The 71331-nt window shown below is 40.9% G+C and overlaps 6 protein-coding genes across 8 annotated transcripts in view; 2 read left to right on the top strand and 4 right to left on the bottom strand.

Annotated features, from left to right (window-relative positions):
* Window positions 1-1580: 1580 nt before the first annotated feature.
* On the bottom strand, window positions 1581-3068 carry LOC114444843 (gastrula zinc finger protein XlCGF17.1-like; the record flags this gene model as incomplete). Its single annotated transcript, XM_028419704.1, has 2 exons — window positions 1581-2086; window positions 2675-3068. Coding segments are annotated over 2 exons (753 nt in total), but the record flags the coding sequence as incomplete, so codon positions are not given.
* A 14510-nt stretch (window positions 3069-17578) lies between these two features.
* Window positions 17579-20500, bottom strand: LOC114432381 (H-2 class I histocompatibility antigen, K-K alpha chain-like). Its single transcript, XM_028400378.1, has 3 exons — window positions 20449-20500; window positions 19365-19625; window positions 17579-17877 (listed from the first exon to the last, which is right to left on the bottom strand). Exons 1-3 carry the CDS (start codon window positions 20498-20500, stop codon window positions 17594-17596), a joined length of 597 nt encoding a protein of 198 aa, XP_028256179.1. The 3' UTR covers window positions 17579-17593.
* Window positions 20501-27814: 7314 nt separating this feature from the next.
* On the top strand, window positions 27815-31177 carry LOC114432342 (major histocompatibility complex class I-related gene protein-like). The gene is made up of 7 exons (XM_028400297.1): window positions 27815-27896; window positions 28541-28680; window positions 28806-29066; window positions 29164-29442; window positions 29736-30032; window positions 30121-30231; window positions 30401-31177. Exons 1-7 carry the CDS (start codon window positions 27850-27852, stop codon window positions 30445-30447), a joined length of 1182 nt encoding a protein of 393 aa, XP_028256098.1. The 5' UTR covers window positions 27815-27849; the 3' UTR covers window positions 30448-31177.
* Window positions 31178-34181: 3004 nt separating this feature from the next.
* On the top strand, window positions 34182-37990 carry LOC114432348 (major histocompatibility complex class I-related gene protein-like). Of its 2 annotated transcripts, XM_028400313.1 has the most exons (8): window positions 34182-34380; window positions 34963-35066; window positions 35320-35444; window positions 35570-35836; window positions 35935-36210; window positions 36489-36785; window positions 36874-36972; window positions 37143-37990. In XM_028400313.1, the coding sequence occupies exons 3-8, from the start codon at window positions 35384-35386 to the stop codon at window positions 37208-37210; spliced, it is 1068 nt and encodes a 355-aa protein (XP_028256114.1). In that variant the 5' UTR covers window positions 34182-34380; window positions 34963-35066; window positions 35320-35383; the 3' UTR covers window positions 37211-37990. The 2 variants fall into 2 exon arrangements, with proteins under 2 accessions (XP_028256114.1, XP_028256115.1); XM_028400314.1 differs by lacking the exon at window positions 35570-35836.
* Window positions 37991-61652: 23662 nt separating this feature from the next.
* Window positions 61653-64302, bottom strand: LOC114432392 (rho GTPase-activating protein 1-like). Of its 2 annotated transcripts, XM_028400392.1 has the most exons (6): window positions 64261-64302; window positions 63654-63730; window positions 63499-63576; window positions 62695-62823; window positions 62556-62593; window positions 61653-62476 (listed from the first exon to the last, which is right to left on the bottom strand). In XM_028400392.1, exons 4-6 carry the CDS (start codon window positions 62798-62800, stop codon window positions 62330-62332), a joined length of 291 nt encoding a protein of 96 aa, XP_028256193.1. In that variant the 5' UTR covers window positions 62801-62823; window positions 63499-63576; window positions 63654-63730; window positions 64261-64302; the 3' UTR covers window positions 61653-62329. The 2 variants fall into 2 exon arrangements, with proteins under 2 accessions (XP_028256193.1, XP_028256192.1); XM_028400391.1 differs by lacking the exons at window positions 63499-63576; window positions 63654-63730; window positions 64261-64302 and having other exon boundaries at window positions 62695-62974.
* A 3864-nt stretch (window positions 64303-68166) lies between these two features.
* Window positions 68167-71331, bottom strand: part of LOC114444837 (NACHT, LRR and PYD domains-containing protein 3-like) — a 383662-nt gene continuing 380497 nt past the window's right edge. The window contains exon 8 of the mRNA XM_028419693.1: window positions 68167-69159. Coding sequence (XP_028275494.1) covers window positions 68633-69159 — 527 coding nt within the window. The 3' untranslated portion in view covers window positions 68167-68632. The remainder of the gene's footprint in view (window positions 69160-71331) is intronic.

Below are 71331 nucleotides of genomic sequence, written 5' to 3'. Positions count from 1 at the left end.
ATTACATTCTGCAGCTATCATCTGTACTTTCTACTCCACTACATTTCTACAGTGTTTGAAGTTACTTGTTACATTTGATTAACACAGTGCTGGACTGATGTGAGGTCAGACTCTGCATGGAGGGGGTGTCACGCTGCCAGCTGTGTTTCTATAGAGAGCCTCAGTCATGATGCCGGTGCTCTGGCTCAGTTAGCTGAGTTTTTACTTAAGTTTTACTTAAGTTCCAAGCTTCAGTACTTCCTCCAACGCTGCTGATGACTGATCACAGGTGTGAACAATCCGCCGGTGACGAGTGGAGCAGGAGCAGCTGCCCATGCTCCAGAGACACAAACAGGACAGCAGTCAGGTCCAGCCCTCTGGGGGATTTCTGCTCTCACTTTTTAACTCTGATTTCCTGATAGCAGCACTCACACAGCTCAATGCTGAAGAATCAAATCCTTTCATAAATATGCACTGCAGCCAATACAGCCAGAAAACATTCACCCCTTCACTCAAACACACACACAAAGAAGGACAAAAAGACCAACAACAACAACCAGGAAGTACCCAGACCATGCCACTCAGTCCATGTTAGACACACAAATGTTCTCTTGCTGCCTCATATATCCATCCACTGACAGTTACCATGGTAACCAGGTCATCAGTGTTATTCAGCTCACCTGTCAGTGATCAGAATGTTATGATTTATTGTATATATGTACATACACATTTTATAATGGACTGTAAATACAGTATGTCAACTCTTCATATTTGCAGTATGTATGTTCCAGCTCATGGGCTCAGCTCTGGTTCAAAGCCTTGGTCCTCCACTCACTGTGATCCTTTGTTGTACCAGGTGTAGTTTTGGTGGCTACACATGTGTTCAGAAACTATTCTGTTGTAGCAGCTGAGCTTTACGCCAATCCACTGTCACCACAAACACGTTCCCTTCTCTTTTCTTCTTCTTCTGTGGTGTTTCTGCCTCCTTCTGGCTTTAGTCAGACTGTTTCTCTTACAGTCTGTTCATTCCTACAAGCCACAGCCCTCATCTGTGATGCAGGGAGCCAAAGGTGACAGGAACAGGTTACACTTACCAAAATAAAAGTCTGTGTGAAGTACTTTTTTAAATACCTGATATAGCGTAGATTTGTCAAAATCAAACTTCCATAAACTTCAACAATTTTTTTCTCTTCTAGATCTCTTTACAGTACTGTTTAGCACTTCCCAGTTTTGTATATTTTGTCTATGTTCAACTAATTTATGATGATATACCTTCTTGTTATTTCTAAGAATACTCTTACAGTCAGATTTTTGACAGATTATTGCCAATTAATACGTCCTAATACACCAGAGGCTAGACAAATGTTACATGCCAGTTTGAGGAAATGACAAAGTGCAGAGATGCAGCGCACCTTTTCAGACTGAATATGTCTCAGCATGTGTTGCCTCCTGACAGACAGCTAAAATAGTTTTAAAGAGATTAGTTTAACAAGGGGAAGCCAATTTATTACACTGCTCCAATAAAAAATGAAATGAATGTGTCTTTTTATTTTTTGTAGACACATACACAATTCAACATGACAGATTTCAGTGACAGGGAATATGTTGTTATGCTTCAAGTAAACTTGGTTCAAAATCTGTGCATACAGCCATCAACTGTACGAGCAGACCCTGTTGACCCCAGACACCGCTTTTCACACTCACAAAACTGTGAGCAAAAGGAAGCGTTGATGTTGTGCTCTGTCCTCTCATGTCTGTCTCTGAGATGGGTCTGTGTGGGTTCTCATGTGGCGAGTTAGATGACCAGGAGTACGAAAAAATTTGCTACATGTTTTGCATGAAAATGGCTTCTCGCCTGTGTGGGTTCTCATGTGGCGAGTTAGATGACCAGACATACTAAAACATTTGCCACATATTTTGCATGAAAATGGCTTCTCGCCTGTGTGGGTTCTCATGTGGACAGTTAACTCACCAGATTGTATAAAACATTTGCCACATGTTTTGCAAGAATATGGCTTCTCACCTGTGTGGGTTCTCATGTGGCAAGTTAGATTACCAGACCTACTAAAACATTTGCCACATGTTTTGCATGAAAATGGCTTCTCGCCTGTGTGGGTTCTCATGTGGACAGTTAACTCACCAGAGTGCATACAACATTTGCCACATGTTTTGCAAGAATATGGATTCTCACCTGTGTGGGTTCTCATGTGGACAGTTAACTCAACAGAGCGCATATAACATTTGCCACATGTTTTGCAAGAATATGGCTTCTCACCTGTGTGGGTTCTCATGTGGCAAGTTAGAGGACCAGACATACTAAAACATTTCCCACATGTTTTGCAAGAATATGGCTTCTCACCTGTGTGGGTTCTCATGTGGCAAGTTAGACTACCAGACGTACTAAAACATTTGCCACATGTTTTGCAAGAATATGGCTTCTCACCTGTGTGGGTTCTCATGTGGACAGTTAGACTACTAGACATACTAAAACATTTGCCACATGTTTTGCATGAAAATGGCTTCTCGCCTGTGTGGCTTCTAATGTGGCCAGTTAAATAACTAGAATGCATAAAACATTTCCCACATGTTTGGCAAGAAAATGGCCTTTCACCTGTGTGGGTTCTCATGTGGCCAGTTAAATCACTAGAATGCATAAAACATGTCCCACATGTTTGGCAAGAAAATGGCCTTTCACCTGTGTGGGTTCTCATGTGGACAGTTAACTCACCAGATTGCGTAAAACATTTGCCACATGTTTTGCAAGAATATGGCTTCTCACCTGTGTGGGTTCTCATGTGGCAAGTTAGACTACCAGACATACTAAAACATTTCCCACATGTTTTGCAAGAATATGGCTTCTCACCTGTGTGGGTTCTCATGTGGCAAGTTAGACTACTAGACATACTAAAACATTTGCCACATGTTTTGCAAGAATATGGCTTCTCACCTGTGTGGGTTCTCATGTGGACAGTTAACTTACCAGATTGCATAAAACATTTGCCACATGTTTTGCAAGAATATGGCTTCTCACCTGTGTGGGTTCTCATGTGGACAGTTAACTCACCAGATTGCGTAAAACATTTGCCACATGTTTTGCAAGAATATGGCTTCTCACCTGTGTGGGTTCTCATGTGGTGAGTTAGATGCCCAGACCTACTAAAACATTTGCCACATGTTTTGCATGAAAATGGCTTCTCGCCTGTGTGGGTTCTCATGTGGAGAGTTAAATCACCAGATTGCATAAAACATTTCCCACATGTTTTGCAAGGAAATGGCTTCTCACTTGTGATAATTCTCTGATGTGCCTTACTTTTCCTCTTACATGAAAATGGTTTTACACAAGGTTTACATTTTAGAATTTTTTTTCCTGGAGGACAGGTATGAGAGAGAATCACGTCACAGCTTATTTCTGATTTGATATGATTACTTTCGGAAGCAGAAGTCACTATAGAGGGCTGAGTCTCTGCATTCAGTACATGCTGCTCTCCCTCATGATTGCTGCAGTGAACCTGCTGTCCCTCTTTAACCTGTAGGGGTTCTGGTTCCTCACAGTTCAGACTGCAGTTCTTCTCCTGGCAACAGAGCTGCTGATCAACTAAAATCAGCTCTTCCTCATAATTGTATTGGTGAGCGAGATCTGGAGGATTAAAGCAAACCAGAAAACAGAATGTGATGATCAGAAATACATTACAGTTCAAAACAATTGCAACCTCCACAGTTCAAACAAGTAACATGACATTAGCATAGTGAATGCACACAGGCAAACATTTTGTTTGTGTATGTAGTTTGAACGTAGCATGTGAGTTCATCTTTTCAGCTAAATCTACCCTGCTTGGGTCTTCAATTGCTGCACGCACGTTTACTTCTAATTCAGCTGCTGTAGCCTACAATTCACGGCAGGTAAAGTGTATTAGAAACTGCCTGACACATGTCAAGCAATCTTTTACAGTTAATATAGTTTTTATTGAGGTTATTTAAAAACGCATATAGCGAACAGACTTTTTTTTTATTTCATGCTGGCAGCACACCACGGTATTAAACTGGTATGAGCCAGTCCTGATGTGTTTCTGTTTGTTTTTGTAATTTTATCACGTTAAGAGCGCAGCCTTGTGCAGCCTTTATGTTAGAAGTTACGCACGGTAATAAAAACACTTGTCCGGTAAACTGAAAACCTGCCGGTCACGTTTTCCGCTGCAAAATTTTTCTAATGGAAACAATTAAAATGATCAATGTAGGCTCAGATGTTACCAAACTGTTGGCTTGTGCCTGCACCGCTCAGAAACTAAATACCGTCTCAGCAGTGTTCTTCTAAGGGACCCGGTCACAGGTGCGACTACGGCTCGCTCTCTCTCTCTCTTCCTCGCTGTCACGTCATGTTCATAAACTTTATCAAACGTCTCCAAACATAAAATACATTATACTACTGAAGTAAAACTGAAGATTCAACCACACAAGGCATCAAATAAAATATATTTAATATTTGATCCTTATCTTCTATATAAGCGGATTGCATTTTTTTATTGAAGGTATTAAAAATTATACCGTCGCTACCTGTGTGCCCCGCTGGTATACCTTAATACCTTAATATCGCCCAACCCTATTGTGCATTGTTTGAATGTGCTAAATAAATATTTTCAATTGCTATATTCTTTGAAACATTAATATTAAGTTGTGTATTTGCAATGCCTTGATTTTAGTCAGGTTAGTACACAGTTATAGCGGTTTGTTTCGGTATTTCGGTTTTGGGCCTTGGATTCCTCATTTTCGTTTCGGCCAAGAATTTTAATTTCGGTGCATCCCTAGTATTATTAAAAATAAAATGTATAATTAACCTGCTATATGAGATCTGCATACAGCTAAAACCAGAGGTGGGTAGAGTAGCCAAATTTTTTACTCAAGTAAGAGTAAAAAAGTACTGGGTGAAAAAACTACTCAAGTACTGAGTAAATGTTAGAGTAACATTTATTCTTTGTATTGATTTATGGTAATCAGACAAAAGTAAAATAAATAAAATGAAAACATGGTCAGGTGGTCACAGCTATTCTTCCGCTGCTTCACTTGGCTGAGACAGAAAGATGCATGTATCGAGTAGCGAGTCCACGTTTGGCCAATGTAGCGGAGTAAGAGTAGTGTTATTTACTTACAAATTTACTAGAGTAAAAGTAAAAAGTATCAGACATTAAAATGACTCATATGAGTACATTTTTCCCAAAAAGTTACTCAAGCAAACGTAACGGAGTAAATGTAGAGCGTTACTACCAGTGTTAATTTTGTTGACGAATCATTTTCGTCATAGTTTTCGTTAACGACCTTTTTTTGCTGATAAAAATGAGACGATGATAACTAAATAAAAACGCACTGTGCCAAAAACGAAGACGAAGTGTATTGACGAATAGAAACAAGACGCAAATATTGATGGAGACGAGATCCAATGAGAGCAAATTTTGTTTGTGGAAGGGAGGGACCAATAAGGAGACGGCGGCAGAGAGCCAATCAGAAGTGATCTCTCTGCGTAAGGACCCCGCGATGCTGGAAGAAGGCGTACTCATGCATGGTAACACAACACAGGAGAAGAACAGACACACGGGCACGTTTGATGTCAACAAACAAGATGGTTTGCAAACCACGTGGAGCGACTATCAGCGCTAAAAACACAATAAACATGAAGCGACATTTGCAGACGAGTGAGCTGCACGTGTATCTTTGAACTTCTGTTCAAAGATACACGTGACAAAATCTATCTAAAAATGAAGACACCGCTGCTGATGGTTTTACAGCATGCGCACTGTTTCTAAGTTGTCACTGAAGTGTTTTGCTGTAGTTATGGAGTATTCATGAAGAAGGTCATGACTGAACAGTGTATTCAGGGAGAGCAGCTCACTGTTCTCTGGTTCTTCTGTGTAAATCAGAAATTGCTGCCAAAATTAACACTGGTTACTACCCACCTCTGCCTGGTTAATTGTGAAGCAGTGCACTTCACAATTAACCAGTGCACTTGTGCTTGTGCACCTAAGAAAAAAAGTTAGTCTAGAGCCCAGTTTTCGTCACTAAGCCTAATATAAACGTAGCACAGAGCTCAGATTTTATATTAGAACCCTACAGGAGTCACAGGATTCACTGCTTGTTTGTAGGTTCACATACCTGTTCTGTGTAACTGTATCTCAGGTGTCAGGATAATGTTCAGCAGTGGGTCCTGATGGTTGATCTCTTCTTTGTATTGGATGACAGTCGGGTCAAAGTGGTCCAGACTGGAACTTTTGTCCTGGTTACAGAGCTGCTGGTCAGACATGATCTCTTCCTCTTTACAGTCATGTTGTTGAGGGAGACCTGGAGGGACAAATGGACACAAAGACGAATGTGATGATGGAAACATCTAAAACCTGGAACAACCAAATGAATTAATGCAACATTAAAATACTAAAAAACAGAAAATATATATATCAGGTTCTGATGGAGACTGACTGATATGGAAAGGATTTTCCACAAGTTTGACATTTTAGAGACATTTTACCTTGAGGAGCGTTGTGAGAGAGAACCATGTCATGGTTTGGTTCTGGTCCATCATAAGCAGCAGTTACTATAGAGGGATCAGTCTCCTCTTTCAGTTCATGCTGCTCTCCTTCATGACTGGTGCAGACTTCCTGCTGTTCCTCTTTAACCTGTGGAGGTACTCGTTCCTCCTGGTCCAGAATGGAGTTCTTCTTCTGGTTACAGAGCTGCTGGTCAGCCAGAACATCCTCCACTTGACAACTGTGTTGTTGAGGGAGATCTGCAGGTCAAAGGTCAGAAGAAAACAGAGAGTTGATCTCCATGACAGTAGCTCATTTGTCTGAACCTCAGTGATTCATCCAGGTCATTTCCTTTGAAAAGCTTGAAGCAGGACAACTGGACTTGTTAGAGTTCCTTGAAGATGTTTAGCTGCTCCTACAAGCTGCTTCAAGCCTCTGAACAGTTCAGCACCTTCTTATACTAAAACTAATGATACACTTAAAGCTTTTTGTTTTTACAGTTGGTTTCACTTTTTGGTAACATTAGAGCCTTTGTTTAGATATTTATTCAGAATACAGTTTATTCACATACAGTCCACAGCAGCTCTCATTAACCCTTCAGAGTGCTGAAGTAAAAAACTGGTCACACCTTTACTGTCACATCATGTTTAGTTAGTTAGCAGCACAAACATGTTCATCTCTCCAGTTTCAGACTGCATGGTCTCCTAAATATACACATTGTGCTTCTGATCAACAGTAATCTGTTAATATGATTTGTCTTCTATAGAAGCTGTTTAACCCTAACTAGGAATGCCAGATTCGGATTTCCAGGTTTTGATTGAGTTTGACCTGCTGCTACTGATTTTAGCTGATTACGATTTCATTTTTTCAAACCACTTCACAGTGGAGCTGTAATCGGGCCTTTTTTCTATCTTTAGATCAAATAGAACAGAAAATTCTCAATCAGCTTTTCACTAATATAATGTGTGCTAACAGAATCAGAACAGGTGAACAGACACTCTTCAAGTCTGCCATTATATAGGGGAGCAGCTATTTTCTATACAGCAGCAGATCATAGCAGAAGTCATTTAAGGTCACATTTCCTATAGAACAGGTCATTACCTTGTTCTTTTATCAAACAAACTAAAATGCCTTATGTTGTTTATCTTATTTGACAGGCAGCAAATCATTAATTAATTCACCGATTAAATGTAACTTCATACTGTCTGCACATAGGGCGCACAGAGTGTACACACACACGTGTGCGCACACTCCCACAAGGATATAGAGCGTATGTTGTTTTGCTCACTGTTGCTCATGTTGGACAGACTCCATACACTAGGGTCTTCACATGTCCTCCCCCAGTTCTGCACCAAATGGGGTCAGCTCAGCTGCTGTTGATTTGACCTTATAAGGTACTGGTCAGGACTGAGAATCAGGGGAAAAGCAGGAAGGAAATGGCAGTATAAATGAAGACACCACTGCTGATGGTTTTACAGCATGCGCACTGTTTCTAAGTTGTCACTGAAGTGTTTTGCTGTAGTTATGGAGTATTCATGAAGAAGGTCATGACTGAACAGTGTATTCAGGGAGAGCAGCTCACTGTTCACTGGTTCTTTTGTGAAAAGGTCATAGCAATTAAATAAAGAGGTGTTTGTTTCAAATAACACAACTTAAAGCTGTGCCTGTTTTTATTGCACTTCAAACCTTAATTATTTCATGAAAAAAATATATATCAAAGAATTTTAGTCGACTAAATCTGCCGTGGATTTAGTCGACTAGAATTCTTTGATATTTAGTCGACTAAAACTAGACTATAAGTTAAAAAATGTTGATGACTACAATGTGACTAAAATCAAATGACATTTTGATCACAAGACTAAAATAAAAACTAAATCAGAAATTGCTGCCAAAATTAACACTGGTTACTACCCACCTCTGCCTGGTTAATTGTGAAGCAGTGCACTTAACTTTTGTGCTCGTGCACCTAAGAAAAAAAGTTAGTCTAGAGCCCAGTTTTCGTCACTAAGCCTAATATAAACGTAGCACAGAGCTCAGATTTTATATTAGAACCCTACAGGAGTCACAGGATTCACTGCTTGTTTGTAGGTTCACATACCTGTTCTGTGTAACTGTATCTCAGGTGTCAGGATAATGTTCAGCAGTGGGTCCTGATGGTTGATCTCTTCTTTGTATTGGATGACAGTCGGGTCAAAGTGGTCCAGACTGGAACTTTTGTCCTGGTTACAGAGCTGCTGGTCAGACAGGATCTCTTCCTCTTTACAGTCATGTTGTTGAGGGAGACCTGGAGGGACAAATGGACACAAAGACTAATGTGATGATGGAAACATCTAAAACCTGGAACAACCAAATGAATTAATGCAACATTAAAGTACTAACAAACAGAATATATAAACATTCAGGTTCTGATGGAGACTGACTGATATGGAAAGGATTTTCCACAAGTTTGACATTTTAGAGACATTTTACCTTGAGGAGCGTTGTGAGAGAGAACCATGTCATGGTTTGGTTCTGGTCCATCATAAGCAGCAGTTACTATAGAGGGATCAGTCTCCTCTTTCAGTTCATGCTGCTCTCCTTCATGACTGGTGCAGACTTCCTGCTGTTCCTCTTTAACCTGTGGAGGTACTGGTTCCTCCTGGTCCAGAATGGAGTTCTTCTTCTGGTTACAGAGCTGCTGGTCAGCCAGAACATCCTCCACTTGACAACTGTGTTGTTGAGGGACATCTGCAGGTCAAAGGTCAGAAGAAAACAGAGAGTTGATCTCCATGACAGTAGCTCATTTGTCTGAACCTCAGTGATTCATCCAGGTCATTTCCTTTGAAAAGCTTGAAGCAGGACAACTGGACTTGTTAGAGTTCCTTGAAGATGTTTAGCTGCTCCTACAAGCTGCTTCAAGCCTCTGAACAGTTCAGCACCTTCTTATACTAAAACTAATGATACATTTAAAGCTTTTTGTTTTTACAGTTGGTTTCACTTTTTGGTAACATTAGAGCCTTTGTTTAGATATTTATTCAGAATACAGTTTATTCACATACAGTCCACAGCAGCTCTCATTAACCCTTCAGAGTGCTGAAGTAAAAAACTGGTCACACCTTTACTGTCACATCATGTTTAATTAGTTAGCAGCACAAACATGTTCATCTCTCCAGTTTCAGACTGCATGGTCTCCTAAATATACACATTGTGCTTCTGATCAACAGTAATCTGTTAATATGTTTGACCTGCTGCTACTGATTTTAGCTGATTACGATTTCAGTTTTTCAAACCACTTCACAGTGGAGCTGTAATCGTAAACCTTTTTTCTATCTTTAGATCAAATAGAACAGAAAATTCTCAATCAGCTTTTCACTAATATAATGTGTGCTAACAGAATCAGAACAGGTGAACAGACACTCTTCAAGTCTGCCATTATATAGGGGAGCAGCTATTTTCTATACAGCAGCAGATCATAGCAGAAGTCATTTAAGGTCACATTTCCTATAGAACAGGTCATTACCTTGTTCTTTTATCAAACAAACTAAAATGCCTTATGTTGTTTATCTTATTTGACAGGCAGCAAATAATTAATTAATTCACCGATTAAATGTAACTTCATACTGTCTGCACATAGGGCGCACAGAGTGTACACACACATGTGTGCGCACACTCCCACAAGGATATAGAGCATATGTTGTTTTGCTCACTGTTGCTCATGTTGGACAGACTCCATACACTCAGGTCTTCACATGTCCTCCCCCAGTTCTGCACCAAATGGGGTCAGCTCAGCTGCTGTTGATTTGACCTTATAAGGTACTGGTCAGGACTGAGAATCAGGGGAAAAGCAGGAAGGAAATGGCAGTGGGTGATCATAAACCTGAGGTGAAAACACACTTCCCCCAGGAGAATAATTACTTTCAGTGAGAGAGTGATTTTATGATGCGCCATTAAAGCTTACACCTCTTACTGCTTTCTCCACAGTTACTTCAATTCCTTAAATTTCATAGGTTGTGAGTCAGATCTGGGGATGATCAGGGGGTGAAAGACAGGAGAAAGGAAACTCATCGGAGGGGGTGGTAAACTGGGCTCTAGGAAGCACTCAGGAGACAAACACATTCCTCCTGTCAAGATCTGGATTTACAACCTTAGCTTGATATGAACCAGAGCAACTGGGGGAGGGAGTGAGTTACAAAACTAAGTTATATGAGAACAATGGAATTCCACACTTCTTCAGTATCCTTGACTTAATTTGATTTTCTATAAAACTTACTCAACACATAAACAGTAATAAAAACACATTATAGTATAGAGTAATAAACACTTAAAAGAATGAATACTTCATGTTAGGGACACACTTCTAGATATGTGAACCCACACTGCATGATAACACCGTGCAGAATCAAATCTTTCACCCTTCAGAAATAACAGCAGCTGCTCCGTAGTTTTCAACAGTAAATAAACGAAGCACAGAGCTCTGAGGAGCTGAAGCAGAGAGAGAAAAGCTGGAGGGACACATCTGTAGCTTCAAGTCATGAAGTCAGTGTCCTCCTGTTAGAAACACTATGTGTTGAATGTGCACTCTTTTCAAACAGAGACGTTGTTGTTCCGTGACATTGTCATGTTTACATACCTATTCTGTGTAACTTGATCTCAGGCTTCAGGAGGAGATCCAGCAGTTTGCGCTGACGGTCCATCTCTTCCTCGTACTGGACGATAGTTTGTTCAAACACTCCCAATATTTCAGCAGCAGCAGCAGTTAAAGCTGGATCCATACTCCGCGAGACAAAGAACTTTTTCACCCCTGCAGACGTTACGCCCACAAAATGACGTCACTTTTTGTCTCTGACCGCCGCTGTTCCGGGCTGAACTTTTGTCTTTCAAGGCTGTGCGGCAACCATGCTGTGATTGGTCGGAATTTATTGTGGGCGTGATGAAAGTGGAGAAGCGCAAGAGCCTCTCCAGGTATATAGGTAGGTGTATAAACAGCGCTGATTCAACAGATTTAATTAATTCAACAATGGATGTTTTTGAGGAGCAGCTTGCCGAGGCAGTGAGGCGATACGAGCATCTCTACAATACATCGCTGAGGACCTACAAAGACACGCTGATGGCCAACAACTCCTGGAAGCAGATAGCAACGATACTTTGCACAGAAGAGAGTGTGTGTCGCAAAAAGTGGCGCTACCTGCGCGACAGATTTGCAAAGGCAAAACGCCGTGTGCAGAATAGTAAAAGTGGTGATCCCGGTGGCAAGAAATTCCCTGTAGTATACGTATAGTATGAGGAGTTCTGCACACACACGTCTCGCGGAGTATGGTACCTCAGTGCGGAAAATACCTTTTTTTATCTTTTACCACCCGTGGAGCGCGTTCTCCGCTCTTTGTCTCGCGGAGTATGGAACAGCCTTTAGCCGCTCGCTGATAAAACCTCTCAGAAACTCAGCAGCAGCCATTCAGATGTGATAAAACACTCACAGTAGTTACACTTCTGTTCAGCTTCTGCTGTCGCTGTGCTCGTCTTTGTTTTCTTCTTCCACTTCCTCGTTCTCTTCTTCTTCAGTGTATTGGCGGTTGGCTGCCAACTTGCAATTACATTACCGCCACCTGGCGGACTGGAGTGTGAACAGGTGATTCGACATTTTTTTCTGTCCTGTCCCTGTGATTAAGATCATACGACTTCATAAATAAGTCTCTCAGTTTTCCAGAAATTTCCCCTAAAATACGATTTTATTGATCCCTGGATGAAAATTGATTTGTTACAGCAGCAGAACAAATAATAAGACAATGCAGAGTGTGCTACTAGAGAAGCATAAAAACTAGAATTAAAAATAAAAGAGAATAAAACAGAAATAAGAATAGCCATGAGATATTGATGCAGAATCTCAGTCACAATCCTCATATCCTGCCACAATGTCTACTGCTTTGATCACCATTTGCTAATAACCTAATATGCACCCCTTGTTGTCTGCCCCATTGATCAAGGTTGACTCATACACAGCCTTTGTTAGAGCATCACAAAGCGTCTGGAATCCATCCCCACCCCCTAGTGCTTTTTTCTCTTAATCAGAACCTGAATATTTATGAATATTTTCTGTTTGTTAGTATTGTTATGTCGCATTAACTAGGGGCGTGCCCGATTTCACAAATGTTCAAAAATCCATTCTTTTAATAACAATAGTGCAGAAAGGGAAAAAAATGGCACATATCCACCCGGACGTTTTAGGAGAAGGACCTCAGTCCAAGAGATGATCAGAGTCAGAAACATTTTATTAATTTCAGGGGGAAATGGCTTAGAAGAATAAAAAAAAAATCAAATAAAATTCTAAACAATAATAAACATTCAAGATAAATCCAATGCAAATCAAGTCATATATAATAAAACATGATGCAACACCCGCCAGTGTGCGATTTCTTTACCTTTTTGACCCCAGGTAGGCCAACTATGGAGAATTCAAGGAAAAGAAAACAGAACGTTCAATGCTACATGGGTAGATTCATTTGCTTTCACTGCTGATGAGAACGGTTTACCAATGTGCTTAATATGTAATGAGAAACTAGCTAACAACAAAAAGTCAAATGTCTCAAGACATTGCAGAACAAACACGCAGCCTTTGCTCAAAAATATCCGGATGGAGATGAGAGGAAAAAAAGCTGTTTCGGAACTGATGCGGAAGGCTGATCTGAGCAAAAATTACTTCAATAAGTGGATGAAGTCAGCAAAGTTAAGTACATATGCTAGTTTTGTTGCCACTCTGGAAATACTCAGGCATGGGAAGCCATTCACAGATGGAGAATATATAAAAGAATCCTTCATTAAGATTTCAGAACATCTATTCACAGACTTTAAAAACAAGAGGATATGCCCCTCTCTGCAAAGACTGTCAAAGACAGAAGACTGAAGTCATCACCAGACAACAAATTAAAGACATCAATTCAGCTGTGGCCTACTCAATCGCCTGTGATGAATCTAAAGACAAAGGTGATATTGAACAAATAGCTCTATTCTGCCGATATGTAAACTCTGCTGGGCCACAGGAAGAAATGGTTGAGTTAATACCATTAAAAGGCCAAACACGGGGGGAGGATGTCTGTGAGGCTGTCTTGAATTGTATAAAAGCCAAAGGAATAAACACTTCTCAACTGTTGTCAGCGGCTACAGACGGGGCACCAAGTATGACAGGAGCACACAAGGGCTTTTTGGCTTTACTGCAGAAGTTGCTGGACAGAAAGTCCTGCGCAGCAAAGGGCTCATTAGCTGGAACAGCCAGAGTGGCTGGAAAAGCTACACTTCTTGGTGGACATGACAGCGCACCTGAACACGCTGAACACAGCTCTTCAGGGTAAAGGAGGCACAGCCCTGCACATGTTGGAGGAGGTTTTGGCATTCAAGTGCAAGTTGACAGTGCTTGCTAGAGATTTACAGAAAGGTTCACTGTCACACTTCCCCAGTTTGAGAGAGTTCAAAGAAGCTCACACGATGAATTTGGAGTATTTACATTCTGCAGTCATCGCAATGCAAACATCATTTGGGAAACGATTCAGTGAGTTCAGAGAGGAAAAACCCACATTATCCTTCCCTGTCACTCCACTAAGCCTCGATCCATCCCTGTTGAATATGGCAGCATTTCCAGGTGTGAGTCCACCTGATCTTGAGATGGAACTGGCTGACATTGCCGACAAAGACATCTGGGTGTCCGTGTTCAAGCACTTGATAGCGGACCTTGAAGCTGTTTCACATCAGAAGGCTGCTCTTGCTCAGAATCACAAATGGCGTGACATTGAAAACCTCCCCAAATCAGACAAACTTATGTTCAAAACTTGGAATGCTATCCCCGACATTTATGTGAACATGAAAAAGTTTGCGCTTGGAGTCCTGTCGATCTTTGGATCCACATATGTATGTGAGCAGGTGTTCTCCAACATGAACTGTATATAAAAACAAACATCGCACACGCCTCACAGATGACAGCTTACAATCCTGTGTGAAGATGAAGGTACCGCATACAGCCCCGATGTGCAGACGCTGTGTGCTGAGGTTCAGGAGCATAAGTCCCATTGATCAAGTATGATAAATATTTTAATTACCTATTATTTTGTATATATTCATATTTTTTCATTGTTCACTAGTTAATGTTGTGAAAAGGTCATAGCAATTAAATAAAGAGGTGTTTGTTTCAAATAACACAAGTTAAAGCTGTGCCTGTTTTTATTGCACTTCAAACCTTAATATATTTCATAACGGAATGTTATAATGTAAACAAATGAGTGACATTCTGACATCAGCATCTCAGTGCACACTTCACTCCCTAATACAACTGAGACACTGCCCCCTAGTGGACAATACCTGACGTGTTTGAAGCATTGAAGAGTGAAAAACACACAATCACAGATGGACACAAATGTGTTTAAATCAATAACTGTTTTATTGATTAAAAACAGAGACACACTCGAACAGAAAGCTGTCATATTATTTTTGATTTATTTTACCAGGTAGGTCAGGAAGAACTTAACAATACTCTACTTTGATTAATAAACTCTTGTTCATTACTAAACATGTAGCAACTCATGAAGCCGCTCACACCATCCAGATCAGTACATATGCAATAAAGATGGAGGTCACACCACACGTCCTCCTGAGCTGCAGAGTTTTCTCCTTTTCCAGATCAGGACTGCAGTGACACAAACTACCAGGAGGAGGAGCAGTCCCAATCGTACTCCATTTCCTATGCTGTGATCGATCTCTGGAGAAGACAGAATTTACATTACATTTTGTTTTGTGTATGTTTGTGTCTTTTTTCAAATTAAAGGCCCTGTTGTGTTGGTTTGACTCTCACGTTGATCAGACAGTTACTTTATATGTCTGTCAGCACTATGGAGCCTCCTACACAGATCAGTGAGTGGTTGCATGGTGACAGTGTCGCACTAAGTTACACTGGGCTGTAACACAGTGTCAAAGATCAATTTACCTTCACAAACAACCTGGAAAATCTGTTCTCCATTTAACCCTTCTTCTGTAAACCTTATGAATCACAGAGGACAGAGGGGTCTAATGTGCAGAGACTAACAAGACAAACAACCGTTTGTCTGCAAAACAGAGCCCCACACTTTGTATACTTTCAAAGCCCTCACAGGCTCCGGAGGACAGGAAGTGCTTTTTAGAAGTTAAAGACTCTAAACCCCAGAATACATACCACACACAGACACATGTACAAGTTTAAAGAAAGCAGAATATGAGACCGCGGAAACCGCATCAATACTTTCATCATGTTTTGCAGTGTGAGAAAATGCTGATAAAATGGGAATAAAATCTAAAAGCCTGAGCCTGAGCCAGGGCTTTTATTTTCTAGTTTTGTTGCGTTTATAGTTCTAGTTTGACTGTGTGGTGTCTTTGAGGTGTCTTGTCTTCTCTCCTCCTCCTGGTGATTAGCTGCTCCGCCCTGATGTGTCTCACCTGTGTCTCATTGTCTCTCCCTCCCCTCTGTATATCACGTGTGTGTTCCCGCCACACGGTGCCAGTTTGTCTTTTGACTGATCGAGCTCACCAGCCTAAGCGCTACTTTAGTGGATTCTTCTAGCATCTTCTAGCATTAGTAGGAGTATTTCTCTGTGAATCCTGTGTATGATTCTAGTGTGTTTTTGGACCATCATTTACTTAACCCTTTTTGTACCTTTGCTGCACTGACTGCTCGCCTGTGATTAGAGCTGTTGCACAAACGAGGGCCTTTAACATAAAATGATGATGATGACTGTGCTACAAACAGATGACACGTTGGTCCTTTGTGACACACTGAGGTCATTCCACTCTGCTTCATTATCATCATTAAAACTTCTGACTGCAGAACACTGTGGACACCTAACCAGTTTAAAACACACCTTCATTATGTTTCTCCACACATGAAACTTGATGCTGCTGATATCATGTAGAGGAAGTCACCACAGTGCACAGGAAACAGTGGGTATTAAATGCTTGTGGTCAAAAACATGTTCAGTAGCTGTTGATATTATCAGCTGGCTGTGCCACAGTCAGTCAGTTTTTAGGACTGTTGAATTCAACTATAGTGGAAACAGAAAGTATTCAGACCCCCCTTGAGTTTTTCTTTTTTATCTTATACTGCAGCCATTTGCTAAAATCAAGTTTATTGTTTTTCCCCATTAATGCACACAGAGCACCCCATATTGACAGAAAAACACAGAATTGTTGACATGTTTGCAGATTTATTAAAATTTAAATGATTTTAGCAAATGGCTTCAATATAACAAAGAGTTAAACATTTAAGGGGGTCTGAATACTTTCCATACCCACTATATATAATATATTATATATAAGAGTGATGATAAATGTTACTGATGTACAATGTAAATCCCTGTCTGGTTCTGCTCGTTGGATTTTATTGTACAGTACGCCACCTCAACACCAACCAACTCCACTTTTTTCTTCTTCCAACATTTCAGTTGATTAAAAGAGAAACAATCTCAGACTTACTCTTGGTCCTGATCACCGCTCTGTCCAGTCTGGTGATGATGTCCTCCTTCACCCCAGAGAGCTGAAACACACACTCATATGTCTTCCACTCCTCAGCTGGAACTGATGAGAAATCCATCTCAACACTCATCTGGAAGGTTCCATCATGGTTGGGGAGGATCTCTCCTTTGTCCACACCTTCATGAATCTCCTCTCCATCTTTGCTCCAGACCAGTTCAGCTCTGTTTGGGTAGAAACCTGTAGCGTGGCAGCTGATGGGAGAGGAGGAGTTCTTCTGGAGGAGAGACACTGAGGGACGAACTGAGGGAAAAGACAAAAAAGTTAATAACTACACACTGATGTAATGATTAGTTTGATATTTTTAATGACACATGAAAAAATTTGATAGTAGAGATAATAAGAGACAAGAAAAGAGAGATGAGGAGGGAGAGAGATGAAGAGCAGAGGTGAGGAGAGAACAGAGTGAAAGTGATCCAGAGAATCTGAGGCAGATAAAAATGTGACAGAAAGACAGAAATGATGAAAAAGTGCTGATCAATATGTAGAGAGACGGAGGGAGGAGACACAGAGGGTTCTTCATTATAATGTCACAGCACATAAGAAACTGAGGAAGATCAATGTTGTCTTCATCACACTTAATCAGGTCATGTGACTCTACCTGTTCTCATCAGAGAGCTCCACCCATAGTTCACATAATTCTTCAGTGACTCAGGACACTCCTGGGTGAGGTAGTATGCTGTTTGACCTCTGTCATTGTCCCACTTCTGTTTGGTGATGACAGCCTGTTGTCTTGGAGCGATCCATGTCTCTGTCTTCAGGTCAAATGATAAGAAGTCTTCTCCATCATAACCATGCTGTTCATATCCATTGACCTCTCCAGTCTCATCGTCCCATTCACAGCCGTACATCCTCTGCCAAACATGAACACCTGAGAGACAGACAGAGACTCAGCAGTGAGTCAGAGATCACAGCAGTTATTGTGACCACAGAGCCACAGATCAACAGACACCAACAGCAAACATCTACACCTCCACCTGTGATCAGCTCAGTGGATCCATCCACAGCCAGTATTGATCTACACTGCTGTCATGGATTTAACATCATGTCCTCTGAGACTCTGCAGACAGCTGATCAGTCCAACATCGTCCTCCTCCTGTCTCAGACTGCAGACTGTCCTGAGCTCCTTCTAGAAGCTTCCACTGAAGGACGGTCTGAGTCCATGTTCAGAGAGCAGACTCCACCTGCTATGCTTCATTATCAGATTTTAGACACAGACATGTCTCCAGGTTTATCTTTGCTGCGTCTTTCCTTCGTTGCCCACATTGCACAGCTTATGGCTGGAACATTGCCGGAGAAGGCACGAGACGGAGACTGATTAAAACACGAAAACACATGAAGCTGATCACTGCTGGCAGATTTTAGTGGTTCATAATAATAATAATGCATTGGTCTTATATTGCACTTTTCTGCTGTTGGGCAGGCACTCAAAGCGCTTTACATTGAGATGCATTATTCATTGAGACTGACAGAGACGTGGCTGCCAAGGTGCACCTATGGTGCGCCTTTCCGACCACCACCAATTCATTAATACGCATTCATACACCAGTGAGTGCACTGGAGGCAATGCGGGTAAAGTTATTGGAGGTTATTGGACAACCCTGCTCTACCACTGAGCCACTGCTGCCCTCAAAAAAATCATCAAGTGACCAACTGTCAGCCTGAGTTTCTACAGACTTTAACTGATGTATAGAAGTGATCTGATGTCAGCTGTGAGGCTCCAGGGTGCACTGGAGACTGCAGGGTGTTTTTATTAATATAGAAGTAGTCACATCATTATTTTAAACTCTTCATTTTCAATATGACTTTTCTCTTGATCAGTTCATTTATTGACAAATGATTTCAGCACTTTACACAAGTGTGTTTATGAAGATAAGATAAGATAAGATACGATAAGATAAAACTTTATTAATCCCGAAGGAAATTCTTGTGCCAGAGGTATCAAGTTACATTAAATGCAGTTAAGTACAGAGTATAAGAGTATAAGTGTCACTATAATCCAATCAGAGTACAGTACGCAGTATGAGCACAATATATGATACATGGATACAAATATGGAGATGCAAGGCGCTAAGTAAACATAAATATAGACAAGTGGAGGGAATGACAGTGATGCCTGACATGATTATCTAGTGCTTCTCCCTACAGAAAGGGGAGGAGTTATACAGTCTGATGGCCACTGGCAGGAAGGACCTCCTGTGGCGTTCTGTGCTGCTCCTCGTAGTCTCAGTCTACCGCTGAATGTGCTCCTGTAAAGCTGCAGGCACACACTGTGTTTTTACTGTGAGACGTGTTTAATGAGTGTGTTTAACAAAGTTAATGAACAAATACCAGTGAAAAGAAGAAACATCCACAAACCTCCAGTCTGGTTGAAGCGCTGCTTTGCAGTTTCAATGTTGCCTTTGAAGGACTGCTGGGTAACCATGAAGATCTGAGTGTTCCTCTCCCAGTACTGAGGATCTACTGCATCATTTACCCAGTCCTGTTTGGGCACTAATTTCTTGCTGTTGCTGTCATAGTGAAGTATCTGAACTTCATCAACCAAACCAACAGCCACAAACTCTGGGAAGTTTGGGACTTGAGAGGACCCAGTGTAGAAATACTTCAGGGAGTGAATCACTGTAAGAAGAAGATGATGTGATTACAGAACTACAACTTTATATAAATTACACTTAACAAGAAAAATCCTGCACAAAGAATCCGGAAGATCTACACATTAAAGACACAGACAATCTCTGCTGTTTCTCAGTAAGAACAAAAACAACAGGCCTCGTATGACGATTGATCATTTTAAATATTCAACAAATAAAAAAAATTTTCTTCTTGTTAAACTCATAGATTTTCAATTTCTGAAAGTCCTTCATTCAAAGTGTGCTGGATGTTAAATTAGCTGAAACTTATTTTATTCTTTAAATTTTACTGAGTAATAAAAATTAAATCTTTTATTTTAACACAGGAGAGAACGTTTATGTAAACTGAACACAGCAAGTGTTCATTTAAACATTGTTACATGAAAATAACATTGCACCAGGCGAGGCCGAGCGACGTGGACCTCCAGGTTCAGCGCTAACTGAGCTGAGCTCCCCGCCTCTATAATGAGCTGAGCATTGTCCATCTTGGAGGGGTCACAGCACTCTAATGCTTAATGGGCATCATGAATTGTTCATAAAAAATACAATATCTGTACCTGACTTATTGATCACAAACAAATATATATAGGATACAATTGTGGCTGTAAATTACACAAAGGGTCTTTATTTCATTTTTAGTAACTAAGAAAAAAACACATTAAGCGGCTCAGAATGTGTGTAATGTTATTTTATATCAGTAAATGTGAACTATTACAGTAACTATTAACTGTGAATAAAATGAACCGACGTCAAACAAATTGAACAATGACAGAAAAACAAATATATGAATGTGTGTAAAGATAAAAACTTACCCGCTGCAGCGCAGTGAACTCCAACCAGGAACATGAAAACCAGCGGCTTCATTTTGACCATCAAACTCTGAGAAACAAACCGTAAACATCCACCAAGCGGAAGAGTCCAAGCTCGTAGTTCTGCAGCCGCTGGGGCAGTGGCGGTTTTGGGCACGGGCAGACCGGGTGGCATCACACAGGGGGCGGATCGAGCAGTTGGAAAAAATATAAAATGCGCGGCTTTTTTTTATGTATATTATCGATCACTGTGTGGAGAATTGGCAAATTAGCGCCCCCTGGCGGCCCTGATCCTGAGAAGCTGCCGTACAGAAGCTGTGAGAGGAGGGGAGGGGGCGCGGGGGGAAGCAAGTTATCTACTGCATAAGTCCGTCCATCCATGACAGGCTGATTAACGGTAAACTAAAGTAAGAATACTGCTACTGTCAGCTGGTTTTATCAGTTAAATACAGGGTAAAAAGTGGGAATGATTATTTTTCATCCATTCAGCCTCTCTTCACTCGATGCCCACAGGCTGGACCATCACACAGGTATCAAAATGACTAGTTGCCCAAAGTGTTACACATTACAACCTTTATGCTGCTTATTAAAATCTGAAATCACTATCATTGTAACAAAGAATTATATTTATGTATAAAATGAAATGTTTTTGTTTTGTCTGAATAAGCAAGGACATATGTTTGATCCAATTGTAGTGCTCTAGTTTATATGTTAGTATATATAATTTTAAAAAGATATAGACAATTTATTTTTTATATCATTTATCATCATATTATCCATTCTGCAACCTGTCATGTTTGTTTTCTATAATATCTGTGCATGTCTGTTCCTCTCTCTCTGTCCTGTCTCCTTCTTCTTCTCCTCTCTCTCCATCATTTCAAAGTGTAAACTCTCTCACCCTTCTCTCTGTTGACAGTGAGTCAGTCACGGTGATGAGGAGAAGGTGCAGCAGTGATGATGGGGATGATCATGGTGACGGTGTTTCCTGAGCAGATGAAGCAGGTTCACACATCAATAAGAAAACTATTCTCCACTGAACCCGTCTGTCTGTAGTCACTGTGTTTACTGCAGGTGTTGATCACGACATATTTTACTGTAGAGTCTCATTTATCTCTTTCTTCTCTTTCTCTTGCTGGTTTGTGTTGAACCTTTTGCTGCCTTCACTGTCTATAAACTTCATCCTGCCTCTGTCACCAAGGTGGAAAAACACATGTTCACATGTGAATTGTCCTGCTTCACACCACAAACACAGAAACACACACACACGGAAGTGAGAGATCAATGTCGACTGTAAATGATCAGTTTAGATTTCAGGACACAAATCAGACAGTGTTTCCTTTAAAGAGAAGTTTGCTTTGAAGAGAAATAAGAGACTCTGAGCAGCCGACAGTCAGACAGATTATTATTAAAGAGGAGACATTCAGTGACCTGCTGATGTTTGGACACCTGAGGCTGTTTCTCACTTTCTGTTGGTGTTACAGTGAAATATTCAATTCAATACAAATTTATTCATACAGCGCATTTTACAATCAGAAATTGTCGAGTAGGTCGAGGAGGAGAAGAGGGAGACAGGACAGAGACAGAGACAGTATGCAGGTCTTGAGACCTACAAAGAGAGAGAGAGAGAGAGAGAGAGAGAGGGGCACAAAACTACGAGGAAGACAGTGAACACAGATTATGAGATGATATTAGCAGTATGAGCCAGACTAAGGAGAGTAGAGGAGAGGTCAGAGGGTGAGAGGGGAACTGCTCAGTGGATCATGTTAGTGCCCCCCGACAGCGTAGGCCTAGAGCAGCATAGCTGTGCTAAAAGTTAAGATTTTATCGGCCCTATGACACCTGTTATACCTGTGGCTGAGGTCATGTCGACAAGTGCCTGTACCTATACCTATCAGCCCTACACACCACACGCCTTACTAAACAGAAAAAATATATCTTCATGTTGCTGCTGTTCATTCATTGTCTGTGATTATCTCTCCGTGCTCCACACCTTCATGAATCTCCTCTCCATCTTTGCTCCAGAACATCAGGGCTCTGTCAGGGTAGAAACCTGTAGCGTGGCAGCTGACTGCAGAGGAGGGAGTCTTCTGGAGGAGAGACACAACTTTCATCATGTTTTAGGATTTGGAGGCAGAAGAATTACAAGTTAATCGTTGTATTTTAGACACTGCATTTTTGTTTTTATGTTCTCCTCATATTTCATGCATTCACATGTCTTAAATATATAGCAACACATTTCTGTACTTTTTAAAAACACATTTCCTGCTGTGAAGAGCTGTCAGTGCTTTAACTGTGACATGCTGCACTTTCCTGATGGATATAAAGAATGTCACTAAATGATTGATCAACTAGTCAAATATCAAAGTATGTTGTATAATGTCTGTACTATGTATTTTAATATAAATTCATAAAATCTTAGAGACAAGAACATTTTTAATGTAAATTTGTCATAAGTTAAGTGAGTATGAAGTTTTGCATTTTAACTTTAACCAGAGACTGCCCTCTACTGGTTGGTTCAGTCCACACAGAAGAGACATTTATGCCAACAGAGCAGAGTGGATTCAGCTCATGATATCTAGAATAGAATAGAATACACTTTATTAATCCCTTTGGGGAGGTCCCTCAGGGAAATTCCTCTGAGCTGGTGCAGGTTCAGGCCTCTGACTGCCACTGATCCAAACTCCAGCTGAAATATGCTGTGTCCCATGTTATCCTCATTCAGTAAAATCAGTCCTCTCCAGATGTGCAGATGTGATGTCACTGCATGTGTCAGTCTTCATCCTGTCAGGACGACAAAGGGTTAAACCTGCTGTGGTCCAACACACCGAGCTGCTCATCCCAAAGAAGAGAATCCATTTAAAGGGAGAATTACTGTTAACGAGCCGGAACCCTGAAACACACGTGAGAGATGATGTGAGAAACAGTTCTGCATTCATGAAAGGACACTTTGAGGCGTTCAGCTTCAGTGCTGCAAGAGAGTGACTGATTACAGAAACAGCCAACCCCAGTGGAATCAATGTGTTACTGCACAAGAAGATGATGTGTCAGCGTAAAACACAAATAACAAATTCAAATAGAATATATGAAGTAAACATACTGCAGTAGTCATTATGAGTATGTCTTCTTCCTTTTCTCTCTCTCTACCTCCATTACCATGATGGAACCCAGAGCCGTTGCAACACAGTAGGCAAACCAGGCAATTGCCTAGGGCCCCGAGCATGAGAGGGGCCCTAAGACGGACGGTCAGTTAGCGCCACCATTCATCTACAGCTGTTTTGGCCCATGGACACATTCAGACTCCCCCCTCGCCCCCACGGGGCCCTGTGACAGCGCTGCTCGGAGCAGAGAGGAGCGGCTCGTTCAAAATAAAGGAGGAAGCACACACACTGCAGGCTGCAGGGAAAGGAGCAGAGGACAAAACAAGAGAGGTAAGAGTCTGTGACACAGCTCAGCATCATCTTACTGCACCACTGTTTGTCTTTTTTCAGTGTGTCACTTAAAATCTTTTAGAGACGCAGGCTTCACGTCACTACAGCCTCCTTCATACTGCAGCCTGAATGTTCACTGTGAGCCGCTCTGCGTACAAACGTCTGCTAAATGAGTTACAAACGTCAATATAATGACGTGATATAAAACGTAAATGAAGCTGTAAAGTAGCTTGTTAGCTCATGCAGCAACAGTGTGTAGCTGCTATGCTAATGATACTTTAGCTTGTTTAGCATTAAGCTAAGTGCTGCTGTTACAATTTACAGTTAGAGTTAAGCAGGAAAAACTAATGTATGTATTTAGTCTATTTAGTGTTTATTAATGCTCGGGTGTTTCTCTGTAAATGACAAGCTAGTTAATTATTGTCATATAGTTGTGTTATTTTATGGCTTTTATAAATGATGTTTTTCATCAGGTGCTGTGCTTAAACACCTGTCTGTGTCTCCTCATGAAGATGCCACAACCTCCACAGATGAAGGTATGTGCATTATGAATAATCTGGATTATTTTCAGTGTTAATTATCAGGCTGATCATTATGGTCGTATACCACACAGGTCATGTGGAGCCCTGTGAGGAAACTCCAGAGGACGTCCCAGCAGCAGTCCAACACCTGAGAGCCTCCACTCCTTCCTCTGCTCCTCCAGCACCTGACCTGGTAACAGAGGAAGGTTCCAAGGTGTCCAGGTCTCACTGATGATCCTGCACTGTGGACAAACTTAATAATAACAATACTAGTCATCATATCTTGTGTTGTCAGTGGTGGAGGAAGTACTGATGTTTAGTACTCAAGTAAAGTAGATGTGCTACATCAACAATCCTACTTAACCAAAGTCTTAAGTACTTACTTTTAATTTCCAAGAGTTTAAATCGAGACAACTGGACTCAAGGATTGATTTTTTTTAACTTGGGGATACATTAAAAAATACATGAAAAATTACTTAAGTACAGTAACAAAGTACAACTACTTAGTTACTTTCCACCACTGCGGACAGTCTTCAGAGGACATATTTCTATGATGTATTTTGATTGTGTTGTACAGGTTTTTTATGTTTCCTTAAGATCATATTTTCATATGTGTGTTCCACATTATTTAAATAAAAAGGTCTTTGTGTTTGGGGCGGCATTTCTATAGAATCTTGTAGCCCGTAGGGCCCCAGTGTTACCGTCTTGCCTAGGGCCCCTATAGTGTCAAGCAACGGCTCTGATGGAACCTTCCAGATGAGTGTAGATCTGAATGTTTCATCAGCTGAAGACTGGAGGAGGTACCACTGTGAGTTTCAGTTTGAGGGTGCTGAGGACAGGATCATCGCTGAGCTGGATGGAACCCTGATCAGAACCAACAGAGGTCAATTTATTTCATATTTTGTAATACAACATGAATACAACTCTTCTTAATCTTTTGTTCTCTTTTCAGTGGTGAAGCCTGATAATGTGCCTGTCATTGCTGCAGTTGTTGTTGTTGTTGTTCTAGTCGTCATTTTTTTTTTTTTTTTTTTTTTTTTTTAGATACTGTATTAATCCCAGAGGGAAATTCCTTACAGCTGCTGCAATGACTAGCAAGGCACGCCACAGGCTAGGGTGAAGTGTCTTGCCCAAGAACACACAACAGTGACTAGGGAGGAGCTGGGATCGAATCACCAACCTTCCGGTTACTAGACAACCCTGCTATACCACAGCGCCACTGTTGTCATGGCAGCTGGTGGATACATGATTTATAAAAAGCTGAGAGGTGAGCTATGATAGTTTTATTTTGATGTTGTGTCTGCACATGACAGATATTCTGACACTCTGAAATATTATTTTGACTTCAGACTGAAGCTCTACATTCATTTACATGTTATCAATATATTTCCTGCATGTTTCCTCACAGCACCTGGAAACATCATTTAGCCCCCAGAGGCCACAAACCTGACAGCTGAAAGAAACACGCTCACTGAAGGAAACAAACGTCATGATTTCTGTCACTTTCATTGTTCAACTTTTTCTTATTTTATTCCACTGTGGTGGTGGGCTTTAAAAGTCAACATAATACACACAAGGTTTATTTAAAAAATAACAAAGCTCTTTTTTCTGTAAATACTTTAAACTACAAATGTGAAGACGACAAACCTACAAAATAACTGTCATGATCCTGTGTTCTTTGGGGTTTGTTTCCTTGTTTTGGGTTTTGTTTAGTTCCTGTTTCTAGTGTTTGTCTCGTGCTTCCTGTTGTATTCTGATAGTCCTGACCTCCTTGTGTATTGTCTTGTGTTTTACTTCCTGTGTTTTCCCTCCTCGTGTGATTACCTGCCCTGCCCTAATGTGTGCCACCTGTGTCTTGTTGTCTACCCTGCTCCTTGTGTATTTAGTCTTTGTCTTGTCCTCCGTGCATTGCCAGTTGGTCTTGTCATCTTTGGATGTCTGTGGGTTGGTCTGTCTTCAGTTCTTGTAATGAGACTTTTCGATTACTAACCGCCCTGTGTCTCCCATTTGTTTCCTCCTCCCACACTGATCCTGACAATAACAGTTGAAGGCTTTTATTCTGTGAGTTGTAAATAATGTCATAATGTAAATTAAAGCTGCAAGCAGCGATGACAGGCCTTCGCACTCACCGCCTCCCCTATCGGCCCACGACCTCTCTCCATAATGTAACCAGTATGATATTGAGTTAAGAATTAGAGTAATGTGTGGGTGTTGCTGGCCTGGGTGAGTGAGGACAGAGGGGAGGGGGGGGTCTGTGTAGAGGGGCCTGTGCACACACACACACACACACACACACACAGGACCAGAGCAGGAAGCACCTGGTTCGTTGAGCTCTGCACACCTGATGGTGATCAATCATTAAGAGCTGCTGATCAGCAGCACCTTCTTAAAGCCTGCAGTCACAGAAAGGTGCTGCTCAGTTTTCTATGTGTGTGTTTTAATCAATGAAACTCTGGTGTGAGGTGGAACTGATGATTGGAGGAAGTACGACTGTGTGCTGTTCTTATTTACACACATTTCTGTTAAAGGAGTCAAGGAGCCAGCAGAACATAAAAAGCCTGACAGTCCATTGCTCTGCTTGTATAATATAAAATCAGATGAGACACTGCCCCCTAGTGGACCATAACTGATGTGTTTGAAGTGTTTCACCGAACCTGGAGCCTCTTGGCAGCAGAGTGAACACAAACACACAATCACACGGTTTCTGAAATATAAAGAGATGCTTGAAATAAACCAGGTCATGTGACTGTACCTGTTCTCATCAAGGAGCTCCTCCCACAGCTCACATGCTTCTTCAGCCTCTCCTGGATGAGCTTGTGCTTTTGTCAGGTTTGTCATTGTTTTTGTGTTTTGTGAACAGAAGTGGGCCCAGTGTTCAGCCCTGTGGAACTCCACGTCTGTTTTGTGCGCACAAATGTGTAAGTGCCAATTAACACAAAGGCTTTTAAGTATGTGATCTTATCCATGTGACCCCATGGGGGCGCTAGATATAATTTTCATCTTCTTAAAAGTGTCTGGTCGTTGTGGTCCAGATGGGTTTGGGGTGTGTCAGACTTGTTTTAGAACTTTGTTGTTACATTATTATGAGCTCCTCAGGTGAGAACATGTTACATGATCTGCTGTGTTTTTGGACTTTAGCAGCAACCATCAATTACATTCCTTCAACTAAATGAAAAAATCACATTATTTCTAATGTGTGTAACACAATGGAAGAAAAAAACATTTATAACTAGAAACTCTTTAAAGTGATTAGAAATAAAAACATTAAAATGAACTGTACACATCAGAAACACTTCAGACATGAGCATTGGTTTTGCTCTGTCTCTTTAAATTCTGATGTGTCCAACAAGTTCACACATGAAGTTTTACTTCCACCTTCAGCCAGTCTGTTCTAAAGGAGCTCCACCATTATTTTTTTCTGTCATAGCTGACATGTTTTCAGTGTTATAAATCAGATGTTTGTTCTTCTTGTTGTTTCTCTTCTGTCACATTTCATCAGCAGGTAAGAACACATTCTTTATCAGCTTTATTTCTGCTCCGCTCTGTCACAGTCCCTCTTCTTTTAGTCGCATGTTACTGAGAACAGTGAATCATACTGGATTTACTGACATCAGTGTTTCTGCTGAAGTGTACAGAATGTTCCTGTACACATGTATAATACAATCTAACAAAACAGACAGAAATCCTTTGATAGCTTCAGTCTGTAAAAACTGACAAAGGATTTCTGTCTGTTGTGTTAGTTTTTATTTCTGTCATCATTGATCAAAGTTGTGTAAAGTGACTCAGTGGGTCCATGCTGGTCAGCAGAGTCCATGTTGTTTCAGACAGGCCTGTGTGACCCTGGAACTAAAGAAATACCAATCCTGACACAAGAAACATGTCTCAGTTTATTTAAATGTTCATCTTTAGCATCTTTAGCACAAGTTTGTTCTGTTGATGTGTCCAGAAGCACTGATGCTTTTACATACAGACAGAATCTCACAGTTTTGTGATTAATGACGGTCAAGTAAATACAAATAATTTCATGCTGGACGGATGTATACACATGTATGAGAAGAAGCTCTCTAAATGTAGGTTCTCTTCTGCTCCTCCCACATAAATATTTCTTTTTTGTATCCGTCCGAAACGTTCACACACACACATCAGCTGTGTTCCTTTCAGATTCTGCCAGTCTCTTCTAAAGGAGCTCCACCAGCTGCTTCTTCTGTCAGACATCTGTTTAACCATGAAGAATCAGATGTGTTTGTTCTTCTTGTTGTTTCTCTTCTGTCACATTTCATCAGCAGGTAAGAACACATTCTTTATCATCTGTGTTTCTGCTCCACAAGTTCATGAGAACACTGAATGCATCATATTTATGATCATATTTGTATTTATATATTCACTGACATCATCCATGTTTCTCCTGCAGTGAAACTGAAGTTTTACATCACTGCATCCTCTGGACTCCAGAATGTGTCAGAGTTCATGTATGTTGATGTGGTTGATGATGTGGAGGTGACTCACTGTGACAGCACCAACAAGATATTTGAAATAAAACACGACTGGTTTGTTAAATTAATTAACGAGAAACCTGAGCAATTAGAGGAAGGCCGTCAGGAGTGCTTTGTGAGAATACCTCGTCTCTACAAATCTGCAATCTATAGTTTGAGACAAACCATCCAAAGTGAAGGTACAGTATCATGTTTTTAATGAAATCTAAATAGAAATCCTTTGTTAGTTTTTACAGATTGAACGTCTTCTTAATGTGACCCCCCCTCCCCTTTCAGGTGCCATCATCTTACAGTGTATAGCTGGCTGTGAACTGGATGAAACAACAGGAGAGTCTTCTGGATTTGTACATTATGGTTATAATGGAGAAGACTTCCTTAGATTAGATCCGAAGACCCTCACATGGATCGCTCTGAGTCCTCAAGCCAGCATTGTTAAACAGAAATGGGACAGACAAACCAGCATCATACACTATGATAAGGGCATCGTCAATCATTTTTGCCCACAGTGGCTGAAGTTGTTTCTGGAACATGGGGGAAGCTCTCTGATGAGAACAGGTTGGTTCTTTGTGTTATTTCTCCAGCAGTAAAATAGAATTATTACTTTGTGGTTACTTTCCTCCAACAACTAGTCAAGTTGATGTTTAGATCTGTGTGAGTCCAGAAACCAGATAAAGTCAGTGAATCAGTCCTCTGCAGGTTGTTATGAACTCTACAAGTTTTAAAACTTACATTGACACAATGCATTTATATTTATATAAATGCATTGTGCATATAAAAGTTAGTGATGTCTTCTTGTTTCTTTTCTCTCTCTCTACCTCCATTATCTCTGCCTGATCTCCTCCCTCCAGATCCTCCCTCAGTGTCTCTCCTCCAGAAGACTCCCTCCTCTGCAGTCAGCTGCCACGCTACAGGTTTCTACCCTGACAGAGCCCTGATGTTCTGGAGCAAAGATGGAGAGGAGATTCATGAAGGTGTGGAGCACGGAGAGATCCTCCCCAACCATGATGGAACCTTCCAGATGAGTGTAGATCTGAATGTTTCATCAGCTGAAGACTGGAGGATGTACCACTGTGTGTTTCAGTTTGAGGGTGCTGAGGACAGGATCATCACTGAGCTGGATGGAACCCTGATCAGAACCAACAGAGGTAGATTGATTTCATATTTGTGTGTCTTTCACTTAGTTTAAATTATAATAAAACTCTTCTTAACCTTTTGTTCTTCTCTTCTCATCAGTGAAGCCTGATAACCTGACCGCCCCTGTCATTGCTGCAGTTGTTGTTGTTGTTCTTGCTCTTGTCATCATGGCAACTGCAGGTGGATACATGTTTCATAAAAAGAAGAAAGGTGAGCTATGTTTTATTTTGATGTCGTAACTTTAACAAAGTAATAAATCTTAGTGCTGAGTCTACACATGACAGATATTCTGACACTCTGAAATAACACTTTAATGTCAGACTGAAGCTCTCCATTCATTTACATGTTATCAATATGTTTCCTGCATGTTTCCTCACAGAAGCTGAGGACAGCACTGAGCTCCTAGAGGCCACAAACCTGAACTGAAACAAACACAGCTCACTGAAGGAAACAAACGTCATGTTTTCTAAGATCATCTTTGTAAAATATATAATATATACAATTAGTATAATATCCTCATAGACAGACTCTGTTCAGCTCTGTAATGATGTCAGTGTTCAGACATGATAAGTCTGTTGATGTGGATGCTCTGTTTCACAGCGTACTTTTTACTCAGTTCAATTCAAAGTTGGTGGAAAGATGTGTCCGTTATTTCAAAGTTGTCATTGAACGTTTCTGTGGAAACATGTATCATGTAAACGTTTCCACAGACAGTGGACAAACGTGTCACATCAACATGCAAACTGTCGCTGTGCACTCTGAGGAACTTTGAGTGTTTCTGTGCTGATGACCTTATTTTATCCGTTTTTAATTTAAAAGAGCTGCAGATTTGTTGTCATAGCGACACAGCTCGGGATAATAGCAGCTGCTGTGAACAGGTGTTGTTTCAGATGGAAACAGATCCACTGCAGGCACAAAAATCATTTTAGTGTTTACTGAGCTCCTGAATGTCCTTTGTAGTCAAACTGCTTCAGACAGACGGACTGATACATGAAGGGATGGACGGATACATGACAACGCAGAGGGGAAACATTTCACTGTGACAGCATCCTGACCTAAAGAAACCTTCTATATATGACTGTAAATGACACTTTTATGACAATGTGCATCTTTCTGAAATGAAAAATAAGTAAATGACTTTCTTCCATGTTACTGAGCTCATGTGTTGGTATAGTCTCACTCACATCCTCTTACTTGTTGTTAATGATAGCATCTGTCCTCTGAGACGAGGTGATCAGGGTCTTTAATTTGTTGAATTAAATTTCAAAATAAATTATTTGATTTCACATTCTGTAAAAAAATGGAATAGACATAGTTCCATTCAGTCAGCTCTTTATTATCAGCTAGTTGTGTTCATTCACTTGGTGTCCACATGTCAGAATGAATGGACCTAGTTCATTCTCTCTCCACATTCCTTATCCAGGTTGCCTGCAATGATTTTTTAAATCCTGCAGATGTCACTGTTAGGCCAGAGTCAGAGCAGGCTCTGTGTGGCTTGTTATGTGTTTATTTTCATTTAACCTGAAAAATCCCATTGAGATTTACAGCCTCTTTTTCAATAGAGTCCTGGTCAAAGAGGAAGAACAAAACACAGCTACACAGAAAAACAGTCCAAACATGAGCAAATAATTCCATAAACCAACTGTGGCGAGACGCTGTGTCGCCCCCTATGGGCTGTTATGAACAGTGACTCTCTCCCTCTCTCTGGTTTCTCCACAGGTGCCCTGATGAGGCTGCTGTGGCTGCTGGGCAGAGCACCGAGCTGAGTGGACTCACCTGCATTCAATCTGCTCCTCTCCTGCCTGCTCTTAAGGACCTCGCTCTCCTCCAGTCTCTGTCAGTTCTTCAATAACTCTCTGCAGTCACAGATCGCTGCTCACCTGAACTCCTCTGAATCCCTCTGAACTCATTTTAACTTCTCTTTATTTCTCAGGAGCCACTCAGTCCTGGTGACCTTCAGTCCACGCTGCAGTCCTCCAGAGCACCAGTCAAGATCAAGTTTTTCTCCCCAGTGGATGTTTTCAGTTATTTTTTTGTGTTGAAAGAACAAAGTGTTAAACCTTTGAGAAACTTAGATCTGCATGCTCTTCACACAACACTAACACAGACTGGCATTAAAAGAAAAGCCCAATGTTAGCCTCAGCCTCTTCACAAGTTTCTCCACATGTGACTTAACATGATCTGCAAAGTGTTGAATTGTTTAAGCTTTCATCAAAATCTGTCCAATGAATGTGTTAAGATATTTGTTTCCTGTTTGATCAGCTGTTTGTTCTGTCTGCATTACAGTAAGATCAGTTCAGTTCCTGATTTATTTTGGTATTCCTAACTCTCCTCTTGTTTCGGGTGTCTGGTCTTTCCCCCTCCTCTCGCTGATTACCCGCCCCGCCCTGATGTGTGTCACCTGTGTCTCGTTGTCTCCCCTGCCCTTGTGTAGTCAGTGTCTGTGTCTGTGTCTGTGTTCGAAATCACTCATATGGGGAGTTCAAGAGCACCATGTAGTGAACTCATTGTGATAGCATTTTCAGACATTTCGACTTTGTTTTTGGACTCTACCTCATTTTGTGTCGTCGTCAATGACGTCACTGCTGTCGCAAATGAAACGAGCCAATCCCTGCCAGCTAAACGAACTACATTGTTAGCAGTTATACTTTGTGCCGTTATAGCCCAATATACGTTTTATGGCAAAACATGAATAAAGCAAACTCAGCCGGTCATGCTACAGTCTTTAAATGATCATTGTATTTATAAGACAGGTGGCACAATGCATGATGGGACATATTGCTAAAAGACCATGGGATGGACACTACAGCTGTGTTCCAATTCAAATTGTTCTTGTCTCTGTGTTCTTCTTAACTCTAACTTCTTAAACTCTTCTAACCTTGTTACATTATGTGTTTCATTACCTATTTATAATTGAAGTAAACTTTTGAACAACTTCTCAGTGACAACAGTAAATCATTTATTGTTCTGTTATGTACAATATTTACAAAGACACAGTTTGAACATTTCTAACTATTTACCAGTGGGCATTATGAAAATGTACAGTTTATTATTTATAAAAGATCAGCAGAATCACCTCATTTTGTGTCGTCGTCAATGACGTCACTGCTGTCGCAAATGAAACGAGCCAATCCCTGCCAGCTAAACGAACTACATTGTTAGCAGTTATACTTTGTGCCGTTATAGCCCAATATACGTTTTATGGCAAAACATGAATAAAGCAATGTGGGCATTATGAAAATGTACAATCTATTATTTATAAAAGATCATCAGAAAATACTAAGAACATATATGTAAATGTTTGGCTGAGCAGGAGTCCTTGGTGCTGCTGGACTGGATGATGCCACGATGAAGACCTTGGAGTCCTCTGGCTGTGAGTGGGACATCATCTGGAGGAGGGGGGTGCCTGTCTCCTCTGTCCACCACATCGTCCATCAGGGTTTGCAGAGCTGACGATCGGCGGCTGCCATGTTACTAAAGATGTTTTTAAAAAGGGCAAAAATAAAAATAATAACTTCAACAGAGCGGCTTCCAAAGCAGCTTAAAATATGTATCCTCACCCTCCAAAGGTGATGATGGTCAGTACACCTCCTCCAGGACAGACAGCTGGTCCTGCCAGGGAGCCCCACTCTCCTCCACCCAGCAGTAATTCTCTGGTGTAGTGACAGACCTGATGCTTAATGACACATTAAAGCAGTGGTTTCAGGGTTATTTGCAGGGTTCGTACACATTTAGCTATTTAATTTAAAGTATTAAAATTACAAACAGACCCTGTATCAAGTCTTAGAATTGAATAAAATATAAATTACATTTAATCATATTTGTCTATCTACTGGTTATATGGCTAGCGTTTGCTCAGTAACTGGTATAATAATTATGATTAATAATATTAAATAGCAGCTTACCGTCACCTCCCCACTGCGCTCTCCCAGCCTGAAGAAAATGAACCGTCACCGGTTTTGCTGCCGCTGGAGCCGCCTCTCCTCTTCCTCCAACAACAAATAAATATATTAAAAAATTCCAAATTTCTAAATCCACACTGTTGTCCCGCTTGTTGTGTAGTCCGTGTTGTGTCGCTGTCGCTGCTTTTGTTTTTCCCGGGGCAAAATTTATGACGTCGCGCCACAATCAGGAAGTGCTTTGAAGGCCAGACCGTCCCATTTACCAACGATTGAGGATCCTCCGGAGGATGCGGAATCTTTAGACCTCGTAGGCTGCGTCCTCCGAAGGATGCAGACCCTGAATTGGGACACAGCTCCTGTCCTGCTAGAAGCAGCCCAGCCCTCTGAACACAACAAGAACACAAAGAGATGGTACCGTTACTTTCACTGCTGCGCGTCTGGCACGTCTCATCCGTAGGTAGGTTTAAAACACACACACACACACGCACACTGGTCATAACGTTTGTTGTCAGTCTGTCGGTTCAGCCTGCAGCTCCTCACAGCAGGGCGCCGTCTAACGGAGCTGTTTTAAGGGAAAAAACGCACTTAGCGCTCACATTTATGATGGATGGAGCATGTTGTGTTGATGTTTTCACTTGTTCACTCACATGCTGACTGTAACTCTGACCAGCCTGAGAGAAAGAGGCGAGTTTGTGAGAGTTAGAAAATGTGTTGTGAAATATGGACAAAGGAACATTTCTCAAATAAATCATTAACACTTTCACTTTCACAGTGACTCAGTGGGTGTTGGTTCTGTAACAGAACAGCAGACTTCACACAAACATGTTGGACCATCAGTTTCAGTTTTCACTTGGACTGCTGCTCCTCTCAGACTGTAGCACAAACACTGTGTGTTCATGTTGCTTCTGTTTTTACACACAGACTTCAAACTCACGTTTTTGTGATGAATTATAAACAAACGTTTCACACATGAAGATGTTCTCTGTCTCTATAAGCTCTGATCTGTCTAACAGGTTCACACATGAACTTTTACTTTCAGATTCAGTCTCCTCTAATGAAGCTGGACACAAAATGTATGTGTTGTGTTACAGTGATATGAGGAAACAGAAAAAAGAACCAACATCTGATCTTTAATCAGAATATGTAAGTAAAACTGCAAAAGCAGAATCCCTGAGTTTTTACATACAGACAAAATCTCACAGTTTTGTGATTAATGACAAACATCTCTGTCAAGTAAATAAAAATAATCACACACATTATTTCTTGATTGTTGCTATGATCTTGTCTGCACCATGCTGGAACAATAAGTCTTTAAAAGCTCATGTAGGTTCATGAATATTTCTTTAGATGTTTATCTGTTCAGCAGGTTCACACACATCAGCTGTGTTCCTTTCAGATTCTGCCAGTCTCTTCTAAAGGAGCTCCACCAGCTGCTTCTTCTGTCAGACATCTGTTTAACCATGAAGAATCAGATGTGTTTGTTCTTCTTGTTGTTTCTCTTCTGTCACATTTCATCAGCAGGTAAGAACACATTCTTTATCATCTTTATTTCTGCTCCACAAGTTCATGAGAACACTGAATGCATCATATTAATGATCATATTTGTATTTATTTATTCACTGACATCATCCATGTTTCTCCTGCAGTGAAACACTCATTTAAGTGTTACAGAACTGCATCCTCTGGACTCCAGAATGTGTCAGAGTTCATGTTTTTTGGAAAGGTTGATGATGTGGTGGTGAACCAATGTGACAGCACCAACAAGATATTTAAACCAAAACAGGACTGGGTGGTTAAATTATATAACGAGGATCCTGAGGTATTACAGGCAGGCCGTCAGGAGTGCTTCGTGATTATACCTTTTTTCTTCAAACATGTAATTTATAATTTGACACGAACCCTCCAAACTGAAGGTACAGTATCATGTTTCACTACATGTTTAAAATGAAATCTAAGTGACTCAGATTGTTAGTTTTTACAGATTGAACCACTCCCCCCCTTTCTCTCTCAGGTGCCATCTTACAGTGTATACCTGGCTGTGAACTGGATGAAACAACAGGACAGTTTTCTGGATTTGTACATTGTGGTTATAATGGAGAAGACTTCCTTAGATTAGATCTGAAGACCCTCAAATGGATCGCTCTGAGTCCTCAAGCCAGCATCATTAAACAGATATGGGACAGAAACACCACCATAATAGAGTATTATAAGGACCTCATTAATCATCGTTTCCCATACTTGCTGCAGAGGTTTCTGGAATATGGGAGAAAATCTCTGATGAGAACAGGTTGGTTCTTTGTGTTATTTCTCCAGCAGTAAAATAGAATTATTACTTTGTGGTTACTTTCCTCCAACAATTAGTCAAGTTGATGTTTAGATCTGTGTGAGTCCAGAAACCAGATAAACTCAGTGAATCAGTCCTCTGCAGGTTGTTATGGACTCTACAAGTTTTAAAACTTACATTGACACAATGCATTTATATTTATATATAAAAGTTAGTGATGTCTTCTTGTTTCTTTTCTCTCTCTCTACCTCCATTATCTCTGCCTGATCTCCTCCCTCCAGATCCTCCCTCAGTGTCTCTCCTCCAGAAGACTCCCTCCTCTGCAGTCAGCTGCCACGCTACAGGTTTCTACCCTGACAGAGCCCTGATGTTCTGGAGCAAAGATGGAGAGGAGATTCATGAAGGTGTGGAGCACGGAGAGATCCTCCCCAACCATGATGGAACCTTCCAGATGAGTGTTGATCTGAATGTTTCATCAGCTGAAGACTGGAGGAGGTACCACTGTGTGTTTCAGTTTGTTGGTGCTGTGGACAGGATCATCACTGAGCTGGATGGAACCCTGATCAGAACCAACAGAGGTAGATTGATTTAATATTTTTTGGTCTTTCACTTAGTTTAAATTATAATAAATCTCTTCTTAATCTTTTGTTCTTCTCTTCTCATCAGTGAAGCCTGATAACCTGACCGTCCCTGTCATTGCTGCAGTTGTTGTTGTCGTCGTCATGGCAACTGCAGGTGGATACATGGCTTATAAAATGAAGAAAGGTGAGCTATGTTTTATTTTGATGTCGTAACTTTAACAAACTAATAAATCTTTAATGCTGAGTCTACACATGACAGATATTCTGACACTCTGAAATAACACTTTAATGTCAGACTGAAGCTCTCCATTCATTTACATGTTATCAATATGTTTCCTGCATGTTTCCTCACAGAAGCTGAGGACAGCACTGAGCCCCGAGAGGACACAAACCTGAACACTGAAACAAACACAGCTCACTGAAGGAAACAAACGTCATGTTTTCTAATATCATCTTTGTAAAATATATAATATATATATATAATTAGTATATATATCATAGATATATCTATGATATATATATATATATATATATATCATATATCTCCTCATAGACAGACTCTGTTCAGCTCTGTAATGATGTCAGTGTTCAGACATAATAAGTCTGTTGATGTGGATGCTCTGTTTCACAGCGTACTTTTTACTCAGTTCAATTCAAAGTTGGTGGAAAGATGTGTCCGTTATTTCAAAGTTGTCATTGAACATTTCTGTGGAAACATGTATCATGTAAACGTTTCCACAGACAGTGGACAAACATGTCACATCAACATGCAAACTGTCGCTGTGCACTCTGAGGAACTTTGAGTGTTTCTGTGCTGATGACCTTATTTTATCCGTTTTTAATTTAAAAGAGCTGCAGATTTGTTGTCATAGCGACACAGCTCGGGATAATAGCAGCTGCTGTGAACAGGTGTTGTTTCAGATGGAAACAGATCCACTGCAGGCACAAAAATCATTTTAGTGTTTACTGAGCTCCTGAATGTCCTTTGTAGTCAAACTGCTTCAGACAGATGGACTGATACATGAAGGGATGGACGGATACATGACAACGCAGAGAGGAAACATTGCACTGTGTCACAACCTGGTGTTTGTTTATGGTTTTGATTTCCTTGTTTTGGGTTTTTAGTTTAATCTGTGTTTAGTTATTGTTGTTTTCCTGTAGTCCTGGTGTTTCCCTGGTTTGTGTTTTGTTGTCTAGTCTTGTCTTGTGTTTCCTGTTTTACTTTGGTAGTCCTGTCCTCCCTGTTTATTGTCTTGTGTTTTACTTCCTGTGTTTTCCCTCCTCGTTGATTACCTGCCCTGCCCTCATGTGTGTCACCTGTGTCTCGTTGTCTTCCCTGGTCCCTGTGTATTTAGTCTTTGTCTTCCCTGCACTCTCTGCCAGTTTGTCTTGACATCACCCAAGGGGGTTGTGTTTTAGTCTTGTCTTCGTCTCTGCCATGCCATGTTACAGCCACGTGACCAGGTTATGCCATGCTATGCCATGCCATGGCATGCCTTTTGTTTGCCATGCTTTGATTTAGGTTTGTTTTTGCCCTGTAGTGGCTTTTCCATGTCAAGTGTGATTTTTAGTTTGTTACTTTTTGCCTTTTGCCCTCCTGGCGTTAAATAAAAGACTGCTTTTAATTTTGAAACTGCTCTGCTCTCTGCAACTGTGTCCTCCCACACCACAAACCCTGACACTGACACCGTCCTGACCTAAAGAAGCCTTCTGTATATGACTGTATATGACCCTTTATGACAATGTGCATCTTTTTGAAATGAAAAATAAGTAAATTACTCTCTTCCACGTTACTGAGCTCATGTGTTGGTATAGTCTCACTCACATCCTCCTACTTGTTGTTAATGATAGCATGTGTCCTTTCTGAGACGAGCTGATCAAGGTCTTTAATTTGTTAAACTAATTTGTTTAATTTGTTCAATTAAATTTCAAAATGTTTTTATCTTATATTCTGTGAACTTGTACACATTAAAATGATCATGTTGCTCTCAGTGCTGCCTCAACATAAACCAAGAGAGAGTGTGCAGAGGACTCCATCTACTCCAAACTTAACAAAACCCTGATCAGAACCAACTGGGGTAAATGTATGTATGTATGTGTTTTGTGTGTTTTTTCATATGAATAAAGTATTCAAACAAATCTCCTTTCTTCATCAGTGAAGTCTGATCATGTGACGGTCCCTGTTGTTGTTGTTGTAAACAGAGGAATGGTGAGCTGTTTCTAATCTCTGAGACTCCCAGCAGTAGGTAGAACATGCCTGTTCACTGTGGACTTTGGATTTCAGACTGTGTTCTGTTTCCTGCATGTTTCCTCACAGAAGCTGAGGACAGCACTGAGCCCCCAGAGTCCACAAAGAGTCTCTGTCTGTTCAGCTTTGTGCTGTTTTCAGTGAATGTCTTTGTCAAGCACACTATGGCTGTATTGTTGTGTGTGGACAAAGGGTTCAACAAGTGGGCATGCCCCAATTTGCACACACACACACCCTTATGATCTGCCCCATCACCGTCACCAACTGATATCATGGAAGCATCCAAAAGGACATTTTCACTGTGATTTCACAGCTTTCTCTCATAATTCCTTGAAAAAAGATTTTTGTAAATTCTGCATTTGAAATACTGATACGTCAGATTATATTGGAATATACATAGTTCCATTCATTCAGCTCTTTATTAGCAGCTAGTTATGATCATTCACTTGGTGTCCACATGTCAGAATGAATGGACCTAGTTCTGCCAGGGTTTGTCAGGAGGAGGACACAAATGCAGAGGCATGGAGCGGATAAGGCTAAAAAAAGCTCCTTTATTCAAAGCCAGGAGGGCAAAACAATACAAAAACCAAAAATCTCACTCAGTGTGGTCAAAGGCAAAGTACAAAATAACTAAAAATCACACTTTGCGTGGCAAAACTAGATTAAGAAAAACAGGCACATGGCGTAAAAAGGCAAAAACAAAAAACATGGCATGAACAAGGCTACTACCTGGAGCACGCTGAGGTCAGGCAGAAGTACATGGCATTTTTTTTTATTTTTTATTTTTTTTTTTATTTTAGATACTTTATTAATTCCAGAGGGAAATTCTTTATGGCTGCTGCCAAGCAGTGTCATACAATGACTAGCAAGGCGCGCCACAGGCTAGGGTGAAGTGTCTTGCCCAAGAACACACAACACACAAGGAACAAGGCATGGCATGGACAAGACTTAGAAACAAACCCTACACCTGACAAGACGAACTAGCAATGACAGAGGGGAGGACACAGACTATATACAAAGGGACCAGGGAAGACGAGGCACATGTGGCACACATTAGGGCAGGGCAGGTGATTACGGAAGTAAAACACAAGACAATGCACAAGGAGAGGATGACCTCATCTGGAGCCCGTCCTCGGGCGGCGCCTGAAGTGATGATGACATCTGGAGCCAGCCCGAGGACGGCGCCTGAAGTGACAACGTCGTCTTTGTTGGCAGCTGGTAGGTTTCGGGAACAGTGGCGGGAGATGTGCTTGGGTCATCCCTGTTCTGATTACCTCTTTCCATTTCCACATCTCCCCCAGCTCCTGGAGCAGGACAACCCTGCGGTTAACCAACTGCCACATCTCCTCATGGGCTGTGGGAGGTGACGGCAGGTTGTCCACCAGGTCTAACTCGGCCTGAACAGTTTCCCAAAGCCGACAGACCTTCCTCCAGAGGTGCACCATCTTAAGTGGTGTCTCCAGAAGGCTTTGGCTTGAAGCAGCTGCTCCGAACGCTTCCATGTCCGCTGTGATGTGACAAGTTCATTCTCTCTCCACATTCCTTATTCAGGTTGCCTGCAATGATTTTTGAAATCCTGCAGATGTCACTGTTAGGTCAGAGTCAGAGCAGGCTCTGTGTGGCTTGTTATGTCTTTATTTTCATTTAACCTGGAAAAATCCCATTGAGATTTAGAGCCTCTTTTTCAAGGGAGTCCTGGTCAAAGAGGAAGAACAAAACACAGCTACACAGAAAAACAGTCCACACATGAGCAAATAAATCCATAAACCAGCTGTGGTGAGACACCTGGTTTCTCCACAGGTGCCCTGATGAGGCTGCTGTGGCTGCTGGGCAGAGCACCCAGCTGAGTGGACTCACCTGCATTCAATCTGCTCCTCTCCTGCCTGCTCTTAAGGACCTTGCTCTCCTCCACTCTCTGCCTGTTCTTCTTCTGTTCTGTAGATCATGCTGTCACAGTAAGCCACCTCAACTCCATCTACCATGACAACACCAACAAACCCCGGCAAGTTTATGAACATTTTCATCAGTTAAATGATTTAAACACACATTAATGTGATTTTAGTTGCACAGGATTATTTAGCAGCCAATGGTTGCCATGAATGAATTCCTCGACACTCTTGTACAACTTTCGTGCAAACATGTGCACATTGAGATTTTAACACAGAAGAGAACAACACAATGTAACAGTTTGAGATGTAAGATAGAGATTATATCAAAATAAGTGATTCATCATTGAAGTGATCTCACCTGAAGAAGCAGTGTGGCAGAAGAGGAGCAACAGAAACACTTTCATCATGTTTTAGGATTTGGAGGCAGAAGAAGTTTGCTGAAGTTTGACTGTCACACACTCACAGAGACACACAGTCTGAGGACAGACGTCACTGACAGCCCTCAGGTTTCTTAGTACCTTCATATACAGTGCTGCTTGAAATATTTCTCTCTAAATATGAGCCAAAAATAGTCCTGAAAGTAGAAAAGGAGAACCCGATCAAACTAAGGAGACAGACAAGTTTCACTTTTATTCAAGAAAATGATCCAATATTACATCTATGTGACCTTAGCCTTTCCTCTCAGCAGGACCTCCTAGTGCAGCAATAATAACAAACTGCTGATCAGTCGTCCACAGACTGGAGAAATTTTAGCCCATTCTTCAGCACAGAGACAATCTAGCATGTTTGAGGGTTTCCTCACATCAGCTGCTTGTTTCAGGTGCTTCTGTTATTGTGAAACGACTTGATTTACACCTACTCAACAATCTCAGTTATTCTTTTTTAAAAATAAAACCTACTCCAACTTATTTTGCCTCCTGCTGTTTCCTCATATCACTGTAACACAACACCTTTTGTCCAGAATCCCTGAGTTTTTACATACACACACGTTACGGTGTGGCCGGGGCATGGCCTCGAAGTTGACCATTCTCCATTACCAAAGAACTCTATTTTCTGCAGTACCACAACATACTTCATGCAATGTGGACAAAATCTTACAGTACTGCTATGGACCCAAGTCTGAACAGATATATATGCTAATAGGATGATGCGGTCATAGCGGCACCTACTGGCAACAGGAACTTTCTCTTGTAAACGTGTTTGTTGTACGTATCTGGTAATGAGAGGAAAGGAGAGCATATAGATAGCTAGATATTAACTTTATTAATCCCCGTGGGGAAATTAAGCAGCAGCATATCAAAAAACTATAAATACAATAAACACGAGCAAAAACTCTATATACTCTTATACTCTGTACTTAACTGCATTTAATGTAACTTGATACCTCTGGCACAAGAATTTCCTTCGGGATTAATAAAGTTTTATCTTATCTTATCTTATCTTATATATACTCTATATACACAAACACGCACATGGCAGCAACAAAAGAAGAAGAATATGTACACACACATAAAGCAGATCAAAGAAGATAAGAAGATAAAAACACAGTTAATGTAACTGAGCAGTTTGAAATGCACCTGTGATGATGCTTTAGTCCGAGTTAGTGAGCACAGCTCTGACGGTCACAGAGGAGTTATATAGTCTGATGGCGGACGGCAGGAATGACTTCCTGTACCGTTCCTTAGAGCAGCGGGGCAGCAGGAGTCTGTGGCTGAAGCTGCTTCTCAGTCTGTCCACAGTGTTGTGGGAGGGTGGGAGGAATTGTTCATGATTGACAGCAGTTTAGCCAGCACTCCACCTCCTCCAGGTTGGCAAGCTTAAAGCCAACAACAGACCCCGCCTTTTTGATGAGTTTGTACAGTCTGTTGGGGTCCTTTGCTTTAATGCCTGATCCCCAGCACACAACAGCACAGAGGATAGTGCTCGCCATGACAGACTGGTAGAACATGTGGAGCATCCTGCTGCAGACATTGAAGGACCTGAGTCTCCTCAGGAAGTACAGTCTGCTCATGCCATTCTTGTACACAGCCTCAGTGTTTGTGGACCACTCCAGTTTAATGTCCAGTTGGACACCCAGGAACTTGTAAGATGAGACTATGTCCATGTCTTTCCCACTGATACAGACTGGGGAGGGCAGGGGCTTATCCCCGCTGTAGTCCACCACCATCTCCTTTGTCTTGGCCACATTCAGCAGCAGGTGATTTTCACCACACCACATGACAAAACACTCCACAAGGCCCTATCCTCCCGTCCGTTCTCCACACACCCAACTATGGCTGTGTCATCCGAGTACTTCTGAAGGTGACACAACTCAGAGCAGTACTGGAAGTCAGCTTTGTAGGTGGTGGATAGAAAGGGAGACAGCACAGTTCCTTGAGGAGCCCCAGTGTTGCTGGTCAGGGTGTCAGACACACAGCTCTGCAGTCTCACAAACTGTGGTTGGCCTGTCAGGTAGTCCTCAATCCATGAGACTAGGGGAGCATCCACCTGCATGTTCTCTAACTTAATCCTCAACAGTCTTGGCCGGATGGTGTTGAAGGCAGAAGAGTCATTGTTGTGTGTCCTTGGGCAAGACACTTCACCTGTGCCTGTGGCACCAGTGTGACACTGCTGGGATTACTAAAGTATCTAAAATAAAAAAAAATAAAAATAAATAAATAAAACCCCAACCTCGGGCTGATATGCAAACTGCATACTGCAAACTGGGTCTACAGATGACACAGCAATTTTGATCCGTGATTAATTTGCCCAGATCAGTAATCAATTGGTCAGTCTGGCCTCAGTGCTCATTCGTCCCTAACAGGTGCATGGAGAACCTTCGACATCTCTTCCAGCTTGACAGATATTCCTTCCATTGAGATCCTCAAGTGGTCAGACTGTCTTCTGATGTTGTCCACCTGCTTCCAGCCCTCTCCGGAGCGGGCTGAGTTGTTAGAGATCAGCCCCTCAATCCAATCCATCTTCTGATGGAATTCTGAGATCCGAGGTCCCATGAGCCCACGGTTTTGTTTTGTGTCCACACTTAGCGGTAGAGCCAATTTGCCAGCAGCGGCTTTTCCAATTTTTTGGAGCAGCAGGACAGCTCCCACACAATTGAGAAGTATGCCTACTACCAATGTCCAATAGACGAATAGGTCGTCCACATCTTCCAGGGTCATGAGAGACCCTAACCCTAACCCTAGATGGAGACTTTTAAATGTCGTGCTAAGCTGTGATTGGTCAGGAGAGGGACGGAAAGCGACAGCTGATTGGTGAGGGAGGTGCTTTCTATTAAGCACCCGACTAAGAGAGGGGAAGAGAGGGATAGAAGGAGAGAGATTAGGAAGTGGATAGGGATAAATGGTGAATGATGGGAAACAGAGTCTTCCTGATTGAACTTACGCTAAGAGCTACATTTCCTAACAGTCCTCACAGAGACTGGTTGCTGGAACCACAGGTGTGTATGATGGGGAGAGCAGGATGAGGTTATGGAAGAGCAGTGGAAGTGTATGCATTGGTGACATTAGCATACAATAAATCCAGAGTCTTATTGTCTCTTATGTGACACTGGACATACTGCTGGAATGTAGGCACAGTGGAGGAGAGACAGGCATGATTGAAGATTAAAGAATGTGATGAAGATAAGGCACCGGGATGTTTAGTCTGCAGGTCGGCGGTGACCGAGTGGATGACGTCACAGGCCGCGACTGCTTTACCAGTCGGAGGAATATAGACAGAGATGGAGATAACGTTTGTAAACTCCCGTGGCAAATAATATGGACCAAGTCCGATAGCAATAAGCTCCACGTCGGGACTGCACACTCTCTCCTTGACGTGGATATGCTCCGGTTTGCACCACCTGTTCTTAACGAGCACGGCGAGCCCCCCTCCTTTCTTCTTACAGGAAGAAAGGCGAGCCCCCCTCCTTTCTTCTTACAGACGTTTTAAACCCTTCTTACACAGGGTTTAAAACGTCTTTTCTTCATCTGCTGTTTAACTCCTGCCTTGCATCCACGTCTCCCCCTTCTCAGCTCATCCGGTATTTGGGGCTTCTCTCCAACCACAAAATATAGTGGTCTTAGAGCCAGCAGCTGATCGCGGGTGTAAACAATGCCTTCGGTCTTCTGGGCATTACTGCTGGGGGCCATGAGTAACCCAAGCAAGCCGCAAGAAGGAGAAAAAAGCATTCAAACCTCCGAATCATGTTGTTTAAATACTTAGATTGAAAAAGAGCAACTAGGGACAAAAACACAAACAAAAGTAGACGTACATAAGCACACTTAACACTAAAGAAAGTTAGAAAACATGCGAAAACACCGGGAGCTGTGACTACAAGCTGCCGTTTGAGACAGCGCCATCTTGATTTTTTTTAACCTCCATTTGGTTGGTTTTCCACAGTTGGTTCCACAGGTTCCTGAAATGCTTGTTGTTGATGAGAACGGCAAGACTAGATGAAGATGCTGCCAACTGTGTTTTTAGCTCCAGGGCCTCACGTTGCTGCCTCACTGTTTTCACTGCTTTATTCACTGCCTCCTCCTTTTCCTCCAGGTCATGCTTTTCTTTCAATGCTGCCACCTTTGCGATGATGGCTGCTCTTTCTGCTTCTGCACATATCCTTGCAGATGCCACAGAGGAGGCCTTGGAGCTGGATCCTGTGGAAACTTGTGATACACTGCCTTTAGGAGCAACTTCTGTCTCTTGTTCAGCAGCCACACCCTCCAGCCACACAGACACAGAGGAAATAAAAGTGTTAATTTCAGCAATTTTGGATTCAAACCATTCACACTCATCATTCCTTTCCTCCTCCTATCAAGAGATCATGATAAGCTTCATGTGTGTCTTTAAAATCTTCCAACCATTGTTTATATTTAATAAAGTTTTCTTTCACTTCCTGCACACATGAAACATCCTGCAATATGTTTTTCCTTCGAGTTAAATGTGCTAGTTTTCCTCTTCTTACGTTCCTTAATTTGGACACATGTTCATGCTCTTCCATGTTTGACATTGATTTAACTTCCTCCTCTTCAGTTTCCTATGTCAATAAAAAACACTAAATGATAAAAGATTTCTAATAAAACACAGTTTATATCCTGTGTATAGTGAATCGGGATGTTGATCAGGAAAGTCCTTGTCAGTTGACAGTTCTTTGTGTTCCCCTAATAGAAACCACAACAAAACCAAACCAAAAGAAACTTGACACAAGAAACATGTCTCAGTTTATTTCACCTCCTCAACAATCTCAGTTATTCTTTTCTAAAAATAAAACCTGCTCCACCAGCTTTTATTTTGCCTCCCACTGCTTCCTCGTGTAACTGTAATACACCTTTTGTCGTGTGCCAAGAATGTGATTGTGATTTTTCTGTCAAGTAAATAAAAACAATCACACACATTTCTTGATTGTTGCTATGATCTCCTCCCTCCAGATCAGCATGGAGCTCTCAGAGACCTCAAGCAGCTCAAACATGAACTGAAACAAACACAGCTCACTGAAGGGGAACAAACATTTTGTTTTCTAAGAACATCTTTGTAAAATATTATCCTGTATATCCTATATACTGTATATATGCTAAATACATGTTGAGGGACCAGGTGGGACATGTGGACTACTGGAACAAGGACAACAAAGAGCATCACAACCAGACATCACGAGGGATAGGCAGGACAACCAAACCCAGTGAAAGAAGTGACCTCATGGGGGCGCTAGATACATAAATGCAGGTCATTTTTTTATCTTCTTAAAGTTCCTGATTGTTGTGGTCCAGGTGAGGCCTGCTCCTCAGGAAGCCTCATTCAACTCTGTTTATAGATGTATCTGAAAGGTTGTTTTCTGAAAGTGACATTTATTTCTTGGTTTTGTTAAATTAAAATAAGTTAATCTATGAGGGGAAAAAAGGCTGGAGGGGATTTGCCAGCCAATCCTGACCAGGAAAACATAACATGAGGTCAATGTTTAGTCCTTCAATCCAGTAAACTTATGTATATGTTCATGGGGACTTGTGGCTGCTGAAAATGGCGACCATGTGTGAGCGGTGGTCCCAAATGTGTGTAATGTTATATGATGTCTGTGTGTTAGTGCTTAGAATCAGAAATTCAGTGGGTGTTGCTCCGGGGAGTCCATGTTTTGTGCACCTTAAAATGGAAGTACTACGGTACTTATCAAAACATGAAACCTGACACATGAAACATGTCTCAGTTCATCAACTTCTTCCTCATCAGACTCACAGTTTTCCTTTTCTTAAAATAGAAGCTGCACAACCAGTTTTTATTTTTACTCCTGTTCCATGACACTGTGTATCAGACTGTTTGTCTATAAAAATGTTTTTCTCTAGTAAACATACACATTAAACTAAATGTGAAGATACACTTTTAGCAACATGTTAATATTATAAACAAGGTTTCAGTCTGTTTGTGTGTTCTGACAGTTTATGATAAAATAACATTTAAATTCTCTTATTCTGTAACTTAAAAAACACTCCTATCACTACATGTAAATAAATGAGTGGCATCCCTTCATTTAGTGCACACTTCACTCCTCCAACAGATGTGACATTAAACATGCTGAAATTCTGCCCTCTAGTGGACAGTAACTGATCAGTTCTGATAGATCCAATCCTGCAGCCTCTGCAGTGAACACATTGACACTGTCAATAGAAATCCATCTTAACATAGCATGCTGACAAATTCAGAATAAACAATCTATGATCAGATAACACTGCTTGCTTGTGTCACAGGAAACAGTGGCTGTAAAATGTGCAGGTGAAGCTCAGACCACACTGACTGAGCACACTGACCATTATATTAAAGAGGATGTTATTTAGAGATGTTCAAATTTCATTCTGGCTTCAAGAAGCTACAGACGGCTCTGCATTAACACTGGCCAATCAACAAACTGCAGACACTGCAACTTGGAGCCACTCTCTGTGGATCAAGGACTTCCGGATTAACAGACCCCAGCATGTCAGGATGGGCACCTCCACACCCTCCACCACCGTCCTCAATACTGGTCTTCCTCAGGGCTGTGTTCTGAGTCCAGTCTTGAACACCTGTGTCACCACCCATGGCTCCACACTCATCATATTTGCGGCTGATACAACTATTGTTGGATTGATCAATAATGATGATGAGGCACCATACAGGGAGCAGGTCAGAGCACTGGTGGCCTGGTGCAGTGACCACCAACAAAAAAATGAAACCTGCTCCACCTGTACTTATTTTACCCCTTGTTCTGTCCTCATAACTGTAACACACCTTTTGTGTCCAGAATCACTGAGTTTGTAGACAAAATCTCACAGTTTTGTGATTAATGACAAACATCTCTGTCAAGTAAATAAAAATAATCACACATTATTTCTTGATTGTTGCTATGATCTTGTCTGCACCATGCTGGAACAATAAGTCTTTAAAAGCTCATGTAGGTTCATGAATATTTCTTCAGATGTTTATCTGTTCAGCAGGTTCACACATACATCAGCTGTCAGACATCTGTTTAACCATGAAGAATCAGATGTGTTTGTTCTTCTTGTAGTTTCTCTTCTGTCACATTTCATCAGCAGGTAAGAACACATTCTTTATCATCTTTATTTCTGCTCCACAAGTTCATGAGAACACTGAATGCATCATATTTATGATCATATTTGTATTTATTTATTCACTGACATCATCCATGTTTCTCCTGCAGTGAAACATACACTGAAGATTTACATGACTTCATCCTCTGGACTCCAGAATGTGTCAGAGTACATGTTTGTTTTAAAGGTTGAGGATGTGGAGGTGATTTACTGTGACAGCACCAACAAGATATTTGAAATAAAACAGGAGTGGGCAGAACAAATATTTAACAATGACACTCTATTAGAGGCAGGCCAGGAGGAGTGTTTTGTGACACATCCTCTTCTCTTCAAATCAATGATTAATACTTTGAAGGAAGACATCCAGAGTGAAGGTACAGTATCATGTTTCAGTACATGTTTATAATGAAATCTAGCAAACTGACTCAGATAGAAATCCTTTGTTAGTTTTTACAGATTACATTTATTCTCATCCACAGATCAATCTTTGCCTTCAGATGTCCACATCCTTCAGACCATTATGGGCTGTGAATTAAATAACACAACAGGACAGTCAGGTTTCTACCCTGGCAGAGCCCTGATGTTCTGGAGCAAAGATGGAGAGGAGATTCATGAAGGTGTGGAGCATGGAGAGATCCTCCCCAACCATGATGGAACCTTCCAGATGAGTGTTGATCTGAATGTTTCATCAGCTGAAGACTGGAGGAGGTACCACTGTGTGTTTCAGTTTGAGGGTGCTGAGGACAGGATCATCACTGGACTGGATGGAACCCTGATCAGAACCAACAGAGGTCAATTTATCTTATATTTTGTTTTACAATACTTTAAATTATAACATAAATAAACTCTTCTTAAACTATTGTTCTCTTTATCTTTTCAGCAGTGAAGCCTGATAACCTGACTGTTCCTGTTGTGACTGTTCCTGTCAGTGCTGCAGTTGTTGTTGTCGTCGTTGTTGTTCTAGTCATCATGGCAGCTGCAGGTCTACCACTCAGATGGTTTACTGTGAATTGTATATCATCAGAAATTTGTAGAACACAGACAAATTATACAAAACTGGGAAGTGCTAAACACTACTGTAAACAAATCGAGAAGAGAAAAAAATTGTTGAAAGAATTTTATGGAAGTTTGATTTTGACCAATCTACACTATATCAGGTATTTAAAAAAGTACTTCACACAGTATTTTATTTCGGTAAGTGTAACCTGTTCCTGTCACCTTTGGCTCCCTGCATCACAGATGAGGGCTGTGGCTTGTAGGAATGAACAGACTGTAAGAGAAACAGGAGGCAGAAACACCACAGAAGAAGAAGAAAAGAGAAGGGAACGTGTTTGTGGTGACAGTGGATTGGAGTAAAGCTCAGCTGCTACAACAGAATAGTTTCTGAACACATGTGTAGCCACCAAAACTACACCTGGTACAACAAAGGATCACAGTGAGTGGAGGACCAAGGCTTTGAACCAGAGCTGAGCTCATGAGCTGGAACATACATACTGCAAATATGAAGAGTTGACATACTGTATTAACAGTCCATTATAAAATGTATATGATATGATATATGATAATAGATGATAACATGAACCAATCAATCATAACATTCTGATCACTGACAGGGGAGCTGAATAACACTGATGACCTGGTTACCATGGTAACTGTCAGTGGATGGATATATGAGGCAGCAAGAGAACATTTGTGTGTCTAACATGGACTGAGTGTCATGGTCTGGGTACTTCCAGGTTGTTGTTGTTGGTCTTTTTCTCCTTCTTTGTGTGTGTGTGAGTGAAGGGGTGAATGTTTACTGGCTGTATTAGCTGCAGTGCATATTTATGAAAGGATCTGATTCTTCAGCATTGAGCTGTGTGAGTGCTGCTATCAGGAAATCAGAGTTAAAAAATGAGAGCAGAAATCCCCCAGACGGCTGGACCTGACTGCTGTCCTGATAAAGACATGAGCAGAGACGGCACATGAGGAAGACTGTTTGGAGGACACACAGAGTGGACATGGGTCACAGAGTGCTGCTGCTGTTTGTGTCTCTGCAGCATGGGCAGCTGCTCCTGCTCCACTCGTCACCGGCTGATTGTTCACACCTGTGATCAGTCATCAGCAGTAATGGATGAAGTACTGAAGCTTGGTGCTTAAGTAAAAGTACAAATACCCAGCAAAATATATACTCAAGTAAAAGTAGAAGTGCTACATCAACAATCCTACCTAAGTAAAAGTCTTAAGTACTGACTTTTAAATGTACTTAAAGTATGAAAAGTAAAAGTACTCACACACTGAATATATATTATTGATTTCCATTGCAAAGGATCTGAACAGGTTAAAATAATCAAAGAAATCATCTTAAATGAAAATGGACCATGTGTAGTTATGTTCAGTCCAGAAGCAGCTATGGACAGGTCTGTGTGTCATGAGGCAGGCTGTGGGCATCAAGTGAACAGAGAGGCTGCTGATAACAAACAGGCATTCAGCATTTTTACTGAGTCAGTGTTCCTGCTGTAGATTCATGTTATGATTCATGTTCATCAGACATTAATGGATGGACCTGTGAGAAATTTGAAAAGCAAAAAGATGCAAGTAAGTACACAAAATATAAACTATGGAAGTATGGAATTTACTGATACTGCATGTAAACATTGTCAGCATGTAAACAGTCAGTGTGTGTGTGCGGGGTACCGTCCATTTATTACAGACTCCTGTCAGCTGTTGAGGAGTCTGATGGCTGAAGAGGTAACAAAGTGACATAAAAAGACTTGTTTATGGGTTTGACAAAAATCTTTATTATGAAAATAGAGTATATAAAGCTATATTTTGGTAGTTTGTTAAAACTAAGATCTGAATGCCTGTTGCAGTCAACCGTTAACTCCAACAGCAGATGGCACTAGTGAGTACTGAATGAAGCTTTGAGTAATGAACCTTTGAGCAACACATTGGGCTGGAAAGCCTCATTGCTTCACGAAGCTTCATTTGCCCATCACTACCAACAGCGCACACCAAGTGAACAAACAAACAGGACAGTGTCGAAACAGGAAGTGACGCAATACGTTACCGGGCTGGAACAACGGCCTGAGTCCACTGGCTGAGCTTGCTGCACCAGCTGAGTGTTTTCTTATGTTCCACCTAAATGATGACTTCTGATTGAAGACAGTGTGAATCATGTGATTATATTGCACACATTGTGAATAATACAGACAATAATGATAGTTGTAACACATACATGTCTTCATAATAAAGAGAAAGCTCTTTATTGCTGACTGTTGGTACGTGTCTGTGGTTTATTATTTATGTTAACACGTATGTATATATGTAATGTCTGATTCTTATGTCACAGTTTACACTTTTCAACAGTGAAAGTGAAATGGGTGAAGGTCTGACGTCCAATGGGGCTTGAGAAAAGAGGGGTGCTGTTCTGCCCTCTCAGTTGCAATGTGAAAATATGACCACTAGAGGGAAGTAGAGCAGCGTGATGCGGTAGGTGGCTCAGTACTGTCTGAGTGTGGGTCTGATATGTCTGTTGTTTAAATAGAAAGACTGAAGGACTGTGAGGAGGAAGTCACCTGCAGCTCTGAGCAGGTACTAAAAGGGTTTAAGTCATTCCTCTGTATTTATATATTGATTATATCTATAAAAAATAATTGTGTGATTGATGCACTTTACCCTGATGAAGCCAAACAAAAGCAACAACATGTACGTTTGACTAAATAAATAAATTAAAAAATATAAAAACACAGTCAGTGTTTAGGAAGAGGTTTTTATGTTTATAGGAGCGGTGAGAAAAACGGTAGGTGGCGGTAATGCACCTCAAACGTTGGTTGTCACTCGCCATTAAACAGAAGAAGAAGAAGACGTTCTCAGCGGAAGTGATAAGCGGCATGTGTATCAGCGCCATTTTTAAAGCAACCTGAAGCAGGAGAGCGATGCAGTGGTGTTACTCTGCAGCTGTGGAAGTTCCGCTGCTGCAGCTAATTTAGTCGTGGTGTAACGGCAGCTTTGGTGTAAACATCCACTGAAAGAGAAGAGAGATGGGCCTAGCTCCACAGAAAGGCCTCAAAGCAAACATGGCGGAGCACAACATGCACAGAGAGGCGCTCCAACAGGTGCTGTTAGCTTGACTGCAGATGAGTTGGACTTCATTGAATAAGTGAAATTGGCAGTATAAAAGTGGTGAAGAGAAACATGGCTGACTGAGAAGCTGCAGCCAACAGGTGCTGTTTGCTTGTTTCAGTTTTTACATTAAGAATAAGAAGACAATGACTTAACTGTTTTTTATCTTGTTTATTTAGTTATAATAGCAGGTGCTTGCACAATGAGAGTGAATGACAGCAGATGATCTGGACTTCATAAAGATAAGAGGGAAGCAGTATTTATTTGTTCTGTTGATACTAAGAAGTGTTACATTCAAATGTTTTATTAATATCAGTATAAAGTCAATGCTTCCAAACTAAGAATGTTCGTTGCCATCTAGTGGTCAACAGGAGAAATGCAGCAGTTCCAGAGACACACCTGAAAGCAGTGATAATCAGAGCACATGGCGCAGAGCTGCAGGAACAATGCACAGACTGCAGAGGTGGGTCCAAGCTACTACAGGTACTGTCTGCTTGTTTTCATTTACTTAAGTCATCATGAAGTTGTCTTTTGTTTCAAGCCGAATGTAGTTGTAAATTGTGTCCTCCCCCTCTTCAGGCCTTGAAGGCCTCCCTTGGTGCTTTCTGGGAGACATCGCAGTGGGTTGAACTCAACAAGGGGAGTGGATGTTTCCTGGCTGTTTCCCTGGTGATGGTCACACTAGGACACACTAACCTAAAGAATCTGCTGTTTTTGTTCAGCTTCTGTCCTGTGAAGAGATCAGCTAGAGGTCCCTGCCTAGCAGATAAAGGTACGCTCTTTGGCAGAGGATTAGCGCTCAGATAAAAGTAGCAACTTGCGAGGAGGAACAGTGGCAACGTCAGGCATGTTGGCCGTGTTCTCCGGTCCTTCTGCCACTGTCCTCAACTGCGAATACTTACGAGGCCTACAACTACATCTGCACCATCAGCGTTTTGTTTTACTCATGTTCACCTCATGTTTGCAGTGTTTTAACTCTGCATTGCAGATTATGTGTTAAAAATGGTCTATTTTGTCTTCGTCAGCTGACGATCACAGCACCAGTGCCAGGCCCTGCCTGTGGTCTGAGGAGACGTCTTCATGTCCCGCTGTGTCAGGTTATCGGTTTTCTTGTTCTTTCTCTATGGCATGTTTTTTTTTTGTTTTTCACCTCATATTTTATTCCCTCACGCAGGCGGTATAATTATTTAGTGATAAAAACTATATTATTCATAGTGTAATTAGATAAATTAACTTAATAGTTGCGTTCATATGTTGATGAAGATTCTCAGTCATCCAGGTCATAATACGTAGAGAAGATTGAAGCAACGTTTGGACATTTAGAGTTTTCTTGAAGACGTTTAGCTGCTTGGTAGTAATATAAAAAAAAATAGTAGTAGAGTGTCAAGGTAGGATTAGGTAAGATTTAATTAGTGTTTAGTGACGACAGTTGTTTAGGAGGGTGTGGTTGTTGTTTAGTGTGTGTGAATGCTGGCATCTGGTTAGTGGACACCTGGATGTCTGCAAGTGAGGTAATATGTCTGCAACTGAATACATCCTGCCAGTGAAGACACTTACCATGCTGCTGTGTTTTTTTTGCTTTGCAGGACCAGAGATTCGTCACCTGGAAGGCTGGATTTCTGCGAGTAAGGTAGCATGTTTGCAAGTTATTTTAACACATCCTTCCAGTGAAGATGCTTGCTTACCAATGTGTTTTATTATGTTTTTAGCTGCACAGGACCACTGATTCGTGACCTGGAAGGGGGAGTTCCTGCGAGTATGGTATGGTTTGTAACTTATCTTACGTCCTTTCAGTGAACATTATTCCTTACCACAGTTTTTTTGCTATACAGGACCACTGATTCGTCACCTTGAAATTTCACATCCTACCAGTGAAGACGGGTGCCTTATTGCTGTGTGACCTTAGAAGCCTGGATGTGTAGTTATTCAGTCTGCAAGTCATGGTAATGCATCCTACCCGAGCAATTTACTTACAATATTGCTTTGTGACCGTTTTGTCCCCCGTAGACCTTGAAGAAATTGTAAAAGATTTGGTGGCCACTGCAGTTTTTTCAACCAGGTGCAATGAACTCCGTGTCACAGATTGTCAACGGCAATTAACAAAAGGAAGATTACTGTCTTAAAATGGTCTGTCCTCTCCTCTGCAGATGAAGATCACCCCGAATCATGTGCGCATCTTCGCCTCTGCCTGCCAGCGTGGTCTACAGCAACTGGTTTAGTATTCTATCTCAGACCGCACCAAAAGTGTATTGCAGATGTTGAGGTACTGTAAAAACTTTTGAAACTGTAGGTGTTCTAACGTGTGGTTTGTAGGTGTTTTGTAGGTGAAATGTCAAAGGACTTGTTTTAGGTTTGGCTGAACACTCAAACAGTGTTTTGCCGTGTCTCCAGAACCCCGACAGGCAGGATTTCAAATGACTCTCCGTGTTGGAAATCCCACCAGGAATTTGGTTTCGGATGGATTCGGCGTGCACCAACGTGCCCTGACTATTGACTGACTGAGGGTCTGGGTGGTATTGTGTTGTGCAATGTAGGGTTAAGGTTGTGGATGCTGTAGCTTAGATCTTAGAATGCTGGCATGTTGTTGGTTGGAGTTGAGCTTGTGGATTAGTCGATTAGTTTTGTGGTGGTTGAGGTGTGTTTTGTGTGCTGTGGGTGACTTGACTGGGACTGAGAGCGTACACAACAACCAAAAAAGGAGCAAGGAATGCCAAATGGTGACGCCAAACAGTCACCAACGATTTCTCAATGTAACATATGATATGAAACGGTGACAGCAAGGAGACATTGTGGACAAATCAAACATCAAAAACAAAGCAGCGCATGACTGCTAAAGTAAATGACAAGGATGGAAAATGCACAGTTGCAACAACAAACGCATCCAAACCCGGAACAAAGCTGTGGATAACTGGGAAATTTTGTGGCATTTCAAAACAACAATGGTGTCATGGCACACTCCACCTCACCGGGGTGGTGGGGGGTGGAGTAAAGACCAGAATCTGAGCTGGGGGACAAAAGTTAACCTGCTTGTGTTTTTGTCAATAAACATGTATTTTAAGGTTTTGCTACACTTTGTCATGTTAACCTTGTTAGTGTGCTTTATGTAATGGATCCATTTCAGTCAATACAGCCATGTCCAGAATTTGCCTTTGCAGAAAGGAGCGTGACGTGATGGACAATTGGGGCGCCGATAACAAGGAATGGTAAGTGGAGCTGGAAGTGAAGTGTATTAACTGCAGCGTATGTTTGAGTTGGTGATTCACTGGGTCACTGACATGTTTTTCTCTTGTCTTCCAGATGGTCCGGTGACGTCACTCCCCCGGCCTCGCTGTGTTCCAGCCTGTGACCTTTCTTTTGTACTAATGCCATGTTGTGAAATGACTGAATAAAAGTGATTGATGGAAACTTTTATGGTTTGCTCATATTTGTGAGTTTAGAAGAATTTAGTGTGTTTAGATAAATAAAGACAGATTTGAAGTTTACATGATTGCATGCATTATATTTTTGTGTGTCTTACACAGGGAGTGGAGGATCTGGAGTTGGCGGTCTTAACTTGCAAAACAGTGACTTGGTTTCACCTTTGCTGATGTCAGAGTGCTGGTGTTGTAGTCAATAAATTGTCCCATACAGTATGGTGTATTTGTTTACAATTGAGTGAATAACATTGTTATAAGGTGGCTTCAAAGAGTACAACCTTAAATGTGTCATTAAAGGTTGTACGCACACAGTTTGAGTGTGTGAATGTTGTTGTGCCATGAAGTTACAATCATCACATAAAATCTGTATGTGGACAAAAATGTTTGCCAGTGCTCGTGCAGACATAAGAGTCATGTCATTGGGTGTCTCCAAAAGTAAATGTTGTGTTTTTATCAATAATACAGTGAAATACAGAAGTGTATCGCCTGCCACACAAAGCCAAACACTGGGTTTGCGAATCCTGTGGAAGATGTTTGTTGTAGCCATTTTTTGATGTTGACAATGTTATTCAAAATAGGTACGATGACTAAGCTGACTGTGTCTTTCCGCAGGCCCGTGTCGATGTGGAAGTGCAGTCTGGACCTGTTAGAAAGCTGGAGTTGTCCTGTCTTCCCGTCAGCAGGAGGGGTTCCTCAGTGTGAGGTGGGTTCTGTTAAAGGTTGTTGACATTATTATTGGTTTTATTGAGGTAAAAGTCAATTGTAGTGGCATCAATGTAATTATGTAGAATGTGATTTGTGCAGCCTGTTTTGCAGTTAAACTTGTGTTAAAGAAACCCAGAGCCTGACCCCCAGATAGAAAGTCCCTTTTAATAAACCTTGAGCAGGACCGAGTTCACCCAGTTCTTGCAGATAGCTGGGCTGGGTAAAGATAGGGAAGGAGAAGTAGCATACATGTAGTAAACATCATACATTAGAAAGGACGAGTGTGATGGGTTGTTGTAGTTGTAGTGTGGAAAAAGTGTCTTTTGAATGTGTTTTGGAGAAATAGAAGTGGAGAGGAGGAGTGTTAAGTCATTGATAGATCTGTAATGTAGTTCTTGAGTGAAAGTGAAGCGATGGGTGTTGTAGGCTAGTTTGTATGTACTCAGCCACTGTAGCCTCGCAGGAATGCCACAATGTGGAGAAGTGTCAGGTAAATTGGACACTGCACATGTTGTGCATGAAAATAGCATTGATAATGGTATGAAGCTTTGTTTGGAGTGTATATGGTTTGTATGCACAGAGGCTTGGGATCAGGCATATAGCAATTATATGCCAATTTGACATTCGGTTTAAATTGTGTCACACTCGAGATGAACATTGTGCCAAAAAGAGCTCAACAAAAAAAAAGTTAAACTTGAACTTAATAAACGTATCGGGCCTGTTTGATTATGAAACTACTGTGGTCTACTTTGGTTAGACACTCTCAGACACAGTCTGTAGCCAGAAAGTAGTCAGTTGCTTCAAAATGCGTTCTTAATGCAGCATTTCCTTGCAGATGAATGAGTTCAAGCTGTAGGTGTCCACTTGAACGTCTGTATCACCTCTTGTGAAAGTTGTCCAACGAGGAAGGGATTAGCAGGATGAGCTGTTGCCCAAGGCAGAAAGTGTGAAACTTCTGAGCAAAGTTTCCAGTTGGCTTGTAGTTTTAGAAAGTGCTCACACTGTCCTTGAAGATTTTCTTTCAAAAGGTCCAGCTTCGTCTTGAAAGAGTGAACAGCAACTGAGTTGTTGTGGTCTGACTCAAGACGAGTGCATTTCCTTTACTCAGCCACCTGACATTGTTGCAAATAGCAGGTCATTGGCATTTGCCTCAACATGTTGCAGGATGGCTGCATGAAGCTGTGCCAGTACATGAGCTGCTAATATTTGAGCAACAATCAATAGCAACGTCCACCTCTTAGACAGAGAAAACAGATGGTTTGAAAGAGGAGTTAAGACAGCCATGTACTGTATGTGAAGCTGGAAAAATGTTCCCTTGGAGTGAGACATGATCTTTCTATTGCCAGGAAGTTTCATTCCAAGTCACATGTTGTTGATGCTCACAGCAAGGACAACGGGTTGTCCACCAGTCCACCCTCTGGTAGTCTCACACAGCCAGCCAGAGGGTTGCTTCAACGTGTCTCGTTTTTTCTGTCAAGTTTTAGACCTTGAGTCCCGAATGAAAGGCACACTTTACTTTGTACGTTGGCTCGGGCTTAGAAGCAGCTTTTTTTGGTTTGATGTATGTATTTCAGGAACAGTGCATAATAATTAACGTGTGTAAATATGCCAGAGTTAGCCAAAGGGCTGTTTTTCATCTGTAGTTCCTAGACAGATGTTAAAGCCCGAATGTGGTGGTTGAAGCTGTGACCCCTGCCTCATTCAAGTGTTTGTGGATGTATGATGCCTGATGCTTGAATATTGCCTGTTTGATCATTGATATGCTCGGACACAGCACAACGATGGTCTTCTGGCCAGTTGTCATGTCTGCAGCCTTGCCCATATTGAACCAAAGTGGAGCAATGGAGCACCCTGGGTCAGGATCCTCACTGTTTCGTGGATTGTTTGTGTGCAGTGTTGCATTGTGTTCTGTGTCCTGATGGATTGATAATGGTCTACGAGGGATCACTGTAGTCTGACCTTGTTGAATTCCTGTTTTTGTGGGTTTATATAATATATATCTAAATATGTGTATGTAAGTGTATGTGGAGTTTGTCTTGTCACTGCTGCTCTTGGAGGGGTTGAGGCTCTGGGTGTGAAATGTAAGTAACAATGCTGGTATGTTTGTGTTGAAAAACAATAGATCAAACACTATTTCTTTCTCGAACAAGCTTTATTAGTCTCTTGCAATAAACACTGTGAGGAGACACAGCAGCTGTCGATCAGGTAACAGTTTGTCACTGTCAGTGTGTTGTGTTATTTCCCAGTAGTTGGAGATTTTGTGTGTATGTGTTTTACATCATGTGCAGACATGGTCCGTGTTTTTGTAAGTCAGTTGTAAGTCCAGTGTTTTCTTAGAATCAGCGTGATGGTCCTTATTCTATAATGTGCTGTGTGTCTCATCTCACATAGGCCTTAATACTTGATGTAAATGTTGTGGAAGAAGAGTGCAGTAGGGTTCAAAGAGACATTAACACTTTAAACATAGACTTATAAACAAGACTACAAGTCTAATACAAGTCTACAAGACTAATTACTAACTTACTAACTTACTTACTACAAGACTACTAACTTACTTACTTACTAAAAGACTACTTACTTACTACAAGACTACTAACTTACTTACTTACTAAAAGACTACTTACTACAAGACTACTAACTTACTTACTTACTAAAAGACTACTTACTACAAGACTACTAACTTACTTACTAAAAGACTACTTACTTACTACAAGACTACTAACTTACTTACTACAAGACTACTTACTTACTACAAGACTACTTACTTACTTACTACAAGACTACTTACTTACTACAAGACTACTTACTTACTACAAGACTACTTACTTACTTACTACAAGACTACTTACTTACTACAAGACTACTTACTTACTACAAGACTACTAACTTACTTACTACAAGACTACTAACTTACTTACTACAAGACTACTTACTTACTACAAGACTACTTACTTACTTACTTACTAAAAGACTACTTACTTACTACAAGACTACTAACTTACTTACTTACTAAAAGACTACTTACTTACTACAAGACTACTAACTTACTTACTTACTAAAAGACTACTTACTTACTACAAGACTACTAACTTACTTACTTACTAAAAGACTACTTACTACAAGACTACTAACTTACTTACTAAAAGACTACTTACTTACTACAAGACTACTAACTTACTTACTACAAGACTACTTACTTACTACAAGACTACTTACTTACTTACTACAAGACTACTTACTTACTACAAGACTACTAACTTACTTACTACAAGACTACTTACTTACTACAAGACTACTTACTTACTACAAGACTACTAACTTACTTACTACAAGACTACTAACTTACTTACTACAAGACTACTTACTTACTACAAGACTACTTACTTACTTACTTACTAAAAGACTACTTACTTACTACAAGACTACTAACTTACTTACTTACTAAAAGACTACTTACTTACTACAAGACTACTAACTTACTTACTTACTAAAAGACTACTTACCTTACTTTACTTTACTTTACTTACTTACTTACTTACTTACTTACTTACTTTACTTTCTTACTTTCTTACTTTTCTTACTTTTCTTACTTTACTTTACTTTACTTACTTACTTACTTACTTACTTTACTTTCTTACTTTCTTACTTACTTACTTTACTTTCTTACTTTCTTACTTTTCTTACTTTTCTTACTTTACTTTACTTTACTTACTTACTTACTTACTTTACTTTCTTACTTTCTTACTTTCTTACTTACTTACTTTACTTTCTTACTTTCTTACTTTTCTTACTTTTCTTACTTTACTTTACTTTACTTACTTACTTACTTACTTACTTTACTTTCTTACTTTCTTACTTTCTTACTTACTTACTTTACTTTCTTACTTTCTTACTTTTCTTACTTTTCTTACTTTACTTTACTTTACTTACTTACTTACTTACTTACTTTACTTTCTTACTTTACTTACTTACTTACTTACTTACTTTACTTTCTTACTTTCTTACTTACTTACTTTACTTTCTTACTTTCTTACTTTTCTTACTTTTCTTACTTTACTTACTTACTTACTTACTTTACTTTCTTACTTTCTTACTTTCTTACTTACTTACTTTACTTTCTTACTTTCTTACTTTTCTTACTTTTCTTACTTTACTTTACTTTACTTTACTTACTTACTTACTTTCTTACTTACTTACTTACTTACTTACTTACTTACTTTTTTTACTTTACTTTACTTTACTAAAAGACCTAATAAAACCCTCAACCTCTCACCACCTTTGTCTCCATAACCCCCTGTTCACAAACCCCCGAAACTCGGGGGGCCAGGACGCCCCCCTCTTCTCCTCCGGTCCTTCCGGACTTCCGGATCTTCTGTCTTTGTTCTTCACCCTCCAGGAATTGAACCTGGCTCTTCAAGGGCACAAATCACTCCCTTTACCCCTTCCTTTACCACCTGAGCCACTCGCCCAGGCATTTGGACCTCCTCTCAGTCAGCCTTTCACTCTTCAAAGTCCACCACTCACTTAAACCCTCTGAGCCATTCGTTCAGATGCTTGGACTTCTTCTCGGCTCATATACTCCCTGAAACTACTGTTTGCCGTTTTGTCTTGTATTTCATACGTCAAGCTGCTCACTTGTGCCATAACTTGCCCTTCTATTTGTAAACCTTGTTACTGTCATGGATACATTTCAAATAAATAACAATATAAAAAGATCCTTGCTGTTCTGAAATGCACACCCTGAAGTTTGTCACTTCACCTTTACTCAATGGAAACGTATGTTATATTAATGCGCACCCTGATTTGAACTGTACATGATTGTTTACACAAATAAATATCAGTAAGAACAAAAACAGCTGAGAATAAAACTAAATGTTCATTCAACATTTATTTATTGTTTACACACATGGATGTTACAGTCTATATTTATATCTTACATACATAAGATCCACAACATATCAAAAGTAAAGGATGAAAAAAAGGAGTTAAGAAAATAACATCACTAAGTATCAATAAATGCTGGAAACCAAAATCATTTCTCTCACGGAGAAACATTGTTCACTGTCACCATGACAACAGTTACAGTACAAAGATCCATAGATTAGACTGAACTGTAATCGAGCAGCAGAGTTGAGAAAACATGTTAACTTGGTTAGGATGATTCAGTTAGCTGTAGTGAATTTTAACTTATTATTGGCTGAAGAAGCAAGAAAATAAATCAGACTTCATTCTTTGTCTGACTGCATGTGATTTTTTTTTGCTTTAAAACATAAATATATGAAATGTTGATTCTCAAACCTGTGATCGTTCATTACAGGAGAGCTGTGCTCAACAAAGCAGCGTGTTGAACGCACCTCGTGCTGTTTTAATCTATGGCAAAACGGGCACACTGGCACTTTGATGGTTAATCACACGATCACTTCAAGGGAACAAATAAGGCACAAGCATACACGCACACACACACCTGTTCACCTCAACAATCTCACACACACCTCAACTGACACAGCCCTCTATTTTTTTTTTAAATCAACAACACAACACCAATATTCAACCACTGATGATGATGATGATGATGATTTGGCCTTTGAGAAATTAAAAGACAACAACTTAAAGAGCAGTTTTGGCCACAAAGCTAGGTGAAGACCAGATGATGCTGGTCCAGCAGGGTCCGGGTGAAGTTCGGCCCAATGGCGTTGCCCCGCCCCCACAGCAGGTTAGGACCAAACACAACAGCCAGGTTACTGTTGGTCATCTTGTTCACCTCACTGTTGGCTGACACCTAAACACACAAACACACACACACAGCTGTCAGAAACAGACGCACAAATGTGAAAGGAAGTGCGGTGTCAGAGCCGTACCTGTGCCAGGAATGTGATGAGGTATCGCGGTGATGCAGCTGCAACCAATCAAATGCCACCATGAATAACAATCCTAGAGAAACCACCGATTATTCAACTATATTCAACATGACTTCTTGGACTAATGGTCTTGACATACAGGCCAAGTTGACGATGTCGTTGTAGAGCTGGTAGGTGAGCAGCGGCTCGGGCAGTTCCCTCAGGAAGATCTTCAGAATCACAGCAGCCAAGTGGATGTCTTCCATGTCTCTGAAATTCACTGCCTAACCTTAAACACACCAAGCCGCTCAGCTGTAAGCCTTCTTTCTTCTACTTCATCTGAAAGAGCAAAGGCTGCACAAAACTCTGAAACACTAAAGATTCTGCAGGACGATGCTGAGGATGTCCTCTGAGGATGTCCTCTGAGTCTGTGGTGGCCAGTGCCATCATGTATGCTGTTGTCTGCTGGGGCAGCAGTCTGAGGGTGAGGGACATACACAGACTCAACAGAATCATCAGGACGGCGGCCATGTTGTGGGAGAGGACCTGGACCCTCTGACAGAGGTGTGTCAGAGGAGGATGTCCAAAATAAAGACCATACTGGACTGTCCCTCCCAACAGACTCCGACTCCTCTGCCTGCCTGTCTCAATCAAACTACTGAACTCTGAACTGTAACAGTCAATCAGACACTGAACATTGATGTCATGCTCTTTACCATGTAAAGGTTTTTTATACAGTAGTAAATATGTTCTTCTTTACATACACCTCAGGGATTTAAATGCTGTCTAGGTATTTAGATATTTATTATATATTTCAACTTCAATTTCTCTTTGATTTCTATTTGTAACAAAAAAGAATTTATAATAAATAAAGTCATTCTGATTCTGACTTCTCAGCACTGCTAGGAAGCCATGATTAACTCACATGTGAACAAAAGTCACATGACAAAATGGGCTTTTTTACCTGAGTTGTACTTGAGCTGCACCTCCTTGACCAGAGTCACGTTGGCAGACCGTCTGAAGATACCCTCAATCTCCAAACCTACACACACACACAGTCAGTTGTTACTGACAGCGATGCCCTCTGAAATGAGACACGGATTCATCTGTGAATGTTACCTTGCTCTGACAGGAAGATAATGGTGTCTCTCATCACCACAGGAACCGGATCACCATCTGAATCCCTCTGTCTGAGTCTGACACACACACACACACACACACACACATTTGTTGTCATACCTGTGACACAGACAGAGTCATAACATGGGCCACAGTAGAATCCATGCAGTAGAAAATCAATGTTTTTAAATGTCCTTACTCTCTGACACGAGCAGGAATCACCAGCTGGTCACACTTGACCACATCCTCCAGCTCACTCAGGTAGCTCACATAGTTAATCTTCCTGCCAAACTTAAAACTAAAACAGAGGCGGACACAAGGTCCAAATTCATTTTAAGATGATATGTATGTACAAAATGTGCTGATGCGTACAAAAATATATGGATTAAGTTTGATGCGGTGCACCTAAGAAAAAAAGTTAGTCTAGAGCCCTGTACGCTCATACGTCGGATATGACAAAGGTGCCTCCGTAACATCTATGACCTGGAACAACCAAATGAATTGATGCAACAATACTAATGTGATGATCAGAAAATACATTCTTGTTCAAAACAATTGCAGCCTCCAGGAGTCACAGGATTCACTGCTTGTTTGTAGGTTCACATACCTGTTCTGTGTAAATGTATCTCAGGTGTCAGGATAATGTTCAGTGGGTCCTGATGGTTGATCTCTTCTTTGTATTGGATGACAGTCGGGTCAAAGTGGTCCAGACTGGAACTTTTGTCCTGGTTACAGAGCTGCTGGTCAGACAGGATCTCTTCCTCCTTACAGTCATGTTGTTGAGGGAGACCTGGAGGGACAAATGGACACAAAGACTAATGTGATGATGGAAACATCTAAAACCTGGAACAACCAAATGAATTAATGCAACATTAAAATACTAACAAACAGAAAATATCATAAACATTCAGGACAACATTTCAGACAGAAGACAGGAGCCACAAATCTTCTGTGGATGTTAAGCTGTCACATCTTAACCTGGCTGTGGTCTGTGGAGGTGTGCACCACGGCACTGCGTGGCTATCAGTGCTGTACTGTTAGTCAACTTGGGCTACATCGATCATGCTCAGCTCAACAACTGATGACGTACACAGTGGTAATGTGCGAGCGTCTTCACCCAGCTTAGCTTCAAGTCATGAAGTCAGTGTCCTCCTGTTAGAAACACTATGTGTTGAATGTGCACTCTTTTCAAACAGAGCTGTTGTTGTTTCGTGACATTGTCATGTTTACATACCTGTTCTGTGTAACTTGATCTCAGGCTTCAGGAGGAGATCCAGCAGTTTGCGCTGACGGTCCATCTCTTCCTCGTACTGGACGATAGTTTGTTCAAACGCTCCCAATATTTCAGCAGCAGCAGCAGTTAGCCGCTCGCTGATAAAACCTCTCAGAAACTCAGCAGCAGCCATTCAGATGTGATAAAACACTCACAGTAGTTACACTTCTGTTCAACTAACGAACAAACGACTACTTCTTCACATGAGGTGTGCTGTCGCTGTGCTCATCTTTTTCTGTTCCCTCTACTTCCTTCTTTTCTTCTTCTTCAGCTTATTGGCGGTGGGAGCCACCCTGTAAGGCGCATTACCGCCGCCTACCGGACTGGAGTGTTACAGCAGCAGAACAAACAAGACAATGCAGTGTGCTACTAGAGAAGCATAAAAACTAGAAACAGATAAGTAACAAATAACCTAGAATTAAAAATAAAATTAAAAACAATGATAAGATGATTTATCTTTTAAATAATATAGAATTAAAAATAAAAGAATAAAAATGGAAAGTTAAGAATAACCATGAGATACACAGCTATGGCTAGATATATGTACAGATATGTACAGTGCTGTATTTGCACCCTGCATCATGAATGTCATGAAATAAAAAACTAACAACTCCAACAGGAGTATTATACTGTTGGTTATAGTGTTGCACAAGAGGAACTGTACTGTTTTTAGTGTCATAAAAATAATACTATGGAACACAGTAGTACAGAGACATTTAAAACACAGGTGGTGGTATGGGGGGCAGAGGAAGAAGAATACAGCAGCAGTCCTCAGTGATGCTCTGATTTGTTGCAGTGCTTCTTTATAATGGTCTTTAATTCTAACTAACTGCATTGATTGAGAAGAATTACTGCAGTAGAGTGGTTACTCTATTCCACAGACATGAGAATTGTAAAAACCTTATTTAATATCCAGGTGATTACTTGAGGGTTTTTCCTCAATTACGATTAATGAACGATCACTTTTATTGTTTAAAAAATAATTACAAGCTTCAGAACGTCCCCTGTCCATTCTCACCAACAACTCCACTAATACCTGTGCTCTGCTTCAGGTGTGTGCAGCGGTGCAACAATGAAAAACGTCCCATGTGAAACAATTTACCACCGCGCTGAGTTCCGGACATTTTAGGCCATTTAAACCAGTGTTGTCAGTATATGAAAAATTTATATCATACTGCAAATTCACATAATTCATTGTGGGCCGTCATAAATGTTTCTGCGGGCTGCCATTGGCCCGTGGGCCGCACATTGAGTACCTATGCTCCAAACCCATTGGCTACTGTCGTGACCTTCCCTGGTCACCCCGGATTGCCAGACGTCTTCTGTAATCAGAACATGGAGTGAAAGACAATAGACTTGGTTTATAGTTTCGCCTTTGCAAACGGAGAACACTCAGTGAACACAGGCCTTTCAGTCTGCTTCACTCCCCTCCATAAGTGTTCTGCCCCTCCCTGGACACAGGCTCGTTTTATTCAAAAGTGGAGGTACATTTGCATAATAGATAAACTGTTTTTCAAGACCTTCGTTGGTATTATCATATTGGGAAATGTTGCCCTTTTATTCCCACCTACCAATTATTATAATTGGTCTAACATATTTCTATGAAACACTCAGTATCACTCCTATGTTGGATGGTTTATCTTACGTCTGATGCCTCCCAGTGCTTCGGCCTTCACCGCATCAAAAGTGTTCCAAGAATGACGGATAACATCCTCCCGAACTCCCTGTAAGGGTGTGTGTGTGTAGAGAGTGAAGACCTCCCTTTTTCTCTGAGTGTAAGCATACATAACGAGTAAATATGTGCTCTGTATCATGTCAGTGCGTAGGTAACCTTATATAATTCCACACTACGTAACCCAAAACTCAGCCTTTCACTCTTCACTTTGAGTGTTTCACTAGAAAAAACAGAGGCAGCCACAGGAAGTAACCCCACAGACCACTTTAACCTCTGAACCATTTTTTAGATGCTTAAAGAGACTGGTTTAACAAGGGGAAGCCAATTCATTACACTGGTCCAATAAAAAAAACGAAATGAAAGTGTTTTATTTTTTTTTGTAGACATGTATACAATTCAACATGACAGATGTCAGTGACAGGGAATATGTTACTATGCTTCAAGTAAACTTGGTTCAAAATCTGTGCATACAGCCATCAACTATATGAGCAGACCCCGTTTATGTTCAGGCTGCAGGAGGACCTCTCTGGCCTACAGAGCTCAGGGCTGGGGCTGATGAATGAAAACACAACTCTCACTTGAGCCTTGCTGATCTAAGAAATACACATCAGATCCTGAGTGGAGATATCTTAAGACAAGCTGCTGTTGTTGCATCAAACATGGGGGATGTAGCTCAGTGGTAGAGCGCATGCTTTGCGTGTATGAGGTCCTGGGCTCCACAGGAACATTATAGTTCTCGATCAGCTGGCATCGCCACCTTTTGGACAGACAGTCTCCTCTGTGCGCTGTGTTTTGACAGTCTCCTTCCTGGAGTTGTTTACCAGCTGCTCATCTAAACTGTCCATCTTTGTTGTACTTCCTCATTCTGTCTGCGTAGAAGCTCTTGTGCTTCATCACATTCATCACGTCCACTAAATTCCAACCAATCACACAATTGTTCTCGCACACCACCAAGAAAAAACGTTATGCTAGCAAAACAAAATCTCAAAAATAGAGATGTTAGCTAAAATGTTATGCTTGCAAAACAAATATCAAACAGAAGAATGCTAGTTTCATATAGAGTAAAAACATATGCTAGCTAAATAAATGCAAAAAAGAAAATACTGTTAGCTAAGAGAAAAGAGTTAAGAGAAAATAATGTTAGTTCAATAAAATGTTAGCTAAAACATATGCCAGCTAAACAAAAAAAGAAAATGTTAGCTTACTTAAAAGGAGCTTTGCCTAAACCTTAAAAACAAAACATGCATCAAACAGAAGAACGCTAGTTTTATCCAAAGTGAAAAACTACTAAACTAAAAAAAATGCTAGCTAAAAAAAATACAAAAAAGATAATAATGTTAGCTTAACAAAGTTAACTAGCTAGAAGCCCATGCTAGGAAAACAAATTATAAAAGAAAATGTTAGTTTAACAAAGGAGCTAAAACATTATGCTTGCAAAACAAATATCAAACAGACGAATGCTAGTTTCATACAAAGTGTAAGCTAAAAACATATGCTAGCTAAAAAAAGAAAGAGTAGAGCTAAAAAGCATCGGCTAAAACCTGATGCTAGCCAAGCAAAGAATGCTTTCAACATATTAATGTGGCACAGCCTGCTTTTCTGCCTCCGCTCCGGTGTGTAATCATGGTCATTTACTTTTTCTGGGACCGTGTAAGAGTGGATGTGTTGAGTTTTGGTCATTATTTGCCCCAAGAATCCCTCTGAATGTGTGGTACCAGTATATATTTCATCATCACACAGAGGCAGACGGAGGTCAGTGTTTGTTACAGGTGGAGCTCATTCTGCTGCTTCCACCACTCAGGAACAGGAGAAGAGAAAAGCTGAACTCCATCTGTCCAGGAACATCCAGAACAAGAAGATCCATCAGTGCAGTTTTTACAGGAGCTCAGTGGTTAGGAGCTCATTTCACTGCTTCTAAGACAAAAACATGTTCTGACCTGAAATCACAGTCAGTGATTCAAATGAAAGTGAAACATCATCAACATTTAAAGCACAAAGTTGAAGCTGCTGTCACTTCCACACACTCTGCTTCTACACACAGCACAGACTCACTGAGGAATCAGACCACAAAAAGAACCCAGCATGTGGAGGTTCAGTGAATGTGGTGTTGAAGGTGTGGAGGTGGACCAGTGTGTCAGAGGAGACACTGTAGAAGGACAGAGTGCCAGCAGGACAGTCCACATACACTGCTACTCTGTGAGAGACAGAGGAGGAGGAGATGAGTGTTTTTCTGTTATTGTGCCAGACAGAGTAACCAACATCAGAGCAGATCAGACTCCAGGACTGATTGTTTCCTCCAAACCCACAGTCAACACTGTCTCCTTTCCTTCTGATTCTTCTGTAACTCACTGATATAAAAACCCATCCTCTCCACTCGACCTCCCAGTAACAGCGACCAGTCAGAACATTTCTACACAGCAGCTGACAGTGGCAGTCAAATCTGTCTGGATGATCAGGATATGGCTGCTCCTCCTCCACACGTGTCACCTTCCTGTTGTTGTCAGACAGTTTGAGGTTTCTGTGCACTGAGTTTGTGTCGACTTCAAGTTGACAGAAATCTGATGGAGAGAAAAAGACACAGCTGCAGTTTATCATCTGACACATCTGATGGCTTCATTCTGTCTTTACTGACTGATGTGTTGTTCATTCATACAAAGTTTATCATCAGACTTTTTGTCACTAATGTTTGAATGAACAAATACACAACTATCAGCTTTGTGTTTAAACATGACTTTATCATTACGTGCAATGCCGTCTGTGTGGCAGCGCGGCGACTGTCGATCCTTCGCCGCCAGATTACGTTTGAGTTTTTAATGACCTTAACGACCTTCTATGATCATGAAAATAAAATAAAATAACAAATAACAGGAATAACACAATAACAAACCATCAGCTTTGTGTTTGCTTGTTGTGCAATCAGCTTGTTGTGTTTCTCGACAGTGCTTACAGAGCGGGATGTAAATAACATATTTCAATGGCAAAAATAAAATAAAAACCACGGACATCAGCACCGTTAGCTTAGCCTAGTGTAGTCATAGAGTTCAGTCTATCCAACTAGCATGTCGCTCTCTGTCCGACGGTGGGAGTATGTGCACACGTGTCTGTGTGTGTGTGTCTGTGTACACGCATCGTGCCTCTGTTTGTTTAATAAAGGAACAAGGTGTAGACCTGTTGTATAGGAAAGCTATTCTTAAATGGCTTCTGTTATGATCTGCTGCTGTATAGAAATTAAAAAGAAATGAAATTGACTTGACCTGATATAATGATGGAAACACTGAACTGATTCTGTTCAACCCGATGGGCCCGTGGGGGCAGCCATGTTTGTGGTCCCATGAAAGAGGACAATCTACTGAATCGAATGATACCAAAAAACGAATGGACTTCAATACTTCTTCTCTTCATAATGCTGAAGAGAACGTACCGCGTCGAGAGGGACATGGCAGAGATTTTGGCAGAAATTCAGCGGCAATCAGATGTTGAATTTCAAGACTCGTCTGACTCTGACGCCAGCAACATTGATTCTGAATAAGAGGCAATGTTCTTGGAGAAGATGGACCCAGTTTATCAGTAGGTTTGTGGATTTATTTTGAAGTGTAAAGTATTTTTTTTTCTAATCTGTGTTATAATAATAATAAAACACGATTTATTATATATACATGTATGCACAATATAGTGTAGCAGGGTGGTAGTTTGGATGAGAGAAGAGGATGCAGAGGATAGTGGTGATGATTGACTGTGGCGACCCCTAAGGGAAGAGCTGAACGGAGATGAGGGCAGTGATGTTCCAGGCCCATCTGGGCTCAACACTGAGGCATCAGCTCTCCTTTCAAGGTTTGTGTGCTGATTATATGTGTGGTTGTGTTGTCATTCAATAATATATCTATTACTGCTTTATTATTCATTTGCTTTTCTGCTGTAGAAATTGATGTGATGTGATTTAATATTTTTTCTTTCAACATCTAAATTATTTTTTCATACAACAGTGATCATGATGGAGATGAGACGGATGAGGACTATGTCCCCCCACCATGCACTTCCTCAAGGCGCAGGTCTGTGTGGTCACCAGCCACCTCCTCATCCTGCCCTGACCCAAGGCCATCAAAGAGAGGCCGTGGCATTAGCCGTGGTGGGCGAGCCAGCAAGTAGCCAAAGCTAGCAACTGAAGATTTTCAGGCTCAGCAGGAGAGGTGGCACATTAACATTTTCCAAATTTGATATTTCGTTATTTATTTTTCATTATTGTATATACACATACATATTTACAATAAAACAACTCTATTTGGAGACAAAATCATACATTTTGATGTTTTTTCTATTGATTTTATACTGTGCACAATGGTGGAAGTTGATGAAGCACAAGGTAAAATAAATACTAAAAAGCTCCAGTAGATGGCAATAGACTAGTATAATGGATATAACATATACATGTATATATATACGTATATATATATATATATGTATATATATATATATATATATATATATATATATATATATATATATATATATATATATATACATATACACATATATATATATACACATATATATACACATATATATACACATATATATATATATATATATATATATGTATATATATACATATATACACACATATATATATATATATATATAAATCATTTTCGTCATAGTTTTCGTTAACAACCTTTTTTTGCTGATAAAAATGAGACGATAACTAAATAAAAACTAACGCACGGTGCCAAAAA

The sequence above is a fragment of the Parambassis ranga genome, chromosome 2 (genome assembly GCF_900634625.1).
Source record: "Parambassis ranga chromosome 2, fParRan2.1, whole genome shotgun sequence".
NCBI classification, from domain to species: Eukaryota; Metazoa; Chordata; class Actinopteri; family Ambassidae; genus Parambassis; species Parambassis ranga.
The sequence above is the reverse complement of the archived record's forward strand: the minus strand, read 5'-3'. Positions and strand labels throughout refer to the sequence as shown.

Coding starts and splice junctions, on each gene's coding strand:
- LOC114432381 (XM_028400378.1), bottom strand. CDS start 20,500: ATGAAGCCGCTGGTTTTCATGTTCCTGGTTGGAGTTCACTGCGCTGCA. Junction 19,626..20,448: donor AGTTCACTGCGCTGCAGCGG/GTAAGTTTTTAT, acceptor TTCTTCTTACAG/TGATTCACTCCCTGAAGTAT. Junction 17,878..19,364: donor GCGCTTCAACCAGACTGGAG/GTTTGTGGATGT, acceptor TCTGTCTCTCAG/GTGTTCATGTTTGGCAGAGG.
- LOC114432342 (XM_028400297.1), top strand. CDS start 27,850: ATGTTTGTTCTTCTTGTTGTTTCTCTTCTGTCACATTTCATCAGCAG. Junction 28,681..28,805: donor CTGTCACATTTCATCAGCAG/GTAAGAACACAT, acceptor TTTCTCCTGCAG/TGAAACTGAAGTTTTACATC. Junction 30,033..30,120: donor CCTGATCAGAACCAACAGAG/GTAGATTGATTT, acceptor TCTTCTCATCAG/TGAAGCCTGATAACCTGACC.
- LOC114432348 (XM_028400313.1), top strand. CDS start 35,384: ATGAAGAATCAGATGTGTTTGTTCTTCTTGTTGTTTCTCTTCTGTCAC. Junction 35,837..35,934: donor ACGAACCCTCCAAACTGAAG/GTACAGTATCAT, acceptor TTTCTCTCTCAG/GTGCCATCTTACAGTGTATA. Junction 36,211..36,488: donor AAAATCTCTGATGAGAACAG/GTTGGTTCTTTG, acceptor TCCTCCCTCCAG/ATCCTCCCTCAGTGTCTCTC.
- LOC114432392 (XM_028400392.1), bottom strand. CDS start 62,800: ATGGAAGACATCCACTTGGCTGCTGTGATTCTGAAGATCTTCCTGAGG. Junction 62,594..62,694: donor CGACATCGTCAACTTGGCCT/GTATGTCAAGAC, acceptor GATTGGTTGCAG/CTGCATCACCGCGATACCTC. Junction 62,477..62,555: donor TCATCACATTCCTGGCACAG/GTACGGCTCTGA, acceptor TTGTGTGTTTAG/GTGTCAGCCAACAGTGAGGT.